General features: G+C 43.2%; 1 long non-coding RNA gene across 1 annotated transcript; it reads left to right on the top strand.

Annotated features, from left to right (window-relative positions):
- The first annotated feature begins 19,020 nt into the window (after nt 1-19,020).
- LOC138991689 (uncharacterized) lies at nt 19,021-68,756 on the top strand. Its single transcript, XR_011467558.1, has 3 exons — nt 19,021-19,069; nt 20,343-20,397; nt 68,611-68,756. It is a non-coding gene; the product is annotated as an uncharacterized lncRNA (long non-coding RNA).
- The last annotated feature ends 3,333 nt before the right edge of the window (nt 68,757-72,089 follow it).

Here is a 72,089-nt window from a genome sequence, read left to right as displayed (position 1 = left end):
TACCAGGCTCATTCTCACCTCTACGCCTTTGCTTGCAGCCGCGGTTTACCCTGGGGGCAGTTTCCACCCCGTGGACATTTGGCAGTGTCTGGAGACATTTTTGGTTGTCATGACTCAGGGAAGGGTTTGCTACCTGCACCTAGTCCGGGAGACCACAGATGCCTCGAAACATCCTGCAATAGATAGCATGACCATCCCCCCCCCACCCCGCCCATGACTAATAGTTACAGGGTGTAAAATGAATGTCATAGTGCTCAGGCTGAGAGACTCTGGGTGAGCCAGTTTTTCCTCCAGAGACTACTGTCCCCCAGTTCCACCTGTGAATACCCTCTGGGTCTCTAAGCTGACTTTGGAGTAGAATAATCTCCTTAGGCTATTTTCCTAACTTTTAAGACCTTAGAGCGTCTTTTTAAAAAATTAATTAATATATTATTTTTGGCTCTGCTGGGTCTTCAGTGCTGTTCGGCTTTTCTCTAGTCGTGGAGGCCAGGGGGCTACTCTTCACTGAAGTGCGTGGGCTTCTCATAGCGGTGGCTTGTCTTGTTGCAGAGTGTAGGTTCTAGAGTGTGTGGGCTTCAGTTGTGGTGGCTCGAGGGCTCAGTAGTTGTGGTACACAGGCTTAATTGTTTCGTGGCATGTGGGATCTTCCTAGACCAGGGATCGAGCCTGCATCTCCTGTGTTGGCAGGTGGATTCTTTATCACTGAGTCACTAGGGAAGCCCCTCAGAAAAATGGCATCTTAATGCTATAGGTTCAAATTCAGGCGAGTGAGAGCTCCCCTGCCATTCCCACCTGCCTTTTACAGTAAGAATGCTGTGAGCGGAGCAATTGTTTTGCCCATTTTAACACGTGTAGGGAGTAAGGAAGGAGAGGGCCTCCATGGGGGTGTGTCTGTGTTGTCTATTTCAGAACAAGGCCTTACAGCTCTTGGCTACTTCCCATCACACTCTGACCAAGCCCAGCAAGGGATGTCTGCCGGGAGTGAGGAGGCAGAATGCTTGGCCCTGCCTTGGCTGCAGCATCCAGACTTTTTTTTCTGAGAAAGAAGAAGAAGGGAAAAAGCCTGTTAGGCAATGATTTTGGCAGCATCATGCCTTTTCCTCTCCGAAAAATGAGGCAGGACTGTTGAGGTGTGGCCTCCCTGGGGTAATTTAATCTGGAACGCCTCTCCTCAGCACATGGGTCTCTGCCACACCTCCCAGGGAGCCGGGAGCTGCCACCAACCCTCCATCAGCATTCCTCGGGAGATCTGCTCTCTCAACATGACCCACGGGAATAAAATAGGCGGAGGGGCTCTTGGAGACAGCCTGCTCAGTACTGGCAAGCCAGGGTAAAGCTGTTAAACAACACAAGGAAATGTCCGCTGGGATGTAGGAGGCCAGGTGACAGGCTGGTGGCGTGATGCCTCCTGGAAATGGTTTCTTCGCTGTGAGCTTATGGGGGACGTTTATCAGACAGGCCTGCCAGGGGATGAGCCTCCCTCCTGTCTCTGGCAGCCTTTCAGTGCTCGTGATGGTGCCATCCGTGTCGGGCCTGAGAGATGGCTGTGCTACAGGCACCTCTGTCAACACATCTCATTGATTAGCTCTGCTCCTGCGTCCCTGGATCAAAGGAGAAGGAGTAAAAAGTCGGGAGCTACAGTAGCCCCAGCAGCGTAGTATTGGGGCCTGATAGTTCTCAAGACTGCTCCCCTCTGGATCCCCATTCTGTGCACCGCCCCCACACCCAGGGACGGCCTGAGCCTGCCTGCACAATGGCCTTTCAGAAAGATGCATGCTTCTTCTGATTTTTTTTTTCCTCATCGAAGTGATGTGGCTGTGATTCATTTTTCCATCATTGACACATTGGACTGCTGTTAAATAGGACTGAAAGTAATTAATCTGGGGTGTAACACCTGAGAATCCCATTCATAAATAATGCTTTCCTTGAGCACCCCAGCACTGGTATGCCAGGGGAGATTTTACAAATCCAAAGTTTGAAGCCCAAACTCACAGGAAAGAGTGTGTACCCAACCCTCTGCCTTTGCATGTGACATTCAATGGCCATCATCAGTATATTGTCATCAGTCCTGTGCACGCATAAACAGTCGTGTCCAGCTCTGCGAGCCCATGGACTGAAGCCCACCAGTCTTCCCTGTCCATGGGATTTTCCAGGCATGATTACTGGAGTGGGTTACAGTTCCTTCTCCAAGGAATCTTCCTGACCCAGGGATCAAATCCACATCTCCTGAGTCTCCTGCATTGGCAGGTGGATTCTTTACCACTGAGCCACCTGGGAAGCCCCATGAAGGGCCATGTTTATGGCACGTACATAAGAGTTTACAGTGTAGATCCACCACCAGCCCCAACCAGGGCTAAAACTCATCTTCCAAATAAAAACCACAAAGGCACTTTAGCAAAAGTTCTGTTCTTTGGCTGCTCGGGCTGCCGAGAAAGATCTGCTGAGAATAAGGCAGGCTGAAATGAGAGTCAGAACACGTGAGTGTGAGGCGTGGAAAGAGAGCATCCCGGAACCATCATCAGCTGGGGCAGAGCTGAATGGTTAAGGGCATGGCCAATCCTGGTGGTGAATTGTGGCTCCATCACTTGTTAGCTGTGTGACCTTGGACAAGTCACCCAGGTTCTCCAAGCACCAGTTTATTCATGATAGTAATAGTACCTGGCCTCATACAGCAATTCTAAGCATTAAAGAACTAATGTGCAGAAAATGTGCAGCATGTCCCTGGGGGTTAATAGTAGCTTCATAAATGTTAGGAAGAAGAAAAAGATGCTGTTGATGATGACATTGTTGATGGTGACGGTCGGTACCTTGGTGTGTGGAATGTACTAAGGGATAATGTACGGCCACATGCCTGATTCAGACCCGTCAGGTAAAAAGCAGGTTTGACCACGTAAAGCATGCTTGGTGGTAAAGAGGCCAGGAGGAGCAGTTACAGGCACGTCCCTGGGATAAATGTTTGACCTCCAGAGCTGGTCTTGGACCTCTGCCCTTGAGCCCTTCACCTTCATCTGTTTTCCTCCTGGGGCCCATTGTCTGTACATCCCCAGACTGTGAAGTGATTTTCACGTTAGGGTTGATGAGCCACGGTTAAGAAGGAACATTTGTTGCCCAAATCATCACTCAACATGCTAGTTGGTTTGGTGTGGCTGTTGGATGTGTCTATGCCTTCCTTCCATTGTGTTCACCCGGTGTTGCCAATTCTTGGTGGAGATGGCAAACAGGACATCCCAAGTAGCCAGAATCTGAGTGCCGAGGGCAGAGTGGCCAGTTCAGCAACCAGGATTCTGTGCATCCTTCCTGCTGACTCCACACCTTGTGTTTAACTCAGTTCATCCCTTCATGGGGGCCATCTGAGTCTGTAATCGTCTCAAGAGCTGCCATGTCCTGAGCTAGGCATTCAGTGTACAACTCTCCAAGTGCAATTGCAGTGAAGCTTCACAGCAGCCTGACAAGGAGGCGCTTTTATCTGGCAAGCCTTCTTGGCTGCAAGCAACCCAAGCTGACTTGCTGTTCCAGAAGGAGGGAATTTATTGGAAGGAAACTGGGGGCTACAATGTAAGTGATGACTCTTGCTCTTCAGAAACTGGCCTTATGTTAATTGTCAGAAGGCTGGAACTCAAGGCTGTGGAAAGGGGCAGGGACCCAGTGAGCCCCTGAGAGCCGGGTGGCAGGGGAGAGCTGGTCCTGGTGACCCCTGTGCTGCTTCAATCACCATGACTTCCAGTCTTCTCCAGGTCCTAGTCCCTCAATCTGGATTTGCTGAGTTTTGCATCTGGAGCTGCCATGTGGCTGGGCCAGGGGAGGGAAAAAAAAAAATGCTCTTGTCTGTTAAACATCAGTAATGCCAGGCAGACTCTATCTTTCACCAACACTATACCCCATTTGGGATCCCCCCAAAAGAGTTGGTTGTTCGGGAGGCTGCATTCAAGATAGCCCACACTGGCAAACAACCCCCACAATACATTAATGGCTTCACTGTACAGATTAATAAGCTGATGCTCATAAGGGTTGGGTAGATGACCCAACTTCACACAGACATGAAGTGGCAGAGCTGGGATATGCACTCAAAGTTCAGACCCTGGCTTCCCTGGTGGCTCATTCGGTAAGGAATATGAATGCAATGGAGGAGACCGTCTGCAATGTGGGAGATGTGGGTTCGATCTCTGAATCAGGAAGATCACTTGGAGAAGGAAATGGCAAGCCACTCCAGTATTCTTGCCTGGAAAATCCCATGGACAGAGGAGTCTGGGGGGCTACAGTCCATGGGGTTGCAAGAGTCAGTCGTGACTTGGTGACCAAACCACCACCACCAGACACTAAGCACTTAACCACTAAGGTAGGCTCTTCCTTTCAGTTGATACTGCATCTGTTAGGATGAGCTCCGCTGCTGGTAACATGATACTCTTCCCAGACTGATCTAACAATAAGGAAATTTATTAACCTCCAGCCCCAGCATTGGTGAATCCAGGACCTCTGCCATGGCAGCAGGGACCTGTGCCAGCCTCGTCGTTTGGCTGCAGGATAGTAATCACCAGCATCTGGACTCCTGGCTTCCTTGTTCATGTCTCATTGGGGAAAGTGGGAGTAGACTTTCCGATTCTGTCTCCTTAAAGTGCATGAAAGAACGTCCTTGGAAGCCTCTAGCAAATCTCCCCCTCAGTCTCAATGACCAGAATTGGGTCATGTGACCATGACGAAAACACAGGCTGGATATGATTAACCTCAAATCTGTCACTAGAGCTGGTGTCAAACCCTCAACTGCGTGGCCTTTCCAAGATGAGAGTGGGGATTCAGACATTGGGGAGTTGACCGTGGTCCACTATGGACATGATAATGCATTTAAATAGCCATAAGTGTGTAAGTTTCACATATCTGGTACTTATAACAGGGACCCAGGCTGGCCAATATATTCACCATACTGATTGGAGTCCTAACTCTATAAATAACTCACTAAAATCCCCGCTGCAAAGCAGGAGACATGGGTTTGATACCTGGTTTGGGAAGATGGACAAGGAAATGTCAGTTTCTTTTCTAGAGAAAGGGCCTCAGTCTTTAATTCAGGAGCTTTCAAGCTTTTGTGAACGTGATCCACTCTTAAAACATATATTTTAAGTCCCAATTCTAGTACACATGTGGAACTTCTCTTCCTCTCTGGTCCTTTTTCTTCTCAACCATAAAGGTGTACTACTCTCCTTTCTCTTATTTTTGGGGCATCTCGTCTTCTGTCATGACTTGAACTATCCTCTTGGGTTAAATCCTACATTTCTGTTTGACTCTAATCTTAAATTCTGTGCTATATAGTCAGGGTATCTACTACCAATTTTCTCCAAATTCCAGCAACACTCTTTGTCCAAAATAGAACTGATAATCTTGTATATTCTCTATAACGACCCTTTAACAACACAGTTTTGAACTCCTGGGGTCCTCCTATATGCCTATTTTTAAAACAAATAGTACAGTACCACATGATCTGTGGTTGTTTGAATCTGTGGTTGTAGAATTGTGGATGCTGACTGTAAAGTTATCCATCCCCCCCTCACTTCTCAACTCTGGAGGAGTGGAGCCCCTAACTCCCATCCCCACCCCCATTGTTTAAGAGTCAACTGTACTTGCCTCCTTCTCTGACTTCCTTATTCCTTTAAAAGGCACTTCATCTGCTCAGCCACTTGAGCTAGAAACCACAGCTTTATCTCTGGTTCTGCCCTCTCCTTTCCCTGCATATCTAGTCAGTAAGTTCAGAATAGTCTGTCTTAAAATCTCCTGAAATGTTTTCTCCATTCCCATTCATGCTTCTGTATTATTGCTGCATTCTCCCACCTGGCCTTCTTTTTTCAAACCATTTTTGTGGCTCCTTAATTTTATTTTTCCAAAGAATTGGTTTTATGTCTTACTACTACTTGTTTCTGGAGAAGGAAATGGTAACCCACTCCAGTATTCTTGCCTGGAGAATTCCATGGACAGAAGAGCCTGGTGAGCTACAGTCCATGGGGTCACAAAGAGTTGGACACAATGGAGTGACTAACACTTTCTAGTGCACATAAACAGGTAAATTCCTGAAATAAAGAGTTTTAAAAACCAAAGCTTGTCCTTAATGAATGCGATACAGACTTAAAAGAATGGTTCCCGAAGTGTGGTTCTGAATCAGCAGCAGCAGCAATGTTACCTGGGAACCTGTTAGAGACACAAATTCTCAGGCCCCACCCCTAGACAGGTGGTTTCAGAAGGTCTGGTTGCTTTACCAAGTCTTCCAAGTGACTCTGACACATGCTAAAGTTTGAGAATGACTGCATAAAAATATTATACTATTCTAACCTGTTTCTTTTTTTTTTTTTAAAAAGTGTTGTTTGTAGGCCACACATTTACAGGTAACTTAAAATTACTTTTAGAAAACCTCTGAGCCCCCTGGGGCTCCTTCTGGCCTCCCTTTCCAAACTCATCTTGACCATGTGCTCTTCAAAAACCTTGCTCTGGTTTTTGGGATGGTTTTCCTTCAGCCAAACTTCTTCTTTTTTAAAAATAATTTTCTTTATTTATTTATTTTTGGCTGTGCTGGGTCTTTGTTGCTGGATGGGTTTTTCTCTAGTTGTGGCCAGCAGGGTCTACCCTCTGGTTGCTGTTCACAGGCTTCTTCTCCCTGGTAGCTCAGCTGGTAAAGAATCCACCTGGGATGTAGAGACCCTGGTTGGGAAGATCTCCTGGAGATGGGATAGGTTACCCACTCCAGGATTCTTGGGCTTCTCTGGTGCCTCAGATGGTAAAGAATCCGCCTACAATGCAGGAGACCTGGGTTCAATCCCTGGGTTGGAAAGATGCTCTGGAGGAGGAAATGGCAACCCAATCCAGTATTCTTGCCTGGAAAATTCCTTGGATAGAGGAGCCTGTGGGCTGCAGTCCATAGGGTCCCAAATGACTGAGTGACTGGACGACTGAGCATGCGCAAGTTAGGGCCCTTGCATTCAAGGCAGAGTTCACACACAGCCTGGCTGGCTGTTTGACCTCAGGCAAGCCTATTCACGCCTTTAGGCTCAGTACCATGGGGCTGATATTAAGAAAACCCCCTTAAGCTCCTTTATAGAGTTGTCAAAGGTCAACTAAGATAGAACTCATGAACATGTCACCTAAGAGGATTTGCACCCTTAACACCTAAGGTATTGACCCATAAGCCACATTTGTAACATGAAGCACAGCCCTCCCAAGGAAGCTGCAAGAGTGTGGCCTAGAAGTCCATGGAGGGAGCCAGCAAACAAGAAAATAGCTACTTGGCTTCTCAAAGGAATCCTGAGCCCCAGGGGCTAAAGGAGGGCTTTGGTGATTTGCATAATTATTTGCATATCCTTTGCCAGTCATTCCAGGCAGGTGGCTGATCCCTCCTCGAACCATCCTCAGCCTCTACACCTTCAGGTCCCGCCCCCTCCCCTGGCTGGAGCCCAGCGTGGACCAGTGGTGGGTTGGGCTCCCCCTGGGGGGCTCCCCCTGCCTTCCCCACCCCCCACCTCCCAGAAGCCAAGTGGGGATGGGGGCGAAGGCAGGTCTGTGGAGAGTTCAGAGCCACGCTGCCTGATGGATGGCAGCCCTTAAGCGTGACTGAGCTTCCACAGTTGAAACCATTAAAGGTTATTCTCCTTTTAATTCTCTGTGGTCGTTCTCACTCCTTCCTTAGAGAAACCTCTGATTTTCACTTGCGAGACGCTTGGCTGCGCTTGTCACACCCTAAAAGGTGATTTCAGTTCTCCGATGCCAAAGAACCTTTTCTGCTAATCAAAACACAGCTGCAGAAGCCCGTGTGATCCGCTAATGGGCCCCCCAACTCCGGGGTATGTCTGTCTGTACCTGGGAAAATAGATATAATTAGGATAACAGATATCATATGTATATGCTAATACAGCAGGTAAAAGTGACTAGCGATGAGACAGGGCTGGAGTTTGCCAAGTCCCGTCAGACCAGCTGTGCCCCTCACCCAGAAGCCCAGCCCAGAACCAGCCCTGGTGCCCTCTTTCCATCTGCTCGTCCCCCCTCCACTGGACCCTCTCATACAAATTATTATTCTTTTCCATACAAAAATAGATCCCCATGCTGTTGTTCAGTTATTTAGTTGTGTCCCACTCTTTGCGACTCCATGGACTGTAGCATGCCAGGCTTCCCTGTCTTCCACTATCTCCTGGAGTTTGTTCAAATTCATATCCGTTGAATCAGTGATGCTCTCTAACCATCTCATCCTCTGCTGCTCCCTTCCCCTTTCGCCTTCAGTCTTTCCCAGCATCAGGGTCTTTTTCAATGAGTTGGCTCATCGCCTGGATCCCCACGTGCTGTGCTGTGCTTAGTTGCTTCTGTCATGTCCGACTTTTTGCAACCTCATGGATTGTAGCCCGCCAGGCTCCTCTGTCCATGGGGATTCTCCAGGCAAGAATACTAGAGTGGGTTGCCATTCTCTCCAGGGGAGGGGGATATTCCCAACAGGTATTGAACTCAGGTCTCCGGCATTGCAGACAGATTCTTTACCAGCTGAGCTACCAGAGACACCCATAGATTCCCCACCCTTTTCTGCAAAGACTCAGTAACCCCAGATCTGATGAGGCTGCAGGAAGCTTAGCATCTGAGAGGCAAGATTACTGTTTGGGCTTTGTTCTGTTCCCACAGTAGCAGCATCATGACCAGACCTGGCAAATTGTTACCGAGACTAAATTCCCTTTTTCAAAAGGAACCACATTAGGAAGTTTGGTGTCAGGAGTCAGAAGTCCAAGGTTTGAGCTGTGTGTCCGCTTCTTTCTGGTGGTGTGAGCCTGGGTGAGCGATTTACCTCTCTGTTTCTCAGGTTCCTCCCCTTAAAATGGGCATAATAACACTACCAACCTGAAAGGGCCTGGCAGGCTGCAAGCTGGTACCTGATGTTATTCTTTGTAATGGGTTCGTAGGAGGGGAAGAGAGTCAAGGATCAGGCTCAGGTCCTGAGAGCACTATATCCCTCTGTCTTGGAGAAACGACTTCACCTTTTTGAATCTGTTTCCTCATCTGTAAAATGGGCTATCATTGCCTACTTTCCTGGGCTATTAGGAGGGTCAAATAGACAGTGGATAAAAGTCATGGTATATAAGAGTAGAGCACAGAAGCTAGTTTATATATGGAATAATGGTGTCTGCATCTCTTGAGGGCTCCAAGCATGATGTCATGGGTTGAAGATGGGTTGAAGAAGACCTTGCTCCCATCCAAACTTTGAGTAAAATTTACTCAAAGTTGTGCAGGCAGACCACATGGGCACTTTTACCAAGCAGTGCAGGCATTCAACTTGCGCATCCAGTTTCTGCCAAACCATAAAGCTCTGCATGTGGACATCTGACTTTTGTGTTGGAATTGGGACCTTTTTCATTTCTGTATGCTCTGGGCCTAACATCGTATCTAGTAGCATTGGTGATGTTCAAGAAATATTTATTGGTTGCCTGAATCAGTGGGTGAATAGATGCTGAATCACATCATAAATTTATTTCTCTGCCCCCTGGGCAGAGCAGGATGCTGCAGAATCCTGGTCCCTCTACAAATGGTGAGGACAATTGTTGTATAGTACAGATGGGCTTTGGACTTAGAACCACATTCAAACCTTGGTTTTGCCATGTCCTAGAAATTTGAACTTCAGCTTAAGAAAATTTGCTGAACCTCAGTTTGCCTCATCTGTAAAATGGGGATAAAAATACTGCCTCCTTTATAAGGTTATTATGCAGATTGCTGAAACTTGTACCTTCCAGTGCCTGCAGATTCCCACAAGGAAGGTAGAGAAATTAAAGTGGAACTTCTTCCTTTCTCTCCACCCTTCTTCCTTAATCATTACACAGATTTCAGGGATATTTCAGATCTGGTCCATTCCCAAGCCCCAGGAAGTGATTCTGATTCTTTATCTCACTGTGGCATTGATGCTTTTTTTTTCTGTTGAAGGCATCAATATTCGTTCAATAGTATAAGTCTTAAATAAGCATTTAAATGACATATTACAGATGATGAAAGTCATTTCCTCACAGAAGATTATCTCACATGATCATGTTTCCATCGTTATCTGGGGCCTCTGTAGTTGGCAAATCTCCGGAGCTACTTAAATGATAACATTAGTTCTAATACCATGTAAAATGACTAGTTCCTCAGGGTAGGTTTATTTTTAATAGAGTATGTCAGCAGCAAATAGCTCAGAAGACCCCAGAGGAAAAAATACAGCTCCTGAAGGCAGTGAAGTGATGATATAGATATATTTAATATCTATATTAAAAACCTTTTAGGTGCCATGGTGATATTGAATGGAATAGTAAGACATATGCAGGCAAAATCCTGGGCTGTTTATAGGGCCTGATGCAGCGTGCATTACAGGTACCTTTGAGGTTGTTCGAAGTCAAATCTGGGCTTCAAAAATCTTTGACAGACGTAACCCTCAGTAGTAAAATACTCGGAAACACAAGCTGAGAGAGAGAGAGAAAAAAAAAAAAGACTTCCTTTTTTCCCACTCCTTGAGTCCATTGATAAGTTTGCTGCACTATTAAAATGTTTAATCACTCGCCTCCAGCAAAAGCAACCTTCCATCTGAAGTTGCAATTTATTAGAGTGCCCAGAACACACTTGCTATTCACCCAAAAGATGGCTGGGGGGATCCTTAGAGGGAAAAGAAACCACAAGTTCAAATGAAGCATAGAGTCACAGATGAACAGATTGAAAAGCAACATTATTTTGGGGTCAGTGTCAGGGGAGATAATGTCAAACTTGCACCCGAGTTCCTAACCTGAAAGCACACGGTTGAGTCACGGGGCAGCAGCAGCTTAGGTCCAGCCTGAGCTGCAGCCCTGGGACCATTGCTGGGACCAGATGTGTAACAGGGAGGGGCGAGGGGGCAGCAGGGGATGAGGCTGCATGCTGGGGGCCTCTGCCTTCCCAGAAAAGGCACTCCTTTCTGCTCAGGGTGCAGTTTCAGCTACACACACCATCCCTTCCCTCTGAGCTTTGTGGGAGCGAATCTCACTCTAGCCTTTCAGACTTAACCAAAGGCAAGCTGAATTCTGGGGCAAGGCAATGCGTCTGAGGTGGTGATTGCCATCAGACTATGAACACTGAGGCTGTCTTAGGACCAGTGAGGCATAACACTGTGGACCTCACCCTTCGAGGCAAGGGGGGTGGAGGCCCTTTGGATGATCACAAATAATTAACCCCTTCTGGTAAGCGGTCATTCCAGACTGTGACTTGAAGGACACCTAAGAGGTAATGAGTAAACTGAGAATCATGAGGTCACAAGTCTCTAAAAATTGATGAATATGGATATAGGGAATTCCTGGGTCAATGGCTACCCAAATAGCTAAAATTCATTTTAAAAATCATATAATCATATCCCAATCTGGTTTATGAGGAATAACAGGTATTCTGGCAGGAAAGGGTACCATAACCTGACATATCTGGGAACTATATATCATGAAGAGTCACATGGTCTATCAATCGCTCGGATACGTCCTGAAGTGAAAAGCTAGCCAACAAAATGGGTTTCACTCTGCTCAATTAGTGTTTCCCAAAATTATTTGGCTATGCATTCCTTTCTTCACAGAATGACTAGCATCATCTTACTCTTATGAAACCTAGTTTCAGAATCACTGTGTGATGGGCAGAATTCTCAAAATGCTCTCCCTTTGCCAAGACTTTCTTCTTCTGGTTATTCAATCAAACCCTAATGCAGATAGTGCTGTGAAGGGATTTCACAGGTGTAATTAAAGTCCTACCTACACTGACCTCATGGCAGGGAGATGACCTGGGTGGGCCTGACCTAATCAGTTGAACCCTGAAAGATTGAGAAGGCTTGAAGTTCCATCACTCCCTGGCTTTGAAGTTGAAGGGGACCACATGGGGAGGAATGTGAATGACCTGGAGAAGCTGAGAGTGATCCCCAGCTGACAGCCAGCTGATACATGGGGACATCACACCTGTAGCTACAAGGAATGGGACTGTGCCAACAACCTGAGTGGCACTAAAAGCAGATTCTTCCAGCCAGAGCTCCCAGACAAGAGTCCAGCTTGGCTGACACTTTGATTTTGGCATTGAGAATGCCAGGTGAACCCACCCCAGTTTCTGCTCCACAGAACTGTATGATAATAAATGATTCTTGTTTTAAGTCACTGTTTGTGGAAATTCACTCATGATTTAGTGATAAAAAACACACATGCTGATTCAGAAAAATCAAAGCAGAATTAATTGTGGTCCACTCTTCCCTATCCCATTACATTTATAAGGTGTCTTGCATGCATGCTAAGTCACTTCAGTTGTGTCTGACTCTTTGCAACCCCATGAACTGTAGCCCTCCAGGCTCCTCTGTCCATGGAATTCTCCAGGCAAGAATACTGGAATGAGTTGCCATGCCCTCCTCCAGGGGATCTTCCCAATCCAAGGATCGAACCTGTGTCTCTTATATCTCCTGCATTGGCAGGCATGCTCAGGTTCTTTACCACTATCGCCACCTGGGAAGCCCATAGAGTGTCTTGCACATAGCAAAACATTTCCATCTAATCAGATCCTACCAGTGATGAATAGGGCAGGTGTCTCCATTTTTTACAGGCGATTGAAGAATTTGCCCAAGTCACTCAGCCTATAAATACACACAAGATGACTTGAAGGGGGCTATTTGTGACTTAGGGTTGGGGTTTTCCTTTACTTCCTCCTTCTTTCAAATCGGAAAAATGTGAGCAATGGGAGACATTGCAGTTGGGAACTTGCAAAGGAGGATGAAAAAAAAAATTCAGAGAACACGTCGGACCAAGGGTTTGACTACTTTGTCAGGGAGGTCTTTGCTTTTGTCCCTTGTCTCTGACCAGAAAAGCATGTTAGAAAATGGACTCACAGCTGCGAGCCAGTGACAGTGTGTTGGGGCAGGGTGCGTGGAGGCTTCTGGAAGTGGACGGCGGGGATGCTTTATTTGGATGACTAAGGGCAAGACACACAGGCCTATAATATTGGAGGAACAGTGTCTGCAGGCTGACCTCCTAGGTGGCTGGTTTGCCGAGTTGGGGCTGCCAGCGTAAACCATCTGCTTTCTCTGCCACGAGAGCATTTCCACCTGTGCTGCCCACAGACCTTCAAAGGGCCCCTAACTTGGCATTAGGGAGCCGAGCAGTCACCCAGCACCACCTTCACGGACGCAAGGGAGCCCAGGGTCCAGGAAAGTAGCAAGATTCCTTCCAGGTCACAGGTGCCCTGACTTGCCATTCAGGGATTCCCTTCTCACACACACACCCCCCAATACTTAGCCATCTTATCACAGCAGTTCTCCATGTTGGTTAATGATCACCTCCTGATGAACCAGAGCTGCTTACTAAGCAAACGCAGCATGCGTGTTTTGTGTCCAGCACGAGTCAGGAGTGTGTTAAGTGTTTACTTTCGTGGTAGTAATAATAGAGTCCAGTGCTGATAGAGTGCAGACCCACTGCTGGGTACTGTCTTGAAAGGGCCTCTAGTTCACCCACTTCATCCGAACAACAAGCCCATGAGGTCTTGGGGAAGTCCTCAGGGTTCTTAACGAATGTTTCTGGCCAGAGGTGGGCACAGGTTTTGTAGAACCTGAAGCATCTATGATTTGGTGGTGGGCTTCCCCGATAGCTCAGTAGGTAAAGAATCCAACTGCAATGCAGGAGACACAGGAGATGCAGGTTTGATCCCTGGGTCAGGAAGATCCCCTGGAAAAGGAAATGGCAACCTACCCTGGTATTCTTGCCTAGAAAACCTAATGGACAGAGGAGCCTGGTGGGCTATAGTCCAAAGGGTTACAAACAGTCCGACATGACCAAGCGTGCAAGCATCTTCAAGAAAGGGAATCCAAAGTTACCAGAATAAAATTAGGTACAGGGTCCTGGAAGGCACCCCAAAAAGAGAAGGGCTCTGAAGTATCATGGTAAGTCTGCCTCGAGTTCCCTCTTCCTCCCCAGCAAACATTAGAGCTGTCTCTTCCCACCCCCATGAAGTTAGCCAGGCCAGGTAGGTGACCTGCATTGGTCAATGTAATGTGAGTAAATTTCACATGTGTCTCTTCTAAGAGGAAGTTTTGAGAGTCAGTATGTGATTCCCCTGGAGAAGGCGATGGCACTCCACTCCAGTACTCTTGCCTGGAAAATCCCATGGACGGAGGAGCCTGGTAGGCTGCAGTCCATGGGGTCGAGAAGAGTCAGACACGACTGAACAACTTCACTTTCACTTTTCACTTCATGCATTGGAGAAGGAAATGGCAACCCACTCCAGTGTTCTTGCCTGGAGAATCCCAGGGACGGGGGAGCCTGGTGGGCTGCCATCTATGGGGTCACACAGAGTCGGACACGACTGAAGCAACTTAGCAGCAGCAGCAGCCGAAGCATGTGATTCCCCACTTTGCTCCCTGACCCTGACATTCACAATCCCTGGACAGATGATGGGGGTGTGTGCTAAGATGGACCCTTCTTTGCCCTGGGACTCCAAGTCAGTATGATGGTTACACCATCCTCTCTTGGCCCCCTGCCCTTGTCAACCCGCGGTAAACACAGAGCATAAGTGAGAAATAAGCTTTCACTATATTCATTCCCGCAGATGTTGGAAAAACATTTTTTTCTTTTAATTACAGTATACCTAGCTTAACCTAACTTATACAGGTAGAAGACTCTTGTTCCCATTTTCTGGAGGAGGAATCGAAGCACAGGAAGGTTTAGTTACTCACCCAAGGTCACACAGCTAGTCAGCAGTGGATGGGGGTCAATGACTCTGTTCCCCAGTGACACCAGGGAAGGGTGGGTCCTTTCGTGTACTGATGGTATTTGTCCCATCTAGAGGCTGCTACTCAGCTCCAGCTGATGGTTGTAAAAGAGGAATGTGAGTCAATTGTTGCCAGATCTTCCGATTTTTTGTTTTTAAAGAGAGGTTGTAAATCCAGAGTTTTAATGTGAAATCCTGATTACTATACATAGGCAGCTGATTGAAGCAGTTTTCCTTTTTTGAACATGGCGAGATCAAGACATCAGAGGGCTTGATTTTGTTCACCAGTTTGGGACCTTCCAACCCTAACCTCCAACTTCTCACTAAAAACAAAAACAAACAAAACAGAAAGCAAGTGAAAATTCAAGCCAGTAACAGGTATGTGCTAAGTGACAAAGTCAGGATTATAAATTGGGCAGGGAAAGCCAGAGAGAAAGGGGGTGGGAACAGATGCAGTGGTCTAAGAAGCCTCCGGAGAGCTGATACGACCAGGCAGGGAGGGTTGCAAGCAGATGTTTGTGTCCAGAGAAAAGAGGTCTCATGCAGTAAGATGACTGAACTTGGGTTTTTGTTCCTGGAAGTAAAGAAAGTTCACATATATTTTTCAAGGACTTAAAAACATAGAAAATGTTTTGTTAGGGTTATTCAAATTTTTCTAGGAAGCCACCATCCTTAGACACAAATTTACCTCCAAGGAAACATGCATCCTTCTATATGGTGAGTACCTGGGAGCTTGACTGTCAACGTGAGCCTGTGAGATGGAGCAGGATGTGGCCAGGGGTCACTGAGCCGAAGAGAGAAGGGACTTCCTGGAAACAGAAGATCCGCTCGGACACAGTGGTCCTTCATAAATCCCTGATGAGCCCAAGGTATTTCCATCTGCCTTGTTTTTTCTTCCGCCGTTTGTCTGTGGGGCTCAGCACGTTCGTGGTGAATGAAAACAATGAGCAGTTAAGAAGGTCATGTCCACGAGACTCTTAACACGAAGGCTCTGACAAGGAAAGTCAAGGTCAGCAGAGAATAGTGTGCGTTCAGAACATCTGACCTCATGCATTAACCTGCAGGTTCCCAAAGCACAAAGGGGAACATGAAAGGCGTTAAGAATAAATGGACCCCTGGTGGAAACAGAATCTCGGAGGCCAAGATTTGGAAAACCGAGTCCCACAGTGAAACAAGCCCCTTTGCATGACTTCTCAGAACTTTAATAAGCCCGACCACCATGTGCCTCCGACAGCACAACATGGCACCCTGCTTGGCTGGGGGACCCCTTTTCTTCACCCCAAATCTCTTGGGAAAGAACGTGACAAGAAGGCTCTTGGAGACATGCTGGCTAGTTTTTCCTTGGTGGCTTTTTCTCCTCACCTCTCAATATCCTAGCCTTTTTCTTTCCAAGTTTCTTTTAGAATGACATTTTTCTCTTTTCCTGGTGGTGGCTCAGACAGTAAAGAATCTGCCTGCGATGCAGGAGACCTAGGTTTGCTCCCTGGGTGGGGAAGATCCCCTGGAGAAGGGAATGGCAATTCTTTCCAGTATTCTTGCCTGGAGAATCCCATGGACAGAGTAGCCGGTGAGGGGCGGGGTAGGGGGGTGGGGGGTGGTGGTGGTGGGACTACAGTCCCTGGGGTCACAAAGAGTCAGATACCACTGAGTGACTAGCACTTTTTCTCTTTTCAGGAAATGGATCATTTCTACTTATCCTACTTACCCCTTAGTTTCAACAAGTAGGTGGTGCGGTGGAGACTGGGGAGGGGCTGGGGGGTGGGCAGCAGGTCCTTGCATATCAGTCACTGTCACTTTATGTTCTGGGGACTACCCCTGTTCTCCAAGGACTGACTTTTCACAGTTGGAATTTCCAGCCCTCGGGAGACAGAGAAGGCAAAGGGACAAAGCACTTGGGAGGTAGCAGCCTTCTAAAAGAAACACTGCCTCTGCTTGGGGACACGTACTGAGGAAGGCGGAAGAGGGAGAGGAGGAGAAACCCCTGAGTGCTGACCCACAGGGGCCCCTTTTATGGCCTTCCTGTTTATGGCTGAGAAGTAAACAGCCTGGGAGCCAGGTCGTCTCCGACGGCAGCTGGGGCACTGCTCGAGCTGGCTGGGGACCCTCTCTTTCTGGGTGGCAATGGGCGGGGAATCTGCCAGTCACGAAAGTCTCAGAGGACTTATTTTTTTTTAAACCAGCATCTTGGGGCATTTTCCCTTCAGCTCACACCATCTGCTTTACCCTCCTCATTGGTCCTGCAGCTTTCGGTGGTGGAGGGGGGTGCAGGGGGGCACAGCTGGGAATCTGTGTGTGCAGGCAAGGGGTGAGGATCCCAGCTGTGACACTTAGCAGCTGTGTGACCTCAGGCGAGCCCTGCACCTCTCTGAGCCTCTTCTGTAGCTGGGTAGGAGGATGTGGAGACTGCCTGTGAACAGCCCTGACAACTTGCCTGGCATGTGGTAAGTGTCAATACACCCCTGATGATTTCAACTGCCCTCCTGACTAAGCCCCCAGGGTCTTAGCTGACGGGAGGGGGTGGGGGGCTGAGAGGGGGAGGAGGGGTCAGGCCCACCTCTGAGAGGTTCCCTGGCCTCGGTCCAGACAGCCGCTCTCTCTCTGGATCGGAACCTGCGGTACTCTGCCTCCTGAGAAATGTGGGCTGTAATGGACGACTAGATGGTGCCCCAACTAAGATGAAGAACACGGCGCCGGGGGCAGCAGACACCAGGAGAATCAATAAACTATAATTATCAAGAGCGGTGTCTGTGAGAGGTGTGGAGTCCTGTGGACAGAGAGAGACAGAGGAGGGGGCGAGAGCGAGACACACGCATATCCTGAGAGATGCAGAAGACGCATGCGCCCAAGGACGCGAAAGCCAGAAGGGAGAAGCAGAATGGGTGTGATGTACACAGGCCCTCCACCCCTGCGCCGCACCCCGCCCCACCCCCGGCCCCAACCTTGCTGATGGGCCTGGCAGAAGGTGCAAGAGCAGGTCTCCCACCTATTTATATAGCCCTCAGCTTTTTAAATTCTCCAAGTCCTCAGCCATATCATTTTTTTGCATTACAAAAAGAATATCAGAGCCTCAATATAAGAATGGATTCCACTGATAACATCGAATCCATTCATTTGATTAGGCTGAGATGCGAAGTCAATATAGATTGCAATATATTGCTTTAGAAACATGACTTCCACATCACCAGGGTCTTCATCGTCCCTGAGTTTACCACTGTCCTCTGGGCCCACCACTACTCCACGCGGTTTTTGATCCAGCACTTCTGGAACTGATGTACGAGACTGTCACCAGGAGTTCTTGAGGAGCCTCGTGTACCCACTGCTGTCAGTGAGCTCTGCCTGTTGCTGCTTAACCTGATATAGTGTGAAGCCCTCTTGAAATGCTACCTTTTCTGATCCCCAACACTTGAGGTCTCACCACTCCCCCGAGAAAGGATTATTGAATCTGTGTTCATTTTCTTGGCCCCATTTGATCTGGGAACCTAGTGACCTTTATCAGCACACAACTGGCCTGATTTGAAGTCATTTGGGGTTGGTGTGTCTTCTGAATTTATTAGAGAGGTTCTCATAGGAGGCATGCTTTTGTGACACTCAGATTGTCAGAGTCCCTCCCCATGTCCTTTTTTAAGGTTAGTATTTTTTTTTTTTTTTAAACAAACGCATGCAAACTAGTTTTACTTTGGGCTTTATTGTGTGCCTGGCACCAGCCTAAGCATTTTACAAGCATTATCTCAGTCAGCACTTAATCTCAATGGCACCAATAGCAACTATTTCTTCCCTCATTTGTGGGAGCTATTTCTTCCCTCCCTGTCACAGAGCTCACAGGTGGCCGAGCTTAGTGGATGCCCAGGCCAGCCTGGAAGCCCGGGGCCATCACCACCTTTCCCAGAGAGGAAACTGAGCCTGAACAGATTAACACCCAGGGCCTCACAGCTCACCAGAGTTAAGTGACCAGACGGGGTTGGATCAGGCCCCCCAACTCCCAGAGAAGTTGAAGTGAAAATGAAGGTACACAATAAAACCCAGCCTGCATTGGGGGTCTCCAGGATGGTCCCACACTTCCCCCCATCTCCTTCCTACCACCTTGAAGGATGCACACAGCCTTTCCAGCTCTAGGGGACACATGGCCGCCCAGGATCCCAGGCGGCAGGGACACAGGGCTCCTCTGAATTCTCTTTCCATTCTGGATTGGGGGCAGGTGGGGGGACCATCCAGAAAGCTCCCTCTGGCTTAGAAGCAGAAGGAAGAGACCTGTGTGTGTCCACTTGGCTGAGGGACCCTCGGTGAGAAGACTGTTCCTGGGTTTGGGTGGCCATCAGGCGCAGGCACCCACAGCTCTCACCTGGTGCGGGTGAGTGATGGACACCTGCACAGCTGCCCGTTTGGGTTTCTGTCCCTCATCACCCAGCTCTCTAATCGGCCAGCGCAGCCTCCGCCTTGGGGAAAGGAGAATGTGATTTCTACTTTGCTTCTTTCTCTTTTTTTTGTTATTTTGAATTGACCTGGGGCAAAGTGCTGCAGGGAGTTTCCCTTTATTCCTATCTTTTCTTTTCTGTTTTGTGTCAGTTTCAACTGTATACAACTGTTGGAGAGTTTAATTTGGATACAATGAAGGCAGATACCAGAAACATAAATTACTTTCAAGACTCTGAGCTTTGAGAATTGGTTAGGATTCTTTCCCCTTTCAAAACTCAGTGGAACTTTTCTACTCAGTAACTTATTCTCTTACTTGATAAGATATCATAGAGAAAGGATGGCTTAAAAAAAAAAAAAAAAAGTGCTGTGTGTGTGTGTGTCCGTGTGTGTTTTCTACTTTAATGAAAAGAAAAGCAGAAACACAGAATGATACTCTGTTAAGAAATGGCTACCTAATTTATGCCTCCCCCAAAACCCCTTTCCATTTTGGTAACCATAAGTTTGTTTTCTATGACTGTGAGTCTCTTTCTGTTTTCTAAATAAGTTCATTTGTATTATTTTTTTTTTTCTTCCACATATAAGTGATATCATATGATATTTGTCTTTGGCTTACTTTATTTAGTCTGATTATCTTGAATTAGAAAGTTGGACTAACATATGCACACTACAACATATAAAATAGATAAGCAACAAGGGAACTTACTCAATATTTTGTAATAACTTACAAGGGAAAAAATCTGAAAAGGAATACACACACATACATATATATAACTAAATCACTGCTATGCATATCTGAAACTAACACAATATTGTAAATCAACTATACTTCAATTCAAAAAATATTAAATTCACCAGAGGAAAAAGAAAGAAAGAAACAGGTTTTCTGCTCAGCAAACATTACCCTATGGGTTGCTTACAAGTAGGGTTCCTTACAACCAGGGCTAGCTTTCTCCAGTTTTATTGACTTCAAACCCAAATTATGCTGACTCTTAAAAGACATTCAGAACACAAATGTGAGACTTTACAAAAGGCCTAAAACACGGAAAGGCTATGGAGCAGATTCTCTTTAAACTCAAGTTGCATGAGGTAGAGGAAAATTTTCCGCAAATTTAGCCCATGGGTTTCTGTTTTACTGGGGGAGAAAGGGCCATCTGTGTTACCCTAAGCCGAGGAATCATTTTAATTAGATGTTTTTGCACTTGCTTTAGATGCGTGGAGAGGTTTGGAAGCTCTAGGAGAAGAAAGGTGTTGGGAACAAATAATGTAAGTAATCACTCTCTGTCTTTTTTCAGACCTAGATTTTGTCTTTCCTTTCTCTGTAGCTCCCCGCACCCCCCAGGCTCCCCTTTCTCCCCCTGCTCTCCACCCCATTCCTGCTGCCCCCTCGGACCAAGGCCAGATACCTTGCTGGCTTGGACTCCCACAAATGGTTTGATGCGGGGAGCTAGGGGAGGCATGGAAGACTGGGGGAGCAGAGCAGTTTGCTTTAGCAGAATTGGGGGCTGAACTGCAGCCAGAGGCCACCAGGCCAAGGGGATGATTTTGCTTGGAGGTACCAGCTACTTCTTTCTTTTTCTGATACTGAATTCAACATCCCAACCCCAGCAATCCTCCCACTCAGGACACCTTATGAAACAATTATGTAAACTAGGCTGACTGCAGCTGTGAGTTTTTAAGTATTTAGAGACCTTGCTTTCCTTCAAAAAAAAAAAAAAAAAAAAAAAAAATGAATTTGATATCAGCCTTTTGTGGAGGCAGGCAGGAAAGACCCGTTAAGAAGGATATTGTAACTCCTGCCAAGAGTTGTCTCTCACTGTGTGGTTTTCTTATTGGATTGCTTATTTTCTCTTTCTTACTACACTTGACTCTAAGGACTTTGCTTTCTACTTTTCTCTTCTTTCTTCCACCTCAAGATTTTGAATCTCTGCTCAAGGGCTCAGAAATCTATACCACATGAGGAGGTGTGCATATATTCTCCTGGGGGATCCTGGTCTCCTCTGTGGTTTCCTCTAAAGCCCCCTCTGTACTCTGTCCCTCCACCCCATCCCCTTGAAGTTTATATCCGGGTGGCTCTGACACAAGATAAAGATTCCAAGGTCTTGGCAACTTCCTCAAATGTCTCCATCCCCTCACACCCCAGGGTTTCTTACTGTTGTCTCTATTAGCATGGACCAAATGTCCTGCTTTGCAGGCTGATTTATGGTTGCATTAGGGAAAACTCCACAGAGGGTGTAAAATACACTGTCCCATGCCCGGGCCAGAGCTTCCGCGTTATCGGTGATTGCAAGTGCGTTTTATAACCCCAGTGCCAAATCGAAATCAAGGTGATTTGCGCATCAATCTCCTGGATAAAATCAGGGCATGCTCTATTGTGGTTTGACCTTCCTGGTGCCTTTGGCTGGTCCGCCTTGTCTAAGTCCCCTGGACAATTACCCAGGGACGGTTGGAAAATGCAGAAATAATGGCCAGGGCCGGGATTACCAGCTGTATCAAAAGGCTTAACTGCTCATCCCAGAGACTCCTGAGCGCCAGAGGAAAAAACCGTAAGGGGAGGTTTGCCTCGTCTTTAAGGGATTGCAAGCTGCAGGTGGGGAGGGGGAGAGCCCTGGGACTGTCTTCCTGTGCATTTAGTCAGCACCCCTGAACCCCACAGCAATGGAGAAAGCAAAACTTTGAAATTTATGAAAAGCCAGCAGATAACTGGGCCTCAGAAAGCCAGTGCAGTCCCTTATTTATAATCCCAAGATCTCCTCCAAATGTAGGCCAGAGAAGTAATTGTTTCAAAAGTAAATGGAAGATCCGAGATAGGACTGAAATCAGTAGTATCCATCTTGCTCACCACCCAAGGTGGGTTCTTTCTGATTATTTTTCATAGAAAAATCATGCTCATTTGTCATAGAAAACAAAGAAAAGCTTCCTGAAAAATCTGACCATCTATTTTCAGTAAAGTTCAAACTTAATCCAAAATGTTGAAGGATGCGCTCTCAAGAGTAGGGTTGAAGATCTTTTGAACAAAGATGTGGGAAATTGTAGATTTTTAGAACCTGAAGGCCCTGTAGTGATGGTCAGAGGGTATATTTAGGATAAATATTTTTAAGTCAGGGTTTTATGCCTATAATCTAAGTTTCTCAACTTATATTTAGTCCAAACTTCTTTTTTAAAGTAATTCCATCTCTTCTGATTCTGCACCCTTTCATAGACCCAGGAGGAATTTAGTTGACTCTTCAAATGGTAAAGCCTATTTTGCAAATCCCTTTAAGATATGCTAATGTATATGGGCTGATTATTAAGATAAATACCTTCTGCTGGAAACTGAAGTTAATTATAATGTATGTAATTAGTCACTGGTCAGCCTAGAAGTTATAATTTATTGTCCCCTAATTTGCATTTATTATCAAAGATATTTAATTTAAAGGAATTAAAAAAAATAGCCTGATTTGAGTGGTTATGGAGATGGTGGGCATTTAGTAAACTTCAAAACTCTTTTTTTTTCTCTCCCCAAACATTTCTAAACCTATTATATACAATTTCAGGAAATAACACACCAACATTAGGAGATGGCTTGTGCTGCTTGATTAAAAAAAAAATCAGAAAGCCATTTTTGTAAGAAAGGATGCAGTATTCTCTTCCTGATCCTCATTTTTGGAATGCTAGGTAAGCTTGTGTGATAAGAGGGTCCAAGTTCAAGTAGAATTAGGGAGCTTGTGTGATGAGGATGACTTTCGTGTCTGTGTTGATTGGGAGGGGGAGATAAAGGAAAATATTAGATGCTTTTCCTTTCAGATTATAATTTCTTCTAGATAATGTAAAAGAGACCAGCAGTTGGCCACAGCTACAGCTTTTGTATAAAAGGAGAATCTCATGCCATTTCATAAAATGTTTCCATAAAACTCCACTGACCTTTCAAACATATTATTTCTGCGATCTTTTATCTGATTCCTGCTCTATCGAGACTCTGAGCTCCCTCTGCCACACAGGAGTGACTTTCTGGTGTTCTTTTCCCTCTAAATTAAAGTTTGTGTTGAAGCGGGGCTCCTTGGTACAGGGAGAAAAGGCAGCCCTCATCTCTGTCTCCTCCTAGGAGCCCTCTCTCTTTAATCAAGGAGGCTGCTGATTGACTTGGCAGCGAGTTGGTCTGAGATGTGTCCATGGCGGAAGCAACACCACTGAGATATCAGATTTTTTCCTCTTGAGAGGAAGGGACTGTCCATATAGGGTGATGTCCCTGAGAATATACCTTTTGAGTTTGTGCGTCTTCCGATCCAGAACATCCTTGAGCCTTGTGGACATTGTTTTTGAACTCTCTGAATGCTGACATTTCTTAGAAGTCAGAAATGGGGCTATTTGATTTCATGACTTTTTATAAATCAAAGGATAGTTGATTTACAATGTTGTGTTACTTTCTGCTGTTCAGCAAGTGATTCAATTATACATATATAGGGCTTCCCAAGTGGCTCAGTGGTAAAGAATCCACCTGCCACTGCAAGAGAAACAGGAGAAGCAGGTTCGATCCCTTGGTCAGGAAGATTTTCTGGAGTAGGAAATGGCAACCCACACATAAGTGATATCATACTTGATATCACTTATTTGAATTTCTTTTTGACTTACTTCACTTAGTTTGATAATCTCTGGGTCTATCCATGTTGCTGCAAGTGGCATTATTTCATTCTTTTTAGTGGCTGAGTAATATTCCACACATACCACATCTTCTTTATCCGTTCATCTGCCAATGGACATTTAGGTTGCTTCTGTGTCTTGGCTATTGTGAATAGTGCTGTTATGAACACTGGGATGCTTATTTTTGAATTAGTTTTAGATCTCAAAACTTTTTAAAGAGTGAAACATGGTCAGATTGGGTGTGACACAGTCCCTTCCTGTGGATAGAAATTCTGTTCTCTTATTGAAGGAGAGGTTGGAGGTAAAGATGGTAGATATTTTCTTCTAGGTCAAGACCTCAAATTACCCTTCTGTGTTCCTAGGGGAGCAGCTTTTTGGGTGGTGGAATAAACAATCCTGAACATCATGAAGCACAATGGGACACCTCCCAGTCATTTCTGCAAAGGCCCCCTTGGCTTCCCCTCTGCTCAGGAAGCCCTGGTGTGCAGCAATAATCAAGAATGGGATGGGTGCAACCAGAGGGTGCATTAACTGAAGAAAATTTAAAAACAGACACCAATTAAAAGTGCTCTCCTTGTATTATCACCATGTGTGCTAAGTTGCTTCAGTCGTGTCTGACTCTTTGTGACCCCATGGACTGTAGCCTGCCAGGCTCCTCTGTCCATGGGATTTTCCAGGCAAGAATACTGGAGTGGGTTGCCATTCCCTTCTCCAGGGGATCTTTCCAACCCAGGGATTGAACCTGCGTCTCCTGCATTAGCAGGTGGGTTCTTAATCACCACCACAGACAGTACTTCAGTAATACACACCTCAGCTCTGCATGGGGGATGGGGGTTGATACTGAGTACTGGTCAGATCCCTATCGCCAGATCAGGGCACCCCTTCCCCAGCTACTGAGAGCATTGGCTTCCAATGGCTTAGGGCTGCCACCTTCCCTGGAGACTTAGACCTATTCTTCCTGAGCAGCTCATGGCCAGTAGATAGCCCATTCCCTCAGGGGCAGATAGCACTAAGGGACGGTTCACCATTCAGAGTCCCCACCTCCATAGACTATGCTTAGACCCAGCTCCAGACCACAGCCTTGCTCAATACCTTTCCTTTCTCCTTCCTGCTCCTTTTCCCACCTCCCAGTATGGGAGAGCTCTCCACAGAGCCCATGCAGATCCCTTTCTCAGGTGGGGCTTCCAGGGAACTCTCCCTAAGTCATTTGACTTCCAGGCAGGAATGCTCTGCATGAGCAGCAAACTTGGCCTCTGATTTCCCCAGGTCCACCTGCAATCCCAGACGGTCCATATTTCTCATTTCTTCCTCTTCACCTGTAGATGACAGATGTACTTCCAATACAACTGTGAGCTTTTCAAGTGCCTTCAGTGACATCCATGTGTCTGGAGAGTCAGAGAACCCCATGTTCCCTTGAAGACGCTAGATTTCTTTTCTCAAGGGCTCTGTCTGAAGGTTTTGTGACCCAACAGACCAGACTGCCACTTACTTTATGTACAATAGCAGGCAAGAGGCTCAGGCCAATGTCATTCTCACCCAGCTGGTGAGGAGAGCCAGCGTGAAACCCCGGAGCTCCATTCCAGGGTCCCTACTTTTAGCAACTATTGTGATTAAAGAGTACAGTGGATATTTGAAATGCTTAGCACAGTGCCTGGCTGCTCACAAAATGATAGCAATGAAGATGATTATTCCGTTAATGAGATGATAAAGATGATGATGGCAACAAGGTTGAGAGAATAAGATTTGCATCTTTAGATAACAGAAGGTAAGAGAACAATGGACATCCCATAAATTCTTTCCTGGTTCCCTCTGATGAGAGAAAAAAGAAACCAAAACCTTGGGGCCCTGGAATGAGTACTGGTCTTAGAGTCAGAAGACCCTGGTGTCAGATACAGACTTTGGATTGGTTGCCAACTTTGGGAGAATTCTATAAAATGGGCAGAGATGTCAGGATTAAGTGGAAAGAGATCCTGGGTACAAGGACTTAGCATGTAAGTATCAAGCAGATGTCTGGTGGCTAGAAACAGACTATGTCGTGGGAGAGGACATAAGGGTGACTCTGGAGAGAAGCAGTGCAAGGCAGCTCTGTCACTGACTGAGCACCTCCAGGGAGCAGGTCAGGGTACCTAAAGAATTACTGGGTCTCCAGTGAATATGGCTCTGTTGGCTCTTATGACAAGCACCTGTTGATTTCCTTGACTTTGTAGTGGCCCTTCCTCTGCACTTCAGGGCTCTCTGCTATTCCCAGATCCTATTTTCACCCATTTGACCTCATCCTGAAGGTAAGCACCTCATACAAATGCCCAGGAGGGCCAGGATTTCAGTCTATATTACTCATTGGTACACTCCCCATCACCTGAAATATACTCAACATTCAAGAAATATTGTTGAGAAAATAGACCTTATCAAGAACCAGGACTGAAGGTGGCAGGAACAAGCATTTCACTAGGAGCCAGGAGGCCTTCAAGTGTGTCCTCTCTTGGCTCTGTGGCTTTGGAAGGCCCACCTAACCCCTGTGGATTTCATTTATCTGCTACATCAGTGACATCAGGTCTACTGAACAGGGTTGGAATAATGCCTATGGAATCTTACTGAGTCTTTGAATTTTAAGAGCTATGAAACTGACTTGAAAAGGACAATTTAAGGAAATGTAGTTAGTCTTAGAATTTACTGAGATAATATTTCTAGAAAATGTGCTGCAAATATTTTTTCTCTTAGAAATTTAAAAACACCTTTCCAAATAAACTCTTGGATTACAAAGTCAAAACTGAAATAATAAACTATTCAGAAATTAAAGGTACCATGTACCAGATGTGACCTTGGGATGTGGCTGAAGTAGTGCCCAGAGAACAATGTATAGCTTAAATGGACTTATCAAAGAATAAGATTAAAAATACATGAACATTCAACTCAAGAAACTGGAAAATAAACATATGAAAGTCGCTCAGTGGTGTCCAACTCTGCAACCCCATGGACTATACAGCCCATGGAATTCTCCAGGCCAGATTACTGGAGTGGGTAGCCTTTCCCTTCTCAGGGAAAATGAATACCACCACCAATAACAACAAAGACACAGTAAACACACACACACACACAAAGGAAGAAAAACATTTTCAGTAGAACGTTTTCATAAGAGTCTTCCAATAGTTGAATGTGTTTATGCCAGGAGAATTTCTGAAAGTGGTCACGAATTGACACATTTTCCACTAATCAATAGTTTGCAATTATATATTGCCTTTTTGCCGAGTATGAAGCTTTGTACAGGACATAGCCATTCTTTAATGAGCAGTCATGCTTTATTTTATCTAGATCATCCTTAGAAAAGTGCCAATTGAAGAAGATGGAAGGGATTGTGGTGGATCTGACAGGTCCTAGAGAAAGCAGAAGGCTCCTTTGGTCTCTTGACCAAGCAAGGAGCATGTGAAGAAGCATGTTGCTGAGTGATGCATTTTATCCAATATGGTAGCAGCTTCAGTGAGGCCCTGGAGGCATGAATATAAAATGCAGGGTCCTGTGGGGAGGGGGGACCCTGAGACACTGGCTGTGATTTCCAGAGAGGTAGATTTCCAGGTATATAGAGGGTCAACAGGCTTCCCAGGTGGCTCAGTGGTACAGAATCTGCCTTCCAATGCAGGAGATGCAGGAGATGCAGATTTGATCCCTGGGTCAGTGAAGATCCCTGGAAGAATTCTTCAGTATTCTTGCCTGGAGAATCCCAAGGACAGAAGAGCCTGGTGGGCTAAAATCCATGGGATTGCAGAGTCAGACATGACTGAGTTACTGAGAACATATGCATGCAGAGGGGGAACAAAGTCCATTTGATAATTAGTCTGATAACTCATAGGAGACTAGACTCTGACCTACCTAGGGACATCATATCGACAGGATGTTGGTGTCTGGAAGGCACTGGAAAATCCTCTATGGGTTTTTCTTCTGGAGCAAAGAAGACCTCAAATTCTCATTTCTTTAAAGCAACACCTGACTCTGGGCTCCTTGCCTTTTTTTTTTTTTTTTTTTTTTTTGATGTGGATCATTTTTAAAGTCTTTCTTGAATTTGTTACAATACTGCTTCTGTTTTATGTTTTGGTTTTTTGGCCCTGAGGTATGTAGGATCTTATCTTCCTGACCAGGGATTGAACCCACACCCCCTGCATTGGAAGGCGAAATCTTAACCGCTGGACCATCAGAGAAGTCCCTGGCTCTTGTTCTTAAAGCAACTTAAAGAATGGAGTTGAACACCTTGCATTGATATTTCCTCTGTACTTTGGACAGTGCCTGCACCTTCTCTCCTGCCCAGAGGAAAGAGCCAGGAAATAGGAAGATTTCCAAGCCAAAGTCTGCAACTCATCCATGGGGCCACAGGATGATGCACATCACTGACTGGACTCAGGGCCCCTGGAGTCTCCCATGGCCCACAAATGCCTTGAACTGAACATACTGCAGGGATGCTGACATCTATAAACTTATGAGTCTGATGCGGTCTCCACTGCTAACTAACCTCTTGAAGCCTTCTTTTGCTCTTTGTGTTTTTTATTGGAAAGTGGGCAAAATGATAGTGTCTACCTGTCTTAGTCCTAGTCCATTCAGGCTGCTCTAACAGAATATCACAAACAGTAAGGTGGCTTTTAAATGAGACATTTATTTCTCATAACTCTGGAGGCTGGAAGTCCAAAACTGGGGGATCCAGTATGGTTGGATGAGGGCCCTCTTCTGGGTTGTAGATACCTCAGTATACACTTATGAGGGTAGAAAGGGACAGCAGAAGTGATTTATCAGGAGGCTTCTTACATAAGGCACTAATACCATTCATGAGGGCTGCACCCTCATGACGTAAGCACCTCTCCGAGGCTTCAGCTCCTGACCATCACCTTGCGAGTAGGTTCAGTCACTCAGTCATGTCCAACTCTCTGTGGCTTCGTGGATTGTAGACTGCCAGCCTCCTCTGTCCATGGAATTTTCTAGTCAAGAGTACTGGAGTGGGTTAACACGCCTTCTCCAGGGATTCTTCCCGACCCAGGGATTGAACTCGTGTCTCTTTCATCTCCTGCGCTGGCAAGTGGATTCTTTATCACTGGGGGCTAAGATTTCCACATATGAACTTTGAGGGGACACAAGCATTCAGGTCGTAGTACTACCTCAAAGACTGCTTTAGGTTTTCCATGAGGAAATTATAAAGCATTTCAATGCATGTTTGGTTTATGCCAAAACTCAAACTAAATGGTGACTGTCTGTGACTTGCCATTTTTGTGCCCATTTTCTCATTTGGAAAACAGGATAAACAATAAATAACCCTTATACTCTACTTCAGAATGGAGTTTAAATAGGTAATGTTGGGAATTCCCTGGTGATCCAAGGGTTAGGATTCTACGGTTTTACAGCTGTGGGCCTGGGCTCGATCCATGGTTGGGGAACTACAATCCTGCCAGGTTTGCCAAGATAAAAAAAAAAAAAAAAAAACTTAAGGTTGAGCCATATGAAATTGTCAATATTTGATCATTTTTGACCTCTACAAATTGCAATTTCTTGTGTGCCAATCTGATGACATGTGGTATGTCAATTCATATCTATAGAGCCTTATAACCAGTTATACATATGAGTGGTTGCTTTGCTTTCTAGTTTCATTGTGAAACACATCTCAGAAAAATGACAAGACCGCATCTATTGGATTTTTTTTCTCTCTTTGTTTCATTTTATAGTCTTCTTCACCTCTCCCCAGAACTTGCCCATCATCATATTTCACAGAACTCTGGAAGGGCAAGCTCTGTTCATCAGAAATATCCCACTGGAGAGAGTAGATTTGTTATTTTCTGTGTTAAGTTGTTAATTGATTTGATAATTGCCTGGGAGACACACACAGACATACACATACACAAAACAAATGTCAGGGCACACACTTTTCTCTAGACAGTAAGATGAAGATGTTTTAGTTATTGGAATGCAGATGTCACCTAGAAGAATAAGAGGAGGTACCGGGAAAAAAAGAGGGGAGTGGAGCCGACAGGGCGGGGGGAGGCAGGCCATCCCTCTTGGTTATCAAGCGAAATGACTCCCCAAATATGACAATAAATCACTGCAGGAATCAATCAGACGGGAGGCCACTGCTCCACGCTGATAATGCATCAATCAATATTTAATGTTTACACTTTAATTAATCCACACATGGGAAGCATTCTTTCAGTGACAAAAATAAAGGGATGAGAAATAAAACACCTTTTATATCAAGGAGTGGTGAGGGCACTGCCTATCTGTGTGGCTTTGATTGGAGCTGTCATTGATCACCTTGAATCTCGCCCGCCTCTGAGTCACATTTGGATAGAAAGCTAATATGGGGGAGGGGTCCAGAGGTGTCAGAATCCGACCAGGCAGACTGTGACTTCGTCGAAACTGTCGCAGACCATGGATTCCTGAGAAGGCAGAACAAAGCCAGGGCAAATACTGGATTCTGCACGCTGATGACATCTTCTCCCCAGAAAAGATTTCTGTCTGCAGATAGTGATATATAACTCCAGGGGAGGCAGGGTGCTCAGGAAAGATATTTTTCCCTCTGTTTTGAAGAGTCCAAGTGTTGTCCTAGACACACAGATTCCAGTCTCAACCCCAGGACTGTTTTTATAACATTCATAGCCCATTAGCATGCTTTTCACAGTCTGCCCTACCTCTTACAAACATTTAAAAATACTCACACCTCACATTCGTTCTAATTCATATACAGCTGTGTGTGAATCACTTTGACCTGGGGTTGACTAGTTGACCTCATACTATATTTAGGAGACAGTTAATCAAATGTATATTACATTTGGTTTTGTAGATTTCTTTTTATATTTTGGGGCCAATGCATTGGGCCCACATGTCTCGGGCTCAAGCATTTTGCAGGCCCTTGAAAAGTACATAGGCTGTAGATGTAACTTTAGTTCTATTTGAGAAAATGGCTTGGTAGACAATGCTGGATTTAAAAAGAATTTTTTTATTCATTTGGCTGTGTAAGGTGGTAGTTGCAGCCATGTGCAGACTTGGTTGCTGTGGTGCACAGGGCCTAGTTGCCCTGTGGCATGTGGATCCCAGTTCCCCAACCAGGGATCAAGCTTGCATCCCTGGCATTGGGAGGCAGTTTTTAAATTTCTGGACCACCAGAGAAGTCCTGAAAATGCTGGATTTTGACCCTCAAAAACCACCATATGCTAAGTTGCTTCAGTCATGTCTGACTCTGCAACTCTGTAGCCCGCCAGGCTCCACTGTCCACGAGATGCTCCAGGCAAGAATACAGGAGCGGGTTGCCATTTCCTCCTCCAGGGTCCTCCCAGCGCAGAGGCTGACCCCGCGTCTCTTGTGTCTTCTGCATCGGCAGGCGAGTTCTTTACCGCTAGTGGCACTGGTCTCTGCAGTGTATTTCTTTGTCTTCTTTTTTTTTTCCCCTAAATTGCTTCATTTGAGGCCTTCTTTTCCCAGGCTTTAGGGTCCCATTTCTTCTTCCTTTCTGTTTCTGTCCTCAGTGGGTAGGGTTGGTGCAGTGGTTTGTACTGGTTTCACGTTGGGGATGAATTGTGACTGCATTCTAGTGTGAGGAGGTGACTTTATTTTTTTCTTTTACGGGCAAAGCTATGTGTTGCTGTTGTTGTTCAGTTGCTCAGTCGTGTCCGACTCTTTGTGACCCCATGGACTGCAGCACGTTAGGCTTTCCTGTCCTTCACCACCATAGGGTTTCAGAGTCAGACACGACTGAAGCAACTTGGCATATAGTGGTTTTGGAGGGTCAAAATCCAGTTTTGAAGTCTCAGAAATGACTAAGCTTTCCTTTTTGGAGCATAGCAGTGAAGGGAGGATGTGCTTGAGTTTGTGTTTAATCACTTCATTGTGTCTGACTCTTTGCAACCCCATGGACTATAGCCCACCAGGCTCTTTGGTCTGTGGGAATTCTTCAGGCAAGAATACTGGACTGGGTTGTGATTCCTTCCTTCAGGAGATCTTCCCAACCCAGGGATTGAATCCAGGTCTCCAGCATTGCAGGTGGATTCTTTACTGCCTGAGCTACCAGTGAAGCCCAAGAATACTGGAGTGGGTAGCCTTTCCCTTCATCAGGGGATCTTCCCGACCCAGTAACCAAACTGGGGTCTCCTGCATTGCAGGTAGATTATTTACCAACTGAGCTACCAGAAAAGCCCCAAGTGAGAATACTAGATGTTAAAAAAAGCAGGAGTCTTGGTTTGAGTTCCCCCCAGAAGTAGATTTTGAGATAAGATTTTGAGAACAAGTAGTTTATAAGTGAGAAAGGGAAGGAAAAGCAGCAAAAAAAAAAAAAAAAAGAAAGAAAGAAAGAAAAAGAGGGTTATCAGTGTGGGTAAGAGAGACTTGGTCCCACTGAGAACTTGGAAAGTCAGAGCAGAAGAGTCATTTCAGTTAAACCTTCTGGTAGGAGAGAGAAAGCTCTATTTATCTTCCAACTCCCTGTCTGCTCTTAAGTGAGGGCTGCTTTTAGAGGGACTCACAGCCCACTACTCCCCACTCCTACGGCCAGATAAAGAGACCCTGGGTGGAGAATCAGGTCTTCTTATTGAGAAACCTTCAGCTTACAAAGTGGAACAATGCCAGGATACAGGCACACACCAACTGTGGCCATTCCACCAGGACAGATAAGTAATACCTGACAAGGATTCTGACTGTAAAATGTAAGAACAAAAATTCACATGTTTCAAACCAAAATGTTTCAGTAACTCTGTCAACTTCTCAGTATGTCCAACTCTGTTAAAACTTCTTACAGTTCTAGAAGGCAGCTTGCTCTGCTAGCTGAGCATGGAATGAAGTCATTTAGGGGATGTGTGTGAAAAATATAGAGTCACACTCACACTAACAGAGGCATGATGTGCATATTAGGTGAGGCATGAAGAAACTGAGGATGACAGTTTTCTCTTTCTCTGTCTCTGCTAAGCTTGATGAGCTGGCTTTCAGCAAAGTCAATTCTTCTATGATGCAATTCCGTATCTACTTGCATACTCCACTCCCTAATGTAAGAACCACACTACCCCTCCTATGTCCAACTCAAGCAGGATATATGATAGTGGTTCTTTGTGTAGAATGCATATTACAGTTGTCTAATGCTGACTATATTGATTTAGTTTTTCCTCTTTTAAACTATCTGCTCCTGCACCCCAATCTCCCTTGTGATTTATTCAGTTTCCCTCCTCTGTATCTGTCATTGATTTCAACATGCTTCTCATTTGTTGAATAGAACTTAATTTCAAAAGTCTCCCATTACAGGTCCAGTCTGTTTCTCTGAGTTTGAAAAAATTCTGTTATGAGGTTCTTTAATTTCATATAATAGAGACAAGCTTCCATTAACTTAGGCAAAAAGAAAAGGAATAGGGAAGGGCAGCTGGCTAGACCCAGAGCATCACTGGTGACCTCAGCCATGACCTAGCTTTCTCAAGAGCAACCACACTGTGGCCAAACTCCAAACACCTGTCCCTGTGCACCTCTACTTAAGAATCAAACTCCTAAGACAGACCCTTTGATTGGCCTTGGTTAGCCTCTGTTCTCTCTCGGTGACAAGACTGAGTAAGGTGTCATGCTGTCACTTTCCCCAAAGAAAAGATGGATACTATGCCCAGAAGGAGAGGTAAAGTGTTACTGAGTGGACAAAAGCAAAAGAAGCCATGATGTCTGCCATTGGTTTTGCACCATTTTATATAAAAGAAAACTTTAACTGAAAATGCGTGCTTTGTTTTATTCCCTCTACTTTTTCTTTTCAATTTTGAAATTAGCATACACACATTCACAAGGATCTTTAAAAGCTCATAGAAGATTAGACGTACAAGAGAGCAAGAGCTGGGAAAGGAAATTGAAATGTTACTTAGCACTGAATACACACCAGGCCCTTTTATATTTATATCTAGAAAGTTCTGTTGTATAAGCTCTTCTTTTCCTAGTAAATTTCTTGACTCCTGAATCTTTTAGAACAAAGATGTACAGTATTTCCCTGTTGAGAATTCTTCTATACTCTCTTTAAATTGTTCAAGAACCTCATAAGATTACTTTAGGCCAGTGGTTCTCAACCTAGGCCAACTTTGCCCTTTCATTCCCCAAGGATATTTGGCAATGTCTGCAGACCAGTTTGGTCATTACTGGGTGGGGAGAGGGGATAAACTGCTATTGGCATCTAATTAGTAGAGACTACAGATGTATCTACACATTTTACAATGCACATGATTGCCTCCTATTAATGTCCTTAATGCCAAAATTGAGAAGCCACACTTTAACCCAAGGAGGTTGGTTCCAGTACCAACATCAAGCAAAGACAGAATTGATGAGTTAGTCAATAAATTACTGCTAGTACTTATCATTTGTCGGCAAAAGTCCATACAGTCAAAGCTATGGCTTTTCCACTAGTTCTGTACAGATGTAAGAGTTGGACCATAAAGAGTACTGAAGAATCAATGCTGTCAAATTGCAGTGCTGGAAAAGACTCTTGAGAGTCGCTTGGACAGCAAGGAGATCAAACCAGTCAATCCTAAAGGAAATCAATCCTGAATATTCATTGGAATGACTGATGCTGAAGCTCCAATTCTTCAGCCACCTGATGCGAAGACCCTGTTGCTGGGAAAGATTGAAGGGAGGAGGAGAAGGGGACAACAGAGAATGAAATGGTTGGATGGCATCACTGACTCAATGGACCTGAGTTTGAGCAAACTCTGGGAGATAGTGAAGGATAGGCAAGCCTGGTGTGCTGCAGTCCATGGGGTTGCACAAGAGTCAGACATGACTGAGCAACTGAAGTGAACTGAACTGAATACTTATACTTGCTTCTTTGAGTCACTGTTGAAGATGGTCCGGTGCAGTCTGGTAACTATTCATTCTGGTAAGAATCTGTGCTGATGCTCAGTGATACCCCATATTGGCTCTTTTAGTTTGCACGTTCATATGTTATTTTCTAAAGTTCAACAACTGAGCCAGGGAGACTGGTCCTGAGTTGCTTCTATTTTAGTCACAGATCGATTCTCTATAGAAGGAAAGGGCTGTGAACTTCAGGGTTTAGCTGTGTTCCTTCCCTGAACTTTGCTTCTTAAAGTAGAATTAATCCTACAGATTTCTACCACAGTTTCATTGCTGATCAGATTTCAGACTCTCCTTGGCCTTTCCCTTTGGCTTCCCTGACTCAATTTTGAGGCTTCATTTTGCTCAATAGGAGCCAGACACCACATTTCCTTGGTTGCTCATGTCTTGGAGTTGGCTGCTTGTAGAGAAAGAGCCCAGATAAATTCTACTACCAGCAAGCAAGTGACCTTGAACTTGGCTTTGGTCCACTATTGGCAGGATGATGGGTTGGGTTGGTGAGGGTTTTTTAGAATCAGATCAAGTGTGTATACCATTTTCCTAAGTTTTAATCATGTCTATGAACATATACTCTTATTTACTTAATACTTTCCTTTGAATTGACTCACTAAATTTATTCAATAAAATTTTTTTTTGAAAAGAAATCTTTATTCACCTTCACAGATGGAGAACCAATTGGCATAAAGGAAGGTGATAGAAGAAAAAAATATAAGGAAAATGAGATAAAAAAAAACTGTTATCAAATTCTAGCTAAATTCTAGAGATTCTGGAGAGGTTGTGGAGAAAAGAGAACGCTCTTACACAGTTGGTGGGGATGTAAATTGATACAGCCACTATAGAGAACAGTATGGAAATTTCTTTAAAAGTTAGAAATAAAATTACCACATGACCCATCAATCCCACTAGGGTGTGCAAATACCCTAAGAAAACCATAATTCAAAAAGACATGAGTACCTCAGTGTTCATTGTAGCACTATTGACAATAGTTAGGACATGGAAGCAACCTAAGTCTGTCAACAGATGAATGGATACAGCAGTTGTGGTACATGTACACAATGGAGGTCTTCCCTGGTAGCTCAGCTGGTAAAGAATCTACCTGCAATCCAGGAGACCCCAATTCAATTCCTGAGTTGGGAATACCCGCAGAAGAAGAGATAGGCTACCTACTCTAATGTTCTTGGTCTTCCCTGGTGTTTCAGACAGTAAAGAATCTGCCTGCAATGCCAGAGACCTGGGTTTGATCCTTGGGTTGGGAAGATCCCCTAGGGAAGGGAAAGGCTACCCACTCCAGTATTCTAGTCTGGAGAATTCCATGGACAGAGGAGACTGGCAGGCTGCAGTCCATAAAGTCAGACACACACAGTGACTTTCACTTTCACTTTATATACAATAGAATCTTCAGTTCAGTTCAGTTCAGTTCAGTCACTCAGTCGTGTCCGACTCTTTGCGACCCCATGAACTGCAGCGCGCCAGGCCTCCCTGTCCATCATCAACTCCCGGAATTCACTCAAACTCATATCCATCGAGTCAGTGATGCCATCCAGCCATCTCATCCTCTGTCGTCCCCTTCTCTTCCTGCCCCCATCCCTCCCAGCATCAGAGTCTTTTCCAATGAGTCAACTCTTCGCATGAGGTGGCCAAAGTATTGGAGTTTCAGCTTCAGCTTCAGTCCTTCCAATGAACACCCAGGACTGATCTCCTTCAGGATGGACTGGTTGGATCTCCTTGCAGTCCAAGGGACTCTCAAGAGTCTTCTCCAACACCACAGTTCAAAAGCATCAATTCTTCGGCACTCAGCCTTCTTCACAGTCCAACTCTCACATCCATACATGACCACTGGAAAAACCATAGCCTTGACTAGACGGACCTTTGTTGGCAAGGTAATATCTCTGCTTTTGAATATGCTATCTAGGTTGGTCATAACTTTCCTTCCAATGAGTAAGCATCTTTTAATTTCATGGCTGCAGTCACCATCTGCAGTGATTTTGGAGCCCCCCAAAATAAAGTCTGATATATGTAAAATTTCCACTGTTTCCCATCTATTTCCCATTAAGTGATGGGACCAGATGCCATGATCTTAGTTTCTGAATGTTGAGCTTTAAGCCAACTTTTTCACTCTCCTCTTTCACTTTCATCAAGAGGCTTTTTAGTTCCTCTTCACTTTCTGCCATAAGGGTGGTATCATCTGCATATCTGAGGTTATTGATATTTCTCCCGGCAATCTTGATTCCAGCTTGTGCTTCGTCCAGCCCAGCGTTTCTCATTATGTACTCTGCATATAAGTTAAATAAGCAGGGTGACAATATACAACCTTGATGTACTCCTTTTCCTATTTGGAACCAGTCTGTTGTTCCATGTCCAGTTCTAACTGTTGCTTCCTGACCTTACTTAGCTATAAAAAGGAATGAATTTGAGTCAGTTCTAGAGAGGTAGATGAACCTAGATGAACCTGTTATACAAGTGAAGTGAGTCAGAAAGATAAAAATAAATATCATATATTAACACATGCATACAGAATCTAGAAAAATGGTATTGATGAACCTATTTGCAGACATAGAGAACAAACTTGTGGACACAGTAGGAGAGGGAGAGGGTGGGATGAATTGAGAGAGTAGCAATGAAACATATAGATTACCATATGTAAAACAGATAGCTAGCGGAAAATTTCTGTACAGCACTGGGAGCTCAACCCTGTGCTCTGTGACAACCTAGAGGGGTGGGAGGTAGGTGCAAGACGGAGGGACATATGTATACTTATGCTGATTCACGTTGCTGTAGGGCAGAAACCAACCCAACATTGTAAAGCAATGATCCTTCAATTAAAATTCTAGCTACATTCTGTTGCTTGCTAAGAATTCTGAGCTATAGGTTCACTTGTGGTTTCTAAAAAAAGGGGCCTGGACCAGTGTTAGAGACACCCTAAGACCCATAGAGAACTGTTTTCCTCTACAGCTATTCAGAAAGAATGGATGAGAGCTGAAAATGAGGGCCTGCTGCGCCCTACAGCAGCTCAAGTCAGCTCGTGTATTAAGTACAGCCTGCGCTTTGAGAATTTTGAACTCCATCATCTTTAAGGGCTCTTCTGGCCCTAACCACTGGTTCATCTTCCTTGTCCACATCACAGACCTGCTGAGACACTCTGATGAGAGCATGGGATGAGAGGACTTCCCGAACCATGATGTGCTCCCTGCTCCCCCGACCCCGCTGGAACAGGCGTGTCCTCACTTCCTGTAAGTGGGAGAGGTCTGACATGTGGGACAGTGCTCCTGCCTCCGTAAAAGCACCTTCCTGTCTGATCCCTAGGTGTCTTTGCTTCTTCCATCAGAGATAAGCTCCTTGGCTTAAGGTTTCTAGAGCTTGGCAAATGTGCAAGTTTCCTGCTGGCAGTGGGTACCTTGGACAGTCCATGTATCATTTTACAGCACCTGGGACTGAGCTGATCAGTCCTTTCCTGGGAGGAATGGCAAGTCTCAAGGATGGTTAAGGAGTGTCTTGATGTCAGGCCAAGGTGAGCGAACAAGGAAGCAGAGAAGAGCTCAACCCTCCAGTGTCATGGCTTTGCCAAGGTCCATCCTTGGCTTCTGAGCTCTGTCTTCAGCATGAATAGAGCTTGGCTTGGACCCCATTTATAATAACTACAGAAGGGCTTGTAACTCCTTAAACCATAAGGAGGATTGGAAATAACTATGGAGGGTTGGAAAGAGAACCTTGCTATTTGGAACTGGTAACATTGTATGAAGACCTACAAGACCTTTTAAACTAACACGCAAAAAAGATGTCCTTTTCATTATAGGGGGCTGGAATGCAAAAGTAGGAAGTCAAGAAACAGCTGGAGTAACAGGCAAATTTGGCAAACACCCTCTTCCAACAACACAAGAGAAGACTCTACACATGGACATCACCAGATGGTCAACACCGAAATCAGATTGATTACATTCTTTGCAGCCAAAGATGGAGAAGCTCTATATAGTCAGCAAAAATAAGACCAGGAGCTGACTGTGGCTCAGATCATGAACTCCTTATTACCAAATTCAGACTTAAATTGAAGAAAGTAGGGAAAACCACTAGACCATTCAGGTATGACCTAAATCAAATCCCTTATGATTATACAGTGGAAGTGAGAAATAGATTTAAGGGCCTAGATCTGATAGATAGAGTGCCTGATGAACTATGGAATGAGGTTCATGGCATTGTTCAGGAGACAGGGATCAAGACCATCCCCATGGAAAAGAAATGCAAACAAGCAAAATGGCTGTCTGGGGAGGCCTTACAAATAGCTGTGAAAAGAACAGAAGTGAAAAACAAACAGGAAAAGGAAAGATATAAGCATCTGAATGCAGAGTTCCAAAAAGTAGCAAGGAGAGATAAGAAAGCCTTCCTCCGCCATCAATGCAAAGAAATAGAGGAAAACAACAGAATGGGAAAGACTAGAGATCTCTTCAAGAAAATTAGAGATACCAAGGGAACATTTCATGCAAAGATGGGCTCGATAAAGGACAGAAATGGTATGGACCTAACAGAAGCAGAAGATGTTAAGAGGAGGTGGCAAGAATACACAGAAGAACTGTACAAAAAAGATCTTCACGACTCAGATAATCATGATGGTGTGATCACTGACCTAGAGCCAGACATTCTGGAATGTGAAGTCAAGTGGGCCTTAGAAAGCATCACTATGAACAAAGCTAGTGGAGGTGATGGAATTCCAGTTGAGCTATTCCAAATCCTGAAAGATGATGCTGTGAAAGTGCTGCACTCAATATGCCAGCAAATTGGGAAAACTCAGCAGTGGCCACAGGACTGGAAAAGGTCAGTTTTCATTCCAATCCCAAAGAAAGGCAATGCCAAAGAATGCTCAAACTACCACACAATTGCACTCATCTCACAGGCTAGAAAAGTAATGCTCAAAATTCTCCAAGCCAGGCTTCAGCAATATGTGAACCGTGAACTTCCTGATGTTCAAGCTGGTTTTAGAAAAGGCAGATGAACCAGAGATCAAATTGCAAACATCTGCTGGATCATGGAAAAAGCAAGAGAGTTCCAGAAAAACATCTATTTCTGCTTTATTGACTATGCCAAAGCCTTTGACTGTGTGGATCACAATAAACTGTGGAAAATTCTGAAAGAGATGGGAATACCAGACCACCTGACCTGCCTCTTGAGAAACCTATATGCAGCTCAGGAAGCAACAGTTAGAACTGGACATGGAACAACAGACTGGTTCCAAATAGGAAAAGGAGTACATCAAGGCTGTATATTGTCACCCTGTTTATTTAACTTAGTATGCAGAGTACATCATGAGAAACGCTGGACTGGAATAAACACAAGCTGGAATCAGGATTGCCGGGAGAAATATCAATAACCTCAGATATGCAGATGACACCGCCCTTATGGCAGAAAGTGAAGAGGAACTCAAAAGCCTCTTGATGAAAGTGAAAGTGGAGAGTGAAAAGTTGGCTTAAAGCTCAACATTCAGGAAATGAAGATCATGGCATCCAGTCCCATCACTTCATGGCAAATAGATGGGGAAACAATGGAAACGGTGACAGACTTTATTTTGGGGGGCTCCAAAATCACTGCAGATGGTGACTGCAGCCATGAAATTAAAAGATGCTTGCTCCTTGGAAGAAAAGCTATGACGATCCTGGACAGCATATTAAAAAGCAGAGACATTACTTTGCCAACAAAGGTCCATGTACTCAAAGCTATGGTTTTTCCAGTAGTCATGTATGGATGTGAGAGTTGGACCATAAAGAAAGCTGAGCACTGAAGAATTGATGCTTTTGAAGTGTGGTGTTGGAGAAGACTCTTGAGAGTCCCTTGGACTGCAAGGAGATCCAACCAGTCCATTCTGAAGGAGATGAGCCCTGGGATTTCTTTGGAAGGAATGATGCTAAAGCTGAAACTCCAGTACTTTGGCCACCTCATGCGAAGAGTTGACTCATTGGAAAAGACTCTGATGCTGGGAGGGATCGGGGGCAGGAGGAGAAGGGGATGACAGAGGATGAGATGGCTGGATGGCATCACTGAGTCAATAGACGTGAGTCTGAGTGAACTCTGGGAGTTGGTGATGGACAGGGAAGCCTGGCTTGCTGCGATTCATGGGGTCACAAAGAGTCGGACACGATTGAGTGACTGAACTAACATTGTATGATGCAGGGAACTCAAACCTGGGGCTCTGTGACAACCGAGGTGGGTGGGATGCAGTCAGAGATGGGAGGGAGGTCCAAGAGAGAGGAGAATATGTATACCTATGGCAGATTCATGTTAATGTATGGCAGAAACCAACACAATACTGTAAAGTAATTGTCCTCCAATTAAAAATAAATTATAAAAAATATAAATAAAACCTCCCCAAGCATGAAGCCTGACACAGAGTAAGTAACTCCCAACTGTTATTATTATTATTACCATTATCCCTGACAAATACCACTTTATCAACCTGGCTCCCTGTTGTCTTTCACAGCACTTGAATAGGGCCTGACCTGTCTAACTCACCTGTGAAAGAGTAAAAACAACACTCGCCAACTTTTTAAAATGCTCATCATTTGTCCCAGGCCTTGTGCTAAGTTTATATACGGCGGTTTACTTCATCCCTTCAACAGAACAGAGGCTCTTCACTTTAGACTAGAGGAAACTCAGTTTAAGTGGCTTGGCCAAGATGACCATGTGAATAGGCAGCTGAGCTAGTATTCAGGTCTAGCTTCCAGCCCAGTTCTTTTCTAGCATTTTCAGAGAAGCAATTTGGTTAGAGTGGGAATCAGATTATGTTTATATTTCTCTAGGACAGTAGTCCCCATGTCTTGGCCTTCTTCTGAATGCCCTATAGCTGAAATTCTCAAGCTACCAAGATCAGGTAAATGACTGAAGAGCAAGAGAGAGAGAGAGAGAGAGAGAGACTTCAGTCTCATCCTTGGTTAGAGAGTCAGTATCTTTGGGATGGATACTTGGAATGAGTATTTTGAAGAATTCTCCTGGTGATTTAGCCAGACACAGGAAGCTATGCCCCAAAATCTGTGAGATATTTCACTCTATGAATAGTGAGAAAATGAAAGTCACTCAGTCGTGTCCAGCTCTTTGTGACCCCATGGGCTGTATCCAGTCCATGGAATTCTCCATGCCAGAATATTGGAGTGGGTATCCTATCCCTTCTCCAGGGGATCTACCCAACCCAAGAATCAAACCTAGGTCTCCTGCACTGCAGGTGGATTCTTTACCAGCTGAACCACAAGGGAAGCCCAAGGATACTGGAGTGGGTTTCCTATCCCTTCTCCAGGGGATCTTCCCCACCCAGGGATCGAACCTGGGTTGCCTGCATTGCAGGCGAATTTTTTGCCAGCTGAGCTATCAAGGAAGCCCATGAATATGAATAGTGGTGTCTACTAGATGTTGTTTTGAAAGGATATGTTCTTTAATTTGCCAAAGATGAAGTATAGCATTTCAGATAGGAGAAGATTTATATTCTGTAATCCCAATGGGCATTGTTAGACAACCATAATCTTCAACTCCTTTTATTCTTCTTTTCCCCTCCCTCCCTTCCTTTCATTATCTATTAATATTATTAAGGTTTTTTTTTTTTTGTATAAAGACTGCCAGGATTCCTTTTCTGTCATGGGGTGGGTGTTTGGGTCCTGATGATGAGATATGACTGAATCTTGCATGGGAATTGGTGACATAAGCATGAGAGGTGTCATCACCATTGTCCTTTCCTGCCTGGAAGTGCAGAAGGATGCTCTGCCCCAGGGGCTGAGATGACTGCTGAAGGATGAACTATTAGGCCCATGGCCCCATCCCCTCTAGCCCTTGCTCCCCAAATCTCTGCTGAGAGTAGACCTGACTTGTTCTTCTATTTTTTAGTTCATTGGTCTCGCCATTTGACACGTTGAGATGCAACTAGAATTTGCTTCTAGCTGACTTCTTTAAACATAAAGGATTCTTCCCTGAATCCATTTTCAGGATCCACAAACTACTGCCTTTCAGAGGAGGAGACTGATCCATGAGGGAGGTAGTGGAATAAAGAATGGGGCAAGGAGAACCTTTCAAGGTGCTGAGAAGGCAGTGGCAGTGCCTCTTGGCATTCCAGGCTGCTGTTTCTCTCCTCGGATCTGGGCAATCAAAGGCTTGATGCTGCTAGTAAACCCTCTGACCTCTTATTTTCTAGGAAGTCAGACATTCAAATTCCCCTCATTTAGTTTGTACTAGGCACACAGGAGTACGTTAAGGCTGTGTACATTGTCACCTGCTTATTTAACTTATATGCAAAGTACATCATGCAAAATGCCAGGCTGGATGTAGCACAAGCTGGAATCAAGATTGCTGGGAGAAATATCAGTAACCTCAGATATGCAGATGACACCGCCCTTATGGCAGAAAGTGAAGAGTAACTAAAGAGCCTCTTGATGAAAGTAAGAGGAGAGTGAAAAAAGCTGGTCCCAAACACAACATTCAGAAAATGAAGGCCATGGCATCTGGTCCCATAACTTCATGGCAAATAGACGGAGAAACAATGGGAACAGTGACAGACTTTATTTTCTTGGGCTCCAAAATCACTGCAGTTGATGATTGTAGCCATGAAATTAAAAGACTCTTGTTCCTTGGAAGAAAAGCTATGGCCAACCTAGACAGCATATTAAAAAGCAGAGACTACTTTGCCAACAAAGGTCCATCTAGTCAGTTATGGTTTTTCCAGTAGTCATGTATGGATGTGAAAGTTGGACCATAAAGAAAGCTGAGCGCCAAAGAATTGATGCTTTTGAACTGTGGTGTTGGAGACGACTCTTGAGAGGCCCTTGGACAGCAAGGAGATCCAACCAGTCCATCCTAAAGGAAATCAGTCCTGAATATTCATTGGAAGGACTGATGCTGAAGCTGAAACTCCAATGCTTTGGCCACGTGATGTGAAGAACTGACTCATTGGAAAAGACCCTGATGCTAGGAAAGATTGAAGGCAGGAGGAGAAGGGGATGACAGAGGATGAGATGGTTGGATAGCATCACCGACTAGATGGACATGAGTTTAAGCATGCTCTGGGAGTTAGTGATGGACAGGGAAGCCCAGCGTGCTGCAGTTCATAGGGTCGCAAAGAGTTGGACACGTCTGAGGGACTGAACGGAACTGAACTGAGCTAAGGCACAGTTTGTCAGTGCGAGTGCTGACTTGTGAATGCACCAGAGAACTTTCATTTTCTTCCCACCAGTTAAAATCTCAGGCCCTTGCCATGACACGTATGCTGTAGTCGAAATTCTGAAACTGTGTTCTAAGGTCACCATCCAAACCCATGTAGAGATGCCTTTGCATTCTCTAATGGGCCTGTATCCTTCACCAAATGCATTTCCATTGGTTTCTAATACTTTCAGCGAGCTCCCTTAAACAAGCAGAGAAATAAAATTGTTTCATTTTTAATCTACTATCTAGTTTTGTCTTTCTCTCTGAGAAATCAAATGAGGGAAATGGTAAACCAAAATTATAATTTTGCCTAAAACATTCAGATGTTTTAGTGATGTTTAAGAATTTCTCATAGATACTGAAAGAAAACACTTTGCATATTTACTATAAGATGGTACTTTTAAAGAAGCAGACTCTATCTCTGCATGTTTTATACTATAATAGTTCTAGAATGAGAACAATGAGTTCTAGGAAATGAATGGAAAAAATGGCCAATTCTCTTACTCCAAAAAGGATGACTTTTTTCTTTTGCTAAAAAGGGTCATGCTTTTACCAAAGGAGGAGATTTTGTGGCCCTCAGCATCCCTGGAAAATGCTCTCACATAAATTGACTGTTGCTACAATGTTGGGACAGTTGAGTTAATTCAGGAGTGTGTGTCCAACCATTAGATTGAAACCACCATGTTGGCCAAGGCAAGAATGATGAAAATTAAGCCGTGGTCAAATCTCCTGTGGTTGGCATCAGAATGAGAAGTTGATTGGGTGTCTTGGCCAAAACTAAAAAAAGAGCTAAAATTCTGAAATAAGACCAGAAGTCTCTGAAATAAGACTTTTTTTCCCCCCTGTGGTAAGAAAATCTCTGAGAAATAATAGTTTTAAGGTAGAATGTCTTTGAAATTCAAAGGCAAGAAAATCACTGAGCAATTCTTTCCTTTGCTATGATACATTCAGAAAAAACTTGCAGGTTTTACAGAGGGACCCATGATTTTAAATACCAAAGGAGACCTCCTTTGCCCTTTTCTCTTACCCCCGTGACTGTCTGTCAAAGCTGAGGCACCCCATAAATTCCCATCACATGGGCTTCCCCATCAGTAACAGAAAATGGAATTTAGGGTCAGTTTATGGGGTGACATTGTTGTGGCTGACAAATTATTCATGCCAAAAACCTGTTGTGAATGCTGATTGAATGCCATGTACATTCTCTGCAAAGGAGCTCAAAGAGTACCGAATTTAAACTGTTTAAAAGGTTTTGAGAGAGACAGAGTATTGTGTTTAGGTATTCAGCTGCATTAGCCACTTGGAGAGAGTTAATGAATATGTGCACCAAATTTGATTTTTAAAAGGCCAGTTCCATCAAATGGTAAGTGTGCTGGACATAGATGGAGGAACTTGCTTAGTCCAAGGATGATGTTTAGAGATCACCTAGTAAAACTCACACATTTCCCAGATGGAACTGAGGATCAGAAAGGGGAAGTGACTTGACTAGAGTCATATGGGGGCTGTGGCAGAACTGGAGGTCTTCTGGTTTCCCAGTTTCATGTTTCTTCTGTGTTAATGATCTCATCTATTTGTACACAGGTAAAGGATTCTAAAATCATCATCTATCCATCTATCATACATCTGCTCTGTTCAGTCACTAAATCATGTCAGACTCTTTGCAGCCCCATGGACTGTGGCATAGAAGGCTCCTCTGTCCTTCAGTATCTCTTGGAGTTTGCTTAAATTAAATTCATGTCCATTGAGTCAGTGATGCTATCTAACCATCTAATTCTCTGCCACCCCCTTCTCCTTTTGCCTTCCATCTTTCCTAGCATCAGGGTCTTTTCCAATGAATTGGCTCTTTGCATCAGGTGGCCAAAGTAGTGAAGCTTCAGCATCAGTCCTTTTAATGAATATTCAGGGTTGACTTCCTCCCTTCCATAAAATAACATTTATTAACCTTCTTTTCTCTTTGGGGTATTCTGCTGGATCATAAGGGTACAAGAAGGAAAGATGCTATATTTATCTTCAAGAAATAGGTCAGACAATATGGTACATTGAGTGTTCTTTTGAGGTCTTTTGTTGTTTCCTACTGGAACATAGAGAAGATGTGTTGAAATCTGATTGGACCTAATTGAAGAGGGTGCAAATGAAATATAACACCTGTGCTGAGTCTTGGAGGACAGAGAGTATAAGTTTTTCAACTTTGTTCTTCTTTTTCAAAATTATGTTACCTATTTAAGTTCCTTTGATTCTTCATATAAAAGCGTGGATACTGTACTTAATCTTTTCAAGGACCTAATCTTTGGTTTCGTTGATTTCCTCTATTGTTTTTCTATTCTCTCTTTGATCTATTTCTGCTAATATTTATTATTTTCTTCTTTCTGCTTGTTATGGGTTTAGTCTGCTCTTCTTTTTCTAGTTTCTCAAGACAAAAGTTTAGATTATTGATTTGAGATCTTTCTTCTTTTGTAATATAGGCATTTATAGATACAAATTTCCCTTTAAGCATTGCTTTAGCTGCATCCCATATTTTGTTATGTTCTTATTTCCATTCACATCAAGGTATTTTCTTTGGACTTGTTTGTGAACCCATTATTCAGTTGGGAGAGTGTTGTGTAATTTCTACACATTTATAACATCTTCTAATTTCTTTTTCTTACTGATTTATAATTTTATTTCATGTTTAGAGAATATAGCTGGTGTGATTTTAATTCTTTTAAATTTATTGAAATTTGTTTTGTGACCTAACATATGGTCCTATGCTGGAGAATGTTCCATGTGTACTTGAAAAAATGTATATTCTGTTGTTCATGGTGGAGTATTCTATAGATGTCTACAGGGTTTAGTATTTTATAGTGCTATTCAAGTCTTATTTTTTTTGTTTGTTTGTTTATCTTCTTCCTAATTGTTCTATCCATTATATAAACTGAGTATCTAAGTTTCAGCTTTATGGTTGATTGCCTACTTTTCCTTCAGTTCTGTTAGTTTTTGCTTAATAAATTTTGAGGCACTGGTACATCTTTTTGTTGAACCTTTACATACCATTTCAACATGTCCTTTTTATGTCCAAGCACAAGGCTCTTTGAAGCTTTGAATGATGCTTTCACTGGAAATTTTATCTTAATGCACAAGTACTGTTCATGATCTTCAGTGCTAATAACTTACTATGTTGCTTTTTGAACCAATCATTTAAAGACTTGTGTACAACAACACTTAGAACTCACTCTTGTAAAGTCATACCCCCAGGAAGAATGACCAAATCTGTTTTAAATATTTTTGTCCTCTTTCTTTATTGATTCTGTCAGGTGATCTCTGTTAGCATCCCAAACCAGCTGGCTGAGGTTATTTCAGGCTTACTTGTTTTCCCGAAATAGTACTGTTTGTTCAAAATAAAGTATTTGAGAGAGCCTTTTACAATATGAGAGACTTCAGGCCGACTTAAAATATAATCCACTCCCTCTTATTGAAGAAATAATTTGGGGGGAAAATAAACTTGCCTGATAGTCAAGCATATACAGTCTGTAGCTATCTATGCTGGCATTTTGATTCTGTTTCATAAAGTGGCTCAGCGGATCACACATAATGTCCTATCCACTTCTTTACCTCTGGCTCTCTGGTGCTTTGAAAGTTGTTCCTTACAGGGCACTGGGCCTTACCAATGTGGACTCTTGGGGAGTAGTATGTGGGTTCCAGCTGCTCGGGATGCAACTTGGTGTGTCTAGGCCTCAGGAGAGTCTTGACTCAGCCTGCTGATCTGTTTCCATTCAGACTCTGCCAGATAACTAATAGGCTTGGTCAGTTAAGTAGGAAGCTCAGGAAACAAGAGAGCATAGCTCTGTTTTCCATAAAAAACAATTTTCTTCAGGACACCAGAGGGATGAGGATCATTCAAGGCCAGCATCACAGTTCCTGGGTTCATTGCCACTGACTTGAACCCCTCAACAAAGGGCATTCTCAGAGTCATGTGCTTAGGAGGAAAGTCTATCTGTACAGCCAAACCTACGCACATATCCTACATCTACAACAGTGCTTGGTGTTCTTCATGGAGTCCTAGAAAATCTCAAGGCTAGAAGGACCCAAGACATTCTCTTATAACAGAACCAAGGGGATGGGAGAAGGAATGGGTTGGAAGTTTGGGATTAGCAGAGGCAAGCTATTATTATATAAGGGATGGATAAACAACAAGGGCTACTGTATATCACAGGGAACTATATTCAATATCCTGTAATAAACCATAATGGAAAAGAATATGAAGAAGAATCTATAACTATATCAAAATCACTTAGCTGTACACAAGAAACTAACACACCATTGTAAATTAACTATATTTCAATAAAACAAATTAAAAAAAAAACACACACAGTCAAAGGATCCTTCTATTTCATTCACATATAACTGTGTTTCGGCCCAAAGACATTGGCTTATTTCTCAATGTGTGTATCCAAATGTAGCTGAAAAATGCACATTTTGAAAAACCAGATCATTTAGCTTTAAACTATCCATTGAAAGTAAGAGTACCAGTGAGGCTGTCAGCTATGCACTCTGTTCAGGGTTTACTGTTTATTGACCCCTCTTGTTCTGTTCCCACCTCCCTCTTACCCCCAACCATTGTTCTCCCTTTTAAAGAGATCAAATGAAGAAATGAATAGGCTTTGCCTGGATTAAGGAAAAAGGAATAAGAAAACAAGGCTCAAAGAGATGTGATACATGTCTTTCAACACTTAGGAGCCTGTGAGATCTAGGCTTAGTTTGAGTGATCACAGAGATAAAACTGAAGCTATTAGAAATTGTGGGGGTATAGAACTGTTCTAGAAGAGCTTTCTATTTGCTGAGAGGGTTCAAAGAAATAATGGCCTGCTCTGGGAAGTAATACGACTTTTGCTTCTGGAGACAGTAAAATATGACCTTGATGATCAGTCATTAACTTTTCATATTTTAGCAATATATATTTGGAACCCTACTGTTCTGGATTCTGTTATAGGATCTGGGGAAATAGCTGTGAACAACAGCAGCAGGGTACTTGCTCTCATGGAGCTTCTGTTTTAGTGGGGTGGAGGATGCAGACCATAAACAAGGAAACCAAATATTTAAAAAATCAGAGATTGTGATTCCTGTTAAGAAGGACATAGGCTGCTATGGTAGGGAATGAATCCTGACATCCATCATTTCCAGGGTGGTTTAGATGGAAATTGGACATCACCTTGGACATTGATTTCTTTACAATTCTGGGAAAGTGATTCTATGACAGTAATGATTGCTTTGCTGCCCAGGAATTCAAGATAATCCAGAACTTTTGGGTTTGGTTACCTGGAAACCAGTGGAGTGTAATATAGGGCTCGAAAAATCAGCCCTTGACCCAGCAATGCCAGCTCCCTGAATCTTGTTTGCTGTTGATTTTTAGTCCAGTTTGAACTTTACTGTTTTCGGCCAAAGGTCATTGTGTTGATTTTTTTTTTTAGCAGAGAGACCTCAGATTAAAAGAATTGGCTTGATGTCTAGATTTCTTTTAAAAACCACCTTCTGAGGTCTGTCCCAGACACAGGCTCTCCACATGACGCTGGAGGGGCAAGGATAAGGACAGTTCATCCTATTCACCTTCTCTGTGACCGACTGAGATCTTTTTTAAAATTAATTAATGTATTTGTTTGCTCTTGTTTGCACTGGGTCTTTGTTGCTGTGCGCGGGCTGTCTCTAGTGGTGAGCAAGGGCCACTCTTCATTGTGGTGCATGGGCTTCTCACTGCAGTGTGGGGGCTTCTCTTGTGGAACGTGGGCTTTAGGCACTCAGGCTTCAGTAGCTGCAGCACGCGGGCTCAGTAGTGGCACATGACGGGCTTGGTGCTTGGAGGCATGCGAAATCTTCTTGGAGCAGAGATTGAACCCACATCCCCTGCTTTGGCAGGCAGATCCTTATCCACTGTACTACCAGGGGAGTCCCTGGATTTTTTTTTTTAAGCCAACATTTAAAATTGGGATGCTGGGTTTTACTCAAAAACCCAGATTTCTGATTTTTCTTGCAAAAGCTAAAGATCTGTCAGAAATGCCCACATTCCCACATGGAGTCATCAGCTGGAGACACAGAGCAACAGCCTTCTTTAGATGAGTTGTGGGTTCTCTGTTTCACCCTGGTTACTATTCAGCCCAGCTCACTCATTTCTGAGACATGCTTGGCTCAACACTGAGTTGGTGACATCAGAGGCACTCCACAGGGAGTTGCCCATACACAGAAATCCCATAGTAACCATTGCATTGAATGGAATCCAAAGCAATTTAAGAACAGATTTTGATACTGGAAGAATTGTTTCCTTTCTTAAAAGCATTAAAAATAAGTCGAGAAAAAAAGAAAAAGAAAAAAATTCTGTGTTCTCGATCAGATCTGTGCAAATTTTAACAATTTAAACATATTCTTCCAGATAAAAATATCTGAATGTCTCATCTTAATCATTATCTTGCTGATTTGCACTTAGCATGTAATCTAGAAACCCTAGAGAACAATCTTAATCCCTTTGGCAAAGTTCTTTAGGGTGTTGATGCCCTAAAGATGTGAAACTTTCCAAATATCTTCTCAGGTGATGGAAAGGAGGAGATTCTTTATACTTGAGAAAATGTATTTCTTTGACATAGAGGATACCCTTAGACTTTGGACTCTTGTCCTTCATCCTTTGGCTTTGGCAACTGAGATAAAAAGGATGGCTTTTGGGAGTTCCCAATGCCTCTCTGATAAAGAGTGAATTGCTTAGGAGACAAAGTGTGATTCCCAGAGGCTGAATACCATTGATAACAACAATAACAATAGTAATAATAAATTTTTTTTTTAAAGCAGCTCATTTCTTGAGTATTTACCAACACTTAGAACTTGTTCTTAGAAAGCCCTGTTTATTACCTCCCTGACTTCTTTACAACCTGCCTATGAACTCAGGTCTACTGTTATTCCCATCTTACAGATGAACTGACACTGAGAGGCTCGGTGGCTTGTTTAGGGCTTCATAGCTAGATAATGTTCAAGCTAGGATCCAGCTCTGGTCTCCAGAGCCCAAGTGTTTCACCATTATTTGAAAAAAAAGAGCAAACAGTTGCAGAAGCAGAATCTACCCATCTGAAGTTCTCTTTCTATACATTATTTGGAACAGATGAAGCCTCCTAACTCCCAGCTTTCTAGATTTGCAGCCCAATATGGTAGCCACTAGCCCTGTGTGACTATTTAAATGTAAGATGGCTATGATCACATAAAATTAAAACTTCACTGCTCAGTCACAGGGACCACATTTCAAAGAGTTCAAAAGCCGCATATGTCTCAAAAACCCACGGTACTGAGCCCTGAAGACAGAGAACGTTTCCATCTTCGCAGAAAGCTCTTTTGGCCACACTGTTGTTGATGAAGAAATCAAGACTCAAAGAGGCAAATTGACTTGTCTAAGACACACAGCAAGACCCAAGATTTGAAAAGTGCCTATTACACTGCCACGCCTTAGTCCTTTCCTTGATCCTCTGCTGCCAACCTCCTACACATCTGTCTTGTGTGTGTGTGTGTGTGTGTGTGTGCAACAAGACTTTATCAACAGCAAGCAGTAGACGTTTTATTTCATCTGTGCATCACACTCCAGCTGCCCAATCCTTACTCCCTTCCAGGGCTGAGCACACAGATGGGCCTTTACAAGTCTTAAGCACATAGTAGGATCTTCACAACCACTCTCTCCTTTCTTTCCTAGTCTCCACTTTCAAAATGACAGTGGGAGTTCTGGTAAGCATCAGGCCTCAAGTTTTAAGTAAGATGTGTTATTCTAATTTTTTTTTTGAACTGGCAATCTTATTGCATAAAGCAGAAAGATGGTTTTTATTTGAAAATCTCGAAGGACTAGTATGTTTAGTGAGAGGAGAGGGGCTGAGGGGACCTGTAATGTTTACCTTTCTCGAGGTGAGAGGCGGGTAGGGTGTGTGGACACCCGAGCCTTCAGGACCTGGGCTCTAGCTCTGTCTTATAAGAATCTTAACCAGAGGTTTGGTTAGGTGTATAGACCCTGGAGACTGCAAGATCTGGGCTGCTGCTCCAGCTTCAGCAGGTAACAGCTGTGTAAGCTTGGACAATTTATGCAACCTTTTTGAGCCTGCATTTCATAGTTTGTAAAGTGGAGTCTGACCTCCTAAGATCAGGAAGCATCTTTGTGATAACTCATGTAAAAGACCAGTAAGTACTCTGACCCATTACCTGACATACACAGTTGTTTTAACTGCCTCATTGTAAATGAGTTATTTACCATTTATCACCCTCACTGGACTGAAGGTTTCTCAAGGGCAGGGCCCATGTCCATCTCATTCACTGCTGTACAGAGTACAATTCTCAGTCCTGGAGTTTATGTTCAATAAATATCTATAGTGAAAGAATATTTCAGTCTCAGGAAAAGTCTGTGTTAATAAGGACACTTAAAAGTTTATCCCTCTCAGATGCAAAATCTCAGCTGTAACAGTTTTGTCAGGCAGTTGTCTGACCACTACTTGAATGCCTCCAGTGACAAGAAGCTCATTCCCTACGAATGGCTTTTTTTTCAGTTTGGACCCCACTATTGGGCTGGAGGGCAATCACATATGTCCAGCGAATCACAGACAGAAAATGTCACACTCTTCAAGTGTATCTGGCTGTGTTGTGCAGCCACCCATCTCAGCCTAAGTAGAAACAAGGCCGTACAAAGTGAGTCTCCAGACAGCTCTGTGGAGTTTCATGCCTATCACTGGGGGTGGGGAGAGAGGTGGAAAAACGAACCTAGAGAATCTGGCTATAAAACACGTTACCTACATTTATGGTCCTTGTGCCCCAAGGCCTGGGATAAAGTGAAGAAGGAAAAACATTCCACTCTGGCTCTCAGTGACCCCTAAAAGAAACCCCCCGTGGAGTCATTTAGGATAGTAATTTAAGTATAAACTCAAGCCTGCGTTCCTAACCTTCCCTCCATAAACTCAGAAGCCTCACGATGATCGGTACCAAATTGCTTGAAAATGTGGCCCAGAACCCTTCCAGATGAGGGCTGGGCTCAGAGAAATAAAAAGTTAAGGGCATGTTGCTATGGCATTAAAATCAAGGGAGTATGCACGAATCTCAAACTGTGCACAGAAAATATGTTCTTTTTGTGTGCCCTGACCATGAAAGGCTAAGCCAGCAAAAGTCATTAAAATGTCAGAGGGAACTGGGTGGGAAAAAATAATGCATGTTTAAAAGTAAATATGTAGCCCTGTGACAACTGTGTTCCCTGAAAAACTAAAGATGATGCAAAGAAAGAAAAAAGAATTGGGAATAAAGAGGAAGTCAAAGAGAAGCGGCTACATGGTTCCTTCCTACCCCAGTTTGAGGAAATGGCATGATCATCCATTCATTTGCTTCAACTTAGTCTCTTAGAGTCATCTCTGATTCTTTCCTTTCTTTAGTTCCCTGCATCTAATCAACCAGCAAATTCCGAGTCCCAACTTAGCTCTAAAATATTAGGTTGAACCGTATGAAGTTGCCAGTAATAGAGCTTCTTTGACCTACAAAAAGGTAATTACCTACGACTCAACGTAATTAAATCTTGAATCAGCCCTTTTTTTCTATCACCGCCGCCACTGCCCTGGTCCAAGACACCATAATCACTTCCCTGGTCTATGCCTTAGTGTCCAATTGTCTTCCTTTTCCTACTCCAGTTTTCTTCCAGTCCTTTATTCTTTACTTTATATATCAAAGTGGACCATGTCAATCTCCTGCTTAATATATTGGGTGGGTCAAAAAGTTCCTTTGCTCTTTAAGAATAAAAGACACGTTTTTCATTTTCATCAAGAACTTTATGGAACAACTTATTCACGGTTTTGTTCCACTACCTTTTGCCTTTTTTAAGGCAACTTCATAATTCTACCTTCCCAAAACTTTTTATCTTTTTGGGCAAAGAACTGTTCCAAGTGCCTTTTATAGTCTTCCACGGAATGGAAATTTTTCCTATTAAGGAGAACTTGGTAAAGACTGAAATAAATGGTAATTCAAAGGTGTAATGTCTGGTGAATATGGCAGATAAATTCTGCCAGCCAAGCTGTAACAGTTTTTGCCTGTTTATCAAAGAAACATGTGGTCTTATATAATCCTGATGGAAGATTATACATTTTCTGTATAATCTAATTCTGGATACTTTTCTTCGAGCACTGGTTTCAGTTGGTCTAATTGGGGGTAGTATGTTTGGAGAAGGCAATGGCACCCCACTCCAGTACTTTTGCCTGGAAAATCCCATGGACGGAGGAGCCTGGTAGGCTGCAATCCATGGGGTTCCTAAGAGTCAGACACGACTGAGCGACTTCGCTTTCACTTTTCACTTTCATGCATTGGAGAAGGAAATGGCAACCCACTCCAGTGTTCTTGCCTGGAGAATCCCAGGGACGGGGGAGCCTGGTGGCTGCCGTCTATGGGGTCACACAGAGTCGGACACGACTGAAGTGACTTAGTATAGCATAGCATAGCATGTTTTGGAGTTAATCATTTGATTTTCTGGAAGGAGCTCCTAATAGAGGATTATGAGCTTCCAATCCCACCATATACACAGCATCACCTTCTTTGGATGAAGACTAGCCTTTGGTGTGGCTGGTTGTGGTTCATTTCTCTTGCCCTATGATCGCTTTCATTCCACATTACTGTGCCGTATCCATTTTTCATCACTTGTCACAATTGTCTTAAAAATGAAAATTTTTCATTATATTTCAGTGAGAATTGCGCACAGATATATGATCAAGAAAGATTTTCTTTTGTTAATTTATGAGGAACCCAACCATCAAAGCAATTAACATAACCAAGATGGTGCAAATATTTTTCAGTGCTAGATTTGGATATTTTGAGTATGCTGGCTATCTCCCGTGTGGTATATTTATTGTTCTCAACTAACATCTCGATTTGATTGCTATCAACTTTAGCTGATCTGCCTGACTGTGGAGCATCGTCCAGCAAGAAATCTCTAGCATGAAACTTCTCAAACCACATTTGACATGTTCAGTCAGTCACAGCACCTTCTCCATACCCTGCACAACTCATTTTTATGACTTTAAGTTGCATTTTTAGCTTTCTTAGAATAATAAAGCATAATATGCTGAAAATACTGCTTTTTTCCCCTTCCACCTTCAGTATTCAAATAGCTACACAAAAATTCACCAATTTTGATAAATTTTTAAAAAATGCACTCTGATATTGCTGCTGTCATAGTATTTAATACAATTTAACAAAATTGTTTCAAAATGAAGTTAAAAACAATAAAGCACTACTAGAATCAACTTATGGGGAAAAAAACCAAAAAACAATGTTTTGGGCAACCCAATTCTTCAGTGATAAATTTGACAAAGACATGGTCTCTCGGACAGTAAAGAATCTGCCTGCGAGGCAGGGGGCCTGGGTTTGATCACTGGGTTGGGAAGATCCCCTGGAGAATGGAATGACTACCCACTCCAATATACTTGCCTGGAGAATTCCATGGACAGACGTACCTGGCAGGGTACAGTCCATGTGGTCCCAGAGAATCAAACACAAGTGAGTGACTAACACTGGTCAGTGGTCTTCTGTACACTGAAAACTACCAAGTGTTCTGTAAAGAAATGTGAAAGTTCTATGTAAATAGAGAGGTGCACCATGCTCCTGGGTCAGAAGTCTCAATATTCTTTTCTAATTGGATCTATAGATCTAGATTTAAAGCAACTCCAGTCAAAATCCAGTAGGCTTTTGTCTTATAAAATTGACAAGCTGATTTTAAAATTCATGTGGGAATGCAAAGGACCTGGAATAGCCAAAATAACGTTGCAAAAGCAGTTCTAAGAGGGAAGTCCATAACAGTCCAGGCCTACCTCCAGAAAGAAGAAAGATTTCAAATTAAAAAAATCTAACTTCACACCTAAAAGTGTGAAAAAGAACAAAGCCCACCGTTAGTTGAAGGAAGAAAATAATAAATACCAAAGTGGAAATAAAGGAAACAGAAACTAAAGAACAATAGGAAAGATCAGTGAAACTAAGAGTTGATTCTTTGAAAAGATAAACGAATTTGATGTCTTTAGACGGACTCATCAGGGAAAAAGGGGGGCTTCTGTGGTGGCTTAGATGGTAAAGAATCTGCCTGCAATGCAGGAGACCCAGGTTTGATCCCTGGGTCAGAGAGATCCTCTGGAGAGGGAATGGCAACCCACTCCAGTATTCTTGCCTGGAGAATTCCATGGACAGAGGAGACTGGTGGGCTGCAGTCCATGGGGTTGCGAAGAGTTGGACAAGATTGAGCAAATGACATACACATCAGGAAAAAAGAGAGAAGATCCAAAAAAATAAAGTCAGAAATGAAAATGGAGAAGTTACAACCAATACCACAGCAATACAAAGATCATAAAAGACTATTATGAACAACTATATACCAACAAATAAGACAGTGTGGAAGGAAAGGATAAATTTCTAGAAATCCACAGTCTTCCAAGACTGAACCATGAAGGAATAGAAAATCTCAATAGACTGATTCCAGTTCCAGTTCAGTCGCTCAGTCGTGTCCGACTCTGCAACCCCATGAACCACAGCACGCCAGGCCTCCCTGTCCATCACCGACTCCTGGATTCACCCAAACCCATGTCCATGGAGTCGGTGATGCCATCCAACCGTCTCATCCTCTGTTGTCCCCTTCTCCTCCTGCCCTCTTTCCCAGCATTAGGGTCTTTTCAAATGAGTCAGCTCTTTGCATCAGGTGGCCAAAGTATTGGAGTTTCAGTTTCAACATCAGTCCTTCCAATGAACACCCAGGACTGATCTCCTTTAGGATGGACTGGTTGGATCTCCTTGCAGTCCAAGGAACTCTCAGGCATCTTCTCCAACACCACAGTTCAAAAGCATCAATTCTTCGGCACTCAGCTTTCTTTATAGTCCAACTCTCATATCCATAAATGACCACTGGAAAAACCATAGCCTTGACTAGACAGACCTTTGTTGACAAAGTAATGTCTCTGCTTTTTAATATGTTGTCCAGGTTGGTCACAACTTTCCTTCCGAGGAGCAAGCATCTTTTAATTTCATGGCTGCAGTCACCATCTGCAGTGATTTGGGAGCCCAAAAAATAAAGTCAGCCACTGTTCCTACTGTTTCCCCATCTATTACTAGTGATGAAATTGAATCAATAATTAAAAAAACTTGCAACAAATAAATGTCCAGGGCCAGATGGCTCCACAGGTGAATTCTATCAAATATTTAAAGGAGAGTTTTCACATCCTTCTTAAATTATTCTCAAATAACTGAAGAAAAAGAAATGCTTTAAACCTCATTTTACAAGGCCAGCATTGCCCTGATATTAAACGTAGACAAATATACCACACAAAAGGGAAATTACAAGCCAAGATCCATAATGAAAATAGATGCGAAAATCCTTGAGAAAATATTTACAAACCAAATTCATCAATATATTAAAACAATCATACACACAATCAAGTGGGATTTATTCCAGGTGTGCAAGGATGGTTTAACATTTATAAATTGATTAATGTGATACACCACTTTAACAAAATGAAAGACAACAATCATATAATAATTTCAGTGGATTCAGAAAAACATTTGACAGTATTCAATATCCATGTGTAAAAAACCTCAACAAAATGGATATAGAGGGAATGTACTTCAACATAATAAAAGTTGGATATGACAAACTCACATTTAATATTATACTTAGTGGTAAAAAGCTGAAAGCTTTTTGCCTAACAGCAAGAGCAAGACAAGAATGCCCAGTATCTTTATTTTTATTCAGATTAGCATTGGAAATTGTAGCAAGAAAAAGAAAAGACATTCTAATTAGAAAGGAAAAAGTAAAATTATCTCTGTTTACAGATACTCTGATTTTTATGTAGAAAACCAGAAAGACTCACCAAACCAAAATTTGTTAGAATTTTATAAATAAATTCAACAAAGTTGTAGGGTACAGTGTCAACACACAGAAATCATTTGCATTTCTATACACTAACAATGAAAAATCTGAAAAGAAAAATTTGATTTATAATATTATTAAATAGAATAAAATACTTAAGTAAAGTTAGCCAAGGAGATATAAAACTTATACACTAAAAACTCTAAAACATAGCTGAAAGAAATTAAAGAAGACATGCTGCTGCTGCTGCTGCTAAGTCACTTCAGTCATGTCTGACTCTCTGTGACCCTATAGACAGCAGCCCATCAGGCTCCTCTGTCCCTGGGAATCTCCAGGCAAGAATACGGGAGTGGGATGCCATTTCCTTCTCCAATGCATGAAAGTGAAAAGTGAAAGTGAAGTCATTCAGTTGTGCCCGACTCTTAGCGACCCCATGGACTACAGCCCACCAGGCTCCTCCGTCCATGGGATTTTCCAGGCAAGAGTACTGGAGTGGGGTGCCATTGCCTTCATAAATACATTAAAATTCATGTGTTCATGGATCAGGGGCCTTAATATTGCTAAGATGTCAATATTTCCCAAAACAATCTCTTGATTTCATGCGATTACTATCAAAATCTCAGCTGTTTAGATAAAGAGAAGGCACCATTCTAAAATTCGTATGTAATCTCAAGGGATTCTTAATATCTAAAATATCCTGAAAAAGAACAAAGTTGAAGGTTTTGCACTTTCTGATTTCAAAACTTATTGCAAAGCTACAAAAATCAGAACTATGATACTGCATTAAGGATAAGCATACAAATCAATGGAACAAAAGAGAGATGTGAGGTCAGATGATGATGCCAAAACCATTTAATGGGATAAAGATGATCTTTCAACAAATGATAATGGGAAAACTGGGTATCTACATGCAAAAGAATGAAGTTGTACTTTTTTCTTATACCATATGCAAAACTTAATTCAAAATGGATCGAAGACGTCAATGTAAGGACTAAAAGTATAAAACTCTTAGAACAAAAAGTATGGGAAAAGCTTAAGGACATTGGATTTGGCAATGATTTCTTGGATATGATACCAAAAGCACAGGTGATGAAAGAAACGTTAGATAAATTTGTCTTCCTAAAAAATTAGACTTTGGTGCATTAAAGGAAACTATCAGTAGAGTGAAAAGTCAAACCAGAGAATCAGAGAAAATATAGTGAAATAATATATCTAATAAAAGATTAATACCCAGAATACATAAAGAACTCCTAAAAGTCTACAACTAAAGAAATGACCCCAATACAGTATACTAATGCATATATATGGAATTTAGAAAGATGGTAACAATAACCCTGTGTATGAGACAGCAAAAGAGACACTGATGTATAGATTAGTCTTGTGGACTCTGTGGGAGAGGGAGAGGGTGGGGAGATTTGGGAGAATGGCATTGAAACATGTGTAATATCATGTATGAGACGAGTCGCCAGTCCAGGTTCGATGCACGATGCTGGATGCTTGGGGCTAGTGCACTGGGACGACCCAGAGGGAGGGTATGGGGAGGGAGGAGGGAGGAGGGTTCAGGATGGGGAGCACCGGTATACCTGTGGCGGATTCATTTCGATGTTGGGCAAAACTAATACAATATTATAAAGTTTAAAAATAAAATAAAATAAAAAAAAACAAGTTGATTGATTAATAATTGGAAAAAAAAAGAAATGAAAGCTCAGTCAAAAAATAAACAAAAGACTTGAATAGACATCTTTTCAAAGAAGATATACAAATGGCCAATAAACACATGAAGAGTCTCATCATTACTTATCAGAGAAATGTGAATCAAAACTACAATGAGATTCCACTCTATGCCCATTAGGTGGCTATTTAAAAAAAAAAGAAAATAAAAACAGAAAATACCAAGTGTGAGCATGGATATAGAGAAATTAGAACCCTCATGCATTGCCAGTGGGAATGTAAAATGGTCCAGTCACTGTAGAAAAAATTAGGGCAGTTCCTCAAAAAATTAAACATAGAATTACCATATGATTATATGATCCAGCAATTTCACTTCTGGTATGAGTCCAAAAGAATCGAAAGCTGAGTCTCAAAGAGATATCTGTATACCCACTTTCATAGCAACATGATTCACAATAATCCAAAGGGGAAGCAAATATCCATTGGCAACGAACGGATAAACAAAATGTGGGTATATGCATTCAAAGGAATGAAATTCTGATATGTGTTATGGCTTGGATGAACCTTGAAGATATGCTGAGTGAAATAAGCCATGAAAGGACAAATATCATATGATAACATTTGTCATAGGTACTTAGAATAGCCAAATTCATAGAGACAGAAATTGGGATGGTGGCTAAAATGTTCAATTTTATGTTATTTATGTTTTACTGCAATTAAAAAAATACTACCTTATGAAGAAAAAAAATGCTTCAGTGGCTTCCCATCACACCTAGAATAAAATCTAATTTCCTTTCGAGGCCTGTGAGGTCTTCCAGGACTTGGTCCCTGCTGACCTTTCTGAGCACACCTGTTACTGCTTTCTCCTTCACTTACTACACTTCAGTCACATTGGTTTTTTTTCTTTTCCTTTAACACACAAAAAATTTTTCTGCCACTGGGTCTTTGCATTTACTGTTGTCCCTGCCTGCAATATTCTCCCTTCAGCTGGCTCCATGGAGAGCTTGCACTTTCCCTACAGATGCTAGTTCAAATGCCATATTAATAAAGCACATCCTTGATCATCTATTAAAATCTTACACCTCAAATTATTTAATATGTTTTCTCCATAAGTTACACTTCATCACAGAACCCTATTTCTTTCCTTTAAGGTATTTTTCACAATCAAAATTATTCTTTTAGTTTTTTGTTGACTTTTATTCATTGTACACATTTATTAGTGATTACTAGGTGCCACAGGCTTCCTGGGTGGGTAAAGAATCCACCAGTCCACCTGCAATGCAGGAGACACAGGCCAGAGCAAACCTGATCCCTGAGTAGGGAAGATTCCCTGAAGGAGGGCATGGCAACCCACTCCAGTATTCCTGCCTGGAGAATCCCATGGACAGAGGAGCCTGGTGGGTTACAGCCCATGGAGTTGCAGAGAGTCAGACATGACTGAAGCTCCTGAGCGTGCATGCGCGCACTGGGTGCCATATCCTATTCTATCTACATTCACGGTTATATCAATGAAATCAGTAAAACAGCACTTATAGTCTAGTGACAAGATACAGGCACACAGCATAAATTAGTAACATATATATTATATTAAACTATGATGAGTGTCAAGGATAAAAATAAAAACAGGGTCAGGACAGAACCTGTTGGGGATGGGGTTTACAATTTGCTTGCTTATTGCTTGAATATAAGCTTCTGAGGGCAGGATACTTCTCTATCTTGATTACTTTAATTTTCCCACTGCCAAGAGTAGCATTGGAAACGCGTCATGAATAAATGCTGTGTAGACCGATAATCGGAGAAGGCAGTGGCACCCTACTCCAGTACTCTTGCCTGGAAAATCCCATGGATGGAGGAGTCTGGTGGGCTGCAGTCCATGGGATCGCTAAGAGTGGGACATGACTGAGTGACTTCACTTTCACTTTTCACTTTCATGCATTGGAGAAGGAAATGGCAACCCACTCCAGTGTTCTTGCCTGGAGAATCCCAGGGACAGGGGAGCCTGGTGGGTTGCCATCTCTGGGGTCGCACAGAGTCGGACACGACTGAAGCGACTTAGCAGCAGCAGCAGCAGCAGCAGACCAATAATGGTCCAATTTGAATAAGGTGCTTGCTGCAGGAGTATAGGATGGGGATATTGTTTACAGAGTGATCTCAACTTGCCCACTCATCCAGGAAGCTTGTGTCCACTGAGATCCAAGTGATCTTCTTTTTTTTATTGTGGTAATATACACACAAAATTTAGCCACCACTGGTAGGTGCCTCTGAACGCACTTCGTCACTGAAGTGCGGAGAACATTTCCTCCTCTTCGTCCTTGTTAGGGATGGCTCTTTCCTCATCTCCTTCTGTTTCCAGGTCTTGTGCTGCATTTCACTTTGCTCCTTTTCAGGGATTCAGATGAGGAAGTATAACCGTGGCTGCTCTATTTTGGAACCAAAGAGAATCAGATCAGCAGACGCCTCGGAGATATTATTTCAGAACTGGGAAAGCACGGACTCTAAGGCAGGAGCCATTCCTTGCAGCCAGGAGTGTTGGGTACAGAACCAGCTCAGAGCAACTTTGCCATGTCATATTTACTCTGTCGTGCTGTGCAAACTGGAGAGTTTGTTTCCAGGAACATCTGGGAGGACCAGCTGGACACATGTTTCCCTTCTCATTAATTTAGGTTCCTAATTAATCGTGCAAAACCCAAACCAAATAAGCAGGAACTGGGACTGAAAATAATTATTAAGCACCTCCCCGCCACCCAACCCTCAATGCACACATTCTAATGAAAACTTGGCCCAGGTGATTGGGCCTCCCTTGACTCCCTACCATGGCTCTAACCAAGAAGTTTATCAGACTGAAATGCTTGGGGAAGCAGACAGATCTCTACCCTCTGCTGGGCAGCACAGAACTTAATGGACAAGTGGGACCTGGGATCAATTTCCTAATAATTCTTAAGAAATCAATGTTCTGCTGTGGGCATTTGAGTCAAATGGCCTGAGTTCAAACCCTCCCAACAATACTAACTCTTGTTCACGTCTCTGGGCCTCAGTTTTCTCATCTGTAAAATAGGAATAATTACTGTGAGGATTAAATGAAATGGTTTAATCCAGGTGCTTGGCTCTGGACTTGGTACATTGTAAATACGGTGAGCAACAGACATGATTGTCAATGCTGCTACTGATCGTGAGTTTTATTAACAATCTCCTCTGATTATTACTATTATTGGTCACATAAAAAAGAAAATAGGAGAAATGCCAGGGAGGCCAACTTATGGGAATTAAAAACTCATATCTCACCTTTCTTTGTTGTCTGTCTGGGTCCCTAAGAGCCCAGCTGAGGGCATAATTTTGGTCATCAGTCTCAAGGCACATCTTTGTTTGTTGAATCTGATAGTGTCCTTGGTTAATGTCCCTCTTAAGCTTCAGTGTATCAGAAAAAAAATTCTGAGTGCATTTCGATCAAGGTGGATCAGGGCATGTGGTGGGGTTGGGAGCTCCATCATGCACAATGAGCAGAGTCTAGAAAATGCTGCTTGTGCCACCTGATCCTATGCTGAGGACAAGACTTCCTACTTTGAGAAAAAATGGAGTTTAAAAGACTTATTGAAAGTGCTCCAAAGGTCTCTTGAACATCAAACAGCTATGCAAAAGGGGCTCCCACTGCAAGTCCCTCTGAAATACCCACAGGTTGTTCTTCACTTCTGGATAGAGGTTTCAGAGGAAAATTAGTTCTAATGACTGATACTGTTCCCCCTGCTCTATATGCCTCTTTGAGAGAGACCTTTGAAAAGTAGTTTAGAGATGTATTTGGAATAAAATGTGGGCAATGGTCCACTAAAAGGCAAATCTAATCACATCATCCTGTCTGTGAAAAACTGTCCTTCAGCAAAAACGTAGACTTCCTGCCTGGCTGACTTGGAGACGTGGCCCTGAAGTGTGGCCCCTGCTCACCTCTGCATCTGCACCTCCTATCATGCTCACCCTCCTGCTCCCTCTCCAACTTCTCAGGCTCCTTCCTATTCCTAGAAATCTATGTACCCACTCCTGCCTCCTGAAAAACTCTCTCGACCCCTGCTTAAAGCATCTCCCCTCCTGCTCACCCATTGGCTAAACTTCTCATCCCTCAGACTTCGTTTCCTGCAGGAAGTTGTCCATGAACCTGAGTTTGGTTGGTTTATTTCCTTTTATCTTCCCACAGCACCTATTATCTTTTCTAGACTAGCAACTTCTATGTTTTATTATTATTATGTTTTAAAGTTGCTAAGTTGTGTCTAACTCTTTGAAACCCCATGGACTATACAGTCCATGGAACTCTCCAGGCCAGAGTACTGGAATGAGTAGCCATTTCCTTCTCCAGGGGATCTTCCCAACCCAGGAACCGAACCCAGGTCTTCTGCATTGCAGGTAGATTCTTTACCAGCTGAGCCAGTTGCTGGTTTAATGGTCTTCCTCTGATAGATACAAGGATGAGAGCAAGGGCCACATAGAGTATCCGTGTGTATGACTCTATGGCTGTGATGGTTGCTTTATCTATCTGTCATCCATGCTGTCTCTGTACCTTGACATGCAGTGAGCATTTGTGGAATGAATGAGTGTCCAGCCTGATATGGCTTTTCCAAGCATTGACTTATTGGAAAAGACCCTGGTGCTGGGAAAGATTGAGGGCAGGAGGAGAAGGGGACAACAGAGGATGAGATGGTTGGATGGCATCATTGACCCAATGAACATGAGTTTGAGCAAACTTGGGGAGATAGTAAGGAAGGGAGGCCTGGCATGCTGCAGTCCATGGGGTGGCAAAGAGTTGGGCATGACTGAGTGACTGAACAACGAAATGTTGACTCTAAGTCAGATAACAGACTCCTTGTTCAAGGTGACCCAGTGCATGTTCTTCATCTGGGGATGTAAGACCAACGCACACACCTGGTTCTGCCTCTCTGTCTCAAGACCCTTTTCCACTGCTTCTGCCACATGTCTCTTCTTTGCCCTCTAGTTTTGTTGATCAGTTGTATTCCTAGCAGTGTCCTTGGATCCTCTCCATCCCGCCCTGTAAACCTTGAGTTACCTCAAGGAACACAGCACCTGGCTTGCCTCAGGGTCCTCCTACCAGGCTTCTCTACAGGCAGTAGAGCAGAACCTTGGAGACCATGTTTCCCCCAAGCCCCACTCATGGTGAAGACTGCTTTCTCTGCTTCTCATTTCTGAGCGATGGGGTTGCCTTTCACACAGTAGATGCCGGCATGCCAACTCTGTCTGCAGGAAAGGCAATAAGTGTATAAGCTTTAGCAATGATGTATTAAGTAACCTATGGAATGGGAGAAAATATTTGTAAGTCGTATGTCTGATAAAGGGTTCATATCCAAAATATATAAAGAGCTCGTACAGCTCAATGACACAGAGAGACAAGACTAAACAGTGTGATTAAAAAATGGGCAGAAACTGAATAGATATTTTTCCTGAGGAGACATACAAATGGCCAACAGATACTTTAAAAGGTACTCGACATCACTAATGATCAACTAATAATTAACATCACAAATCAGAACCACAATGAGATATCATTCCATGTCTGTTAGAATGACTATCATCAAAACAACAGGAAATAACAAGTGCTGGAGAGACTGTGAAGAAAAGGGAAACCCTGTGGACTGTCGGTGGGAACGTAAATTGGTGCAGTCATGGTGGAAAACAGTAAGGAAGTCTCTCAAAAAATTAAAAAGAGAATTACCACATGATTCAGCGATTTCACTTTTGGCACATTTATCAGAAGGATATGAAATGATTATCTCAGAAAGATATGTGCACCTCCAAGTTAATTGCAGTATTATTTATAAAAGCCAAAATATGGAAACAACCTAAGTGCTCATTGATGGATGAATGGATAAATAAGATGTATTTCCAATCCCAAAGAAAGGCAATGCCAAAGAATGCTCAAACTACAGCACAATTGCACTCATCTCACACGCTAGTAAAGTAATGCTCAAAATTCTCCAAGCCAGGCTTCAGCAATACATGAACCGTGAACTTCCAGTTGTTCAAGCTGGTTTTAGAAAAGGCAGAGGAACTAGAGACCAAATTGCCAACATCCACTGGATCATGGAAAAAGCAGGAGAGTTCCAGAAAAACATCTATTTCTGCTTTATTGACTATGCCAAAGCCTTTGACTGTGTGGATCACAATAAACTGTGGAAAATTCTGAAAGAGATGGGAATACCAGACCACCTGATCTGCCTCTTGAGAAATCTGTATGCAGGTCAGGAAGCAGCAGTTAGAACTGGACATGGAACAACAGACTGGTTCCAAATAGGAAAAGGAGTATGTCAAGGCTGTATATTGTCACCCTGCTTATTTAACTTATATGCAGAGTACATCGTGAGAAACACTGGGCTGGAAGAAGCACAAGCTGGAATCAAGATTGCCAGGAGAAATATCAATAACCTCAGATATGCAGATGATACCACCCTTATGGCAGAAAGTGAAGAGGAACTAAAAAGCCTGTTGATGAAGGTGAAATAAGAGAGTGAAAGACTTGGCTTAAAACTCAACATTCAGAAAACGAAGATCATGGCATCCAGTCCCATCACTTCATGGGAAATAGATGGGGAAACGGTGGAAACAGTGTCAGACTTTATTTTTTTGGGCTCCAAAATCACTGCAGATGGTGATTGCAGCCATGAAATTAAAAGACACTTACTCCTTGGAAGGAAAGTTATGACCAACCTAGATAGCATATTCAACAGCAGAGACATTACTTTGCCAACAAAGGTCCGTCTAGTCAAGGCTATGGTTTTTCCAGTGGTCATGTATGGATGTGAGAGTTGGACTGTGAAGAAAGCTGAGCACCGAAGAATTGATGCTTTTGAAGTGTGGTGTTGGAGAAGACTCTTGAGAGTCCCTTGGACTTCAAGGAGATCCAACCAGTCCATTCTGAAGGAGATCAGCCCTGGGATTTCTTTGGAAGGAATGATGCTAAAGCTGAAACTCCAGTACTTTGGCCACCTCATGGGAAGAGTTGACTCATTGGAAAAGACTCTGATGCTGGGATGGATTGGGGGCAGGAGGAGAAGGGGCCGACAGAGGATGAGATGGCTGGAGGGCATCACTGACTCGATGGACATGAGTCTGGGTGAACTCCGGGAGTTGGTGATGGACAGGGAGGCCTGGTGTGCTGTGATTCATATGGTCACAAAGAGTTGGACACGACTGAGCGACTGAACTGAACTGAACTAATGTATATGACACACACACATATACATGTATACATATACACTGAAATGACTTGGAATGTATATTGGCATATGCACAATGGCATATTATTTAGCCATTAAAAAGAAGGAAATTCTCCCATTTGTGACAACACTGGTGGGTCTTGAAGGTGTTATGCTGAGTGACATGTCAGATAGAGAAAGACAAATACTACATTTCACACATATGTGTGCATGTGTGCTCAGCTGTGTCTGACTCTTTGCAACCCTGTGAAAAACAGCCCGCCAGGCTCCTCTGTCTATGGGATTTTCCAGGCACGAATACTGGAGTGGGTTGCCATTTCCTTCTCTGGGGGATCTTCTCAACCTTGGGATCAAACCCATGTCTTCTGTGTCTCCTGCATTGCAGGCAGATTCTTTATATCTAAGCCATTGGGGAAGCCCTTCACATATATGTGTAATTTTAAAACACTGAACTCATAGATAAAGAAAGCCGGTTGGTGGTTACCAGAAGTGAGATGGGTGGAATGAGTGAAGGTAATCCAAAGATACAAACTTCCAGTTACAAGATAAATAAGTTCTGGGTATGTAATGTTCAGCCTGGTGGCTAAAGTCGACAATGCTGTATTGTATATTTGCTGCTGAGATAGACCTTCTCATCACATACACACACAGTTTGTAACTATGTAAGATGATAAATATTAACTCAACTGATTGTGGTAATCATTTTGCAATATATATGTATATGAAATCATCATGTTTTACACTAAAATTGATACATTATGTCAATTATATCTGAATAAAACTGGGGTGGGGGAAGAAATGATGTATCAGAACATGAAGGATCCTTATGTCTATGTAGTAGGACAGAAAGTTTCGTGAAAAATCTATAAGGGTTCTGTGATAAACCAGCAGATAAGTCATGGTAGTGTTATACGTTTTCATGCTTCTCATGGTAATGACAGATACTCCAACTCTAAGGAAGGTAAACAATAAACGGAGTTTGTCCGTTCAGTGTAATTGGAAAAAGTCGATATAGGTTTCAGGTAAAGTGTGATCCTGTGGCTCAGTGATGCCACTAAAGATCGTTTCTTCCTGATGGTTGCAAGGTGGCTTTCAGTGGCGCTTGGGGCTTCCTATTTCACCATTCGCACCTAAGAGGGATGTTCCCGGCATCTCTGGAAAATGTTCTCCTCTAAGATTGCCTTACGTGGCTTGAGGCATGTGTCCAACCCTAAGCCAATCCCTGAGGGGAGAGGCTGACTGCAAAGGTCGTAGGTTTTACTTCTGGAAGCTCGGATGCATTTCCAAGAGGGAATCAAAAAGGGGAAACTAGGGAAATTAGTGTGCAACAGTAGTCCGGTCACAGGAATAAGCTGTTGATTTGAGCAGCTTTCCTTGGTGTGATGAAGAAAGGGAAGCGCTTGGCTGTATAGCACTGGGGGCAAATGGGATACACCGGAAGACACACCGGAAGTTGACTTCCGTGAGTGACGTTTTGTTGCTGGGACAGGTTTGGTTGGCTAACGGTTTGCCCTCGCTCTCTGCCAGCCCTTGCGCAGGTACATGTTTGAGCTGAGAGTAGATGCTTGCACGTGACTCTGGAACGCACTAGGTTGGAACAGAGTAGGACTCCGGAGCCAAGAGCTGGCGCCTTATTCAGTCACTCCTCCGGCGGGTTCCCTATTGTCCCCGTGGCAGGCGTGGCAGCATGATCATATCTTCCATTACATTTCCTTATAATCTGGACATTAATCGGAGCTCAACAAGTGTAATGCGAACCCACACAATGGACCTATAACAAACCTCAGACCTCCTTGTCGTCACAGGTTACAGGGCATAATCCCATGTAAGAGCTTGTTTACTTATATGCAATACACAGGTTTTCCTTGATTCAATGGACTGTGTTACAACAACCTAGCAATTTACATGTTCTTCCTGATTATCTGGTAATTAAATCCAGTAACTACAAACATACTATAATTATCGTGTAACCGACCATCTGGATGGAGAGATGGAAATAACTATGTATTTACGCTATAGCTGTATGACAATTATGACGTAATGGAATGATCAGCCATGAACAAGGGGAAAGATTTGCAAGAGGTAGGATCATGTTTTCACATGGATCAAGCAGTAATTCTAGCATTAATTTTCTAGAAACAGCCAGAGATACAAGGCAACTTGGCTGATGAATCCCATTTGGATGGAGACACTGAAGACATAAAGACCAACCAATAAGGAACAGATACCCAAGCAGGAAGTAAATGTGCCCACTCATTTATTTGGATCTTGTTTGCACTTCATTGGATAACACTAAGGATTTGTTTGTTTGAATTGCTCTTCATTTGCATTGGAATCATCAGTGCCTGTCTGTAAATGGTAATGTGTTTGAATATGGTTACTATGTTTTACAGATCTTACATTCATTGAGGAAGTCAGGTGTTCAACCACAGAAAGTTTGAATATAATAGCATTTGTGCTATTGTAAACTTGCAAAAAGGCACTGACATTTTTGGGTAGAACCACAAATAGTGTTACCAGAGAATGAGCCCAACTTGAAGCCTTACTATACTTTGGCTGTGATGCAGGCATATGGGGCAGGGAGCAGGGGAAAGAGAAAATAGTGTACAGAGTATGAAAGTGAAAGTGTTAGTGGCTCAGTTGTGTTGGATTCTTTGCCACCCCATGGACTGTAGCCCGCCAGGCTCCTCTGTCCATGGAATTCTCCAGGCAAGAATACTGCAGTGGGTAGCCATTCCCTTCTCCAGGGGATCTTCCCAACCCAGGGATCAAACCTGGGTCTCCTGCATTGCAGGCAGATTCCTTACTATTTGAGGCACATGTATATATATATATATATATATATATATATATATATATATGTATGTGGGATTCCCAGGTGGCACAGTGGTAAAGAGTCTGCCTGCCAGTGCAGGAAACACAAGAGACTTGAGTGTGATCCCTGGGTCAGGGAGATTCCCCTGGAGAAGGAAATGACAACCCACTCCAGTATTCTTGCTTGGGAAATTTCATGGACAGAGGAGCCTGGTGAGCTACAGTCCCTGGGATCGCAAAGAGTTGGACATGACTGAGCACACACACACACACACACATGTATGTATGTAGTAGTATAAGGAACATATGGCCACTAGCAGCAAAGTAAACTATACCTGCAATAATAATGCAGTGGGATTGTATCATGGAAGCTTTTAGGTTACGAAACTATCATGTTTCTGTGGAGTCCAGGATGCTGTCAAGGTGTAGTGATCATTTCACAAAGCACTAAGGAGGAAAATAATATCATCAAATAAATAACAGGCAGCATTTTAGCATTGGGATTTTGAAATTAAATAGGTTGGAAGAATTTTTGTATACATATTTACATATGATTTTAATCCCGTATTCCTTTTGGGTAAACATAAAGAAGAATCCCTGGTGGCTTGATGGTAAAGAATCTGCCAGCCAAAGCACGAGACTCAGGTTTGAGTCCTCTGTCGGCAGATCCCCTGAAGAAGGAAATGGTTACCCACTCCAGTATTCTTGCCTGGGAAATCCCATGGACAGAGGAGCCTGGCGGGCTACAGTTAATAGGTTGCAAAAGAGTGAACACGATTTAGCAACTAAAACAACAACAAAAGGAGAATCCATGGATAAGGCACTTCTAAGGACTGCATGGAGACCCAACCAGTCCATTCCAAAGGAGATCAGCCCTGGGTGTTCTTTGGAAGGAATGATGCTAAAGCTGAAACTCCAGTACTTTGGCCACCTCATGGGAAGAGTTGACTCATTGGAAAAGACTCTGATGCTGGGAGGGATTGGGAGCAGGAGGAAAAGGGGACAACAGAGGATGAGATGGCTGGATGGCATCACCGACTCGATGGACGTGAGTTTGAGTGAACTCCAGGAGATGGTGATGGACAGAGAGGCCTGGCATGCTGTGATTCATGGGGTTGCAGAGTCGAACACGACTGAGCAACTGAACTGAACTGAACTGAACTGAAAGTGTCTTCAACACATAAATGTCTGACATTTTTATTGCTCTTTGACTTTGAGACTTCAGCCTCTGTGTTCTTCATACAACATTGTTCTCTGCCATCAGGCACATTGGTGACTCAGCATTTTCTTAAAGGGTGGACGGCTATTGTCTTCTGGATTTTTTTCCGGGCAGCTACACCCATTCTGCAAATTATACAGCATTATTGATGGCTTAAATGTTTGTGATGGTTTGAAATTTTATTCACTATTCTCACTGAATAAGATTTTGAAAGGTTTATTCTCTGCAAATATTTGTGTGCACACTATGTGAATATGAGAAATCTAGTAAAACAAAATGGTCTTTAAAAAAAATCACAGTGACTTAAACTAAGATTCCTTCACTATGAGTCAGGCAACAAAGTCTTGATTGAAATGGATTATTATAAGTAAATTAAATATTATGTAGGATTTGCATTTTTAATATTATGAATTAACTCGGTATTTTACTAGTATAATTCTTTCACATCTTGTTCATATCTTATTATTGGTCACAATAAGTCTATTTCTGTTAAGTTTTTGTAGAGACAAGGAACTTTACCAAGCCCAACTAAACTTCTGTCTCCCTGATGAGTAAGATTTGGCTTCTTTTCTTCTTGCCTACTTCAATTGGTCAAGAGTATCCCAGGGCCTTCCCAGAAATGACTAGGATAAATGAAAGTAAAAGGTGAAGATTACCACTAAATGTACCTATTTAGATAGGATTTTTTTGGTTAAAAGTTAAAAATTAAAGAAAGATTAAACAAAAAAGAATCATTTGTTAAGTGTTTAGGATGTTGTTGGTTTGTGTTGTTTTTTCTTAATTCTTGTCTAATTAATTGTCTAACATCTAATTCTTGTCCACTAAAAATACCCAGTTGTCCTTTGGGGAATTCTTCCTCCCATATCAGTCGCATGGTTTTGGAGGAATAGACTCCACCTTCTGCCCCAAGGGAGAGTCCTGATTGGTTCAATCCAAACAGTATATCTTATCTCCTGTCCATTGGTTCAGAAATGGGCATGTGGCCTAATCTGGGCCAATGAGTGTGAATCCTAGAACATGAATAGGGCAAAGGATTCTTTGGAATTCTTCCTTTGGATAGCATTGTTTATGGTGTGAGGTCTGGAACTACTGCAGCCATTTTGTGCCACAGAAAAGCCTAGAACTGGAAAGGGCCCTGTGGTTTCCGAGAATGAATTCTAATCACAAAACATGGGAGAGAGAGACAGAGAGAAGCTGGGTCCTTGGTCAGCAACCAAACCAGTCAAGAATCACTCCTGGACTTTTTAGCTACATGAGTGACACTCAGTAATACTTTTATCATATTAGGTCACTTTATATAAGTTTTCTTTTACTTACAGCAAAAATAAAAAAAAACTTTTACTCTCTATAGAGCTCTATCATGGAATCAAAGCCCAGGAATGGAATAGGGGCCCAGGAAGTGACTGGCAATAGGAACTCTAATCTGCATCTCTAATGCTTCCTGTATGCAGGCTACATCACTCTCCCTTCTCACAGGAGCACCCCACCAGTACCTTCTGGTCAACACATTTAGTTGCTGTGTCTTATTAGCAGTTCAGCATTCCCAGGAGGGAGATGTTAATTGGACCAGCTTAGGTCAGAG

Source organism: Bos mutus, chromosome 18 (assembly GCF_027580195.1).
Source record: "Bos mutus isolate GX-2022 chromosome 18, NWIPB_WYAK_1.1, whole genome shotgun sequence".
Taxonomy (NCBI): Eukaryota; Metazoa; Chordata; class Mammalia; order Artiodactyla; family Bovidae; genus Bos; species Bos mutus.
The sequence above is the reverse complement of the archived record's forward strand: the minus strand, read 5'-3'. Positions and strand labels throughout refer to the sequence as shown.